General features: G+C 47.7%; 1 protein-coding gene across 1 annotated transcript; it reads right to left on the bottom strand.

The window, feature by feature from the left end:
* Window positions 1-57,466: 57,466 nt before the first annotated feature.
* On the bottom strand, window positions 57,467-60,963 carry IRF2BPL (interferon regulatory factor 2 binding protein like). The gene has a single exon (XM_089660580.1). It carries the CDS (start codon window positions 60,751-60,753, stop codon window positions 58,660-58,662), a length of 2,094 nt encoding a protein of 697 aa, XP_089516706.1. The 5' UTR covers window positions 60,754-60,963; the 3' UTR covers window positions 57,467-58,659.
* Between the last annotated feature and the right edge of the window lie 11,126 nt (window positions 60,964-72,089).

Raw genomic sequence — 72,089 nt, 5'->3', positions numbered from 1 at the left:
CTTGCAGATAGCTTGGCTTCACATAGGCGTCTTCTAATTGTAACAGTCCTCACAGGGAACGTCACACCTTCTTTCATCTTCCTGGAGCTGATTGTTGGATGAGTCCGCGCCATTTTGGCTATTCTTCTATCCATTCCAATGGTAGTTTTTTGCTTTCTTCCACGTCTTTCAGGTTTTGGTTGCCATTTTAAAGCATTTGTGATCATTTTAGCTGAGCAGCCGATCATTTTCTGCACTTCTTTATATGTTTTCCTCTCTCCAATCAACTTTTTAATCAAGGTACGCTGTTCTTCTGAACAATGTCTGGAACGACCCATTTTCCTCAGAATTTCAGAGAGAAATGCACTGTAACCAGCATGTATAACATTTGCTGCCTTCCTTCCTTATATAAGGGCAATAATTGCCACCTGTTTTTCAAAGAATGAATGACCTCACTAATAGAACTCCACACTGCTATTATTTTGAACACGCCCCTTTCAATGAGTGATTCAATGACAGAATCAGCAGCATGCATGTCATGACTGTTGGGTCTGTTGGATTTCTATTACTCTACTACACCTGCTAGGAAATTATTTGCCATGTAGAAATATCATTTCTACCAAAAACAGTGATTGATCCAGTTAGTGATGTCTGACTGCTATTATTTTGAACACAACTGTACACCCTGAGCCTTTGGTTTATAGAGCAGATACATCCTAAATATAGAGCCATTTATCCAACTCTGTGTCCAGAGCTGCTGATTTATAGCCAAGATACAACCTAAATATAATATTTCAGCTGCTGGACATCCTGCCAGTAACAGCACTTCCTGCATCAGCTGACATTGCTACTTCGCTGCCGTGCAGCTTACAGCGAGGTTGTCGGCCTGCTGTGCACGTTCCTTCAGTTCGCTGCTGGGTTGCCTGTCAGGTCTGTCGACCCAATAGGCAGGCCGATGACCCACCGAAGAAGCTTGCATGGCAGGCTGACAACACTGCTGATAATTGTGAGGGAATGGCGTAGGGTTGTCAGTCTGCAACAGTAAGAACTGTTACTGGCAGGATCGCCAGGTACGAAACTTTGCAGTAGACTGTCGCGGAAATGTATTTGCTTGATAAAACTTTATAGAGCGAGACGATGCCAAACATACAGAAAAATAGATTTTGAGTTTATATGCACTATATCTCTTGTTATTGTAAGATTTGTGTGTGCCGTGCGTGTACTGTATCTAGACTTGTGTCTGTGTGCCGTGCGTGTGTTGTATCTAGACTTGTGTCTGTGTGCCGTGCGTGTGTTGTATCTAGACTTGTGTCTGTGTGCCGTGCGTGTGTTGTATCTAGACTTGTGTCTGTGTGCCGTGCGTGTGTTGTATCTAGACCTGCGTCTGTGTGCCGTGCGTGTGTTGTATCTAGACTTGTGTCTGTGTGCCGTGCGTGTGTTGTATCTAGACTTGTGTCTGTGTGCCGTGCGTGTGTTGTATCTAGACCTGCGTCTGTGTGCCGTGCGTGTGTTGTATCTAGACTTGTGTCTGTGTGCCATGCGTGTGTTGTATCTAGACCTGCGTCTGTGTGCCGTGCGTGTATTGTATCTAGACGTGTGTCTGTGTGCCGTGCGTGTATTGTATCTAGACGTGTGTCTGTGTGCCGTGCGTGTATTGTATCTAGACGTGTGTCTGTGTGCCGTGCGTGTATTGTATCTAGACGTGTGTCTGTGTGCCGTGCGTGTATTGTATCTAGACGTGTGTCTGTGTGCCGTGCGTGTATTGTATCTAGACGTGTGTCTGTGTGCCGTGCGTGTATTGTATCTAGACGTGTGTCTGTGTGCCGTGCGTGTATTGTATCTAGACGTGTGTCTGTGTGCCGTGCGTGTATTTTTTTGTTTTTATGCAGCCTCATATACAGTATACACGCATGACTCCCCCCTTCCATAGATCTCCTCTGTCCCGCCGTGTGTACTGTAGGCCCCTCCTGACATGTTGTGTAAGGCTCTCCAGCACTGTGCGCAGTCTGCCCTCCCTGGCTGCTCTCCTCCACCCCTCTCGCTTCCTTCCCTCTAACTGAGGCCACAACTGTGGAATCCATTGACGTCAGCAGATCTATTCCTGGACACGGCTAGATTGTGTTTATTTATTTCCTGACAGCTTCCATGAACAGTGTGACCCCCCCCCCCCCCATTCTCCTTCCTCCTCTCCCTGCCCCCTACTAATTCCACCCTCGTCCCCCCACCCTCACTACATGGAAACAACTGGAACAACACACTACCAATGCACGCACACACTGACACACAATACAGTATTCCGGATACAATGTACACGCACTATGCACAGTGTCCACATATGATATACAGTGCACACACCCCAGCCTTGAATGCACACACTATATGCAGTGCATACACACCATCCCTGGACGCACACACAGCGTACAGTGCGCACACACACACAATCAATGGATGCACACAATATACAGTGTACACACACCGCCACTGAACACAGACAACATACAGTGCATACACCAACACTATACATACACACATTATACAGTGCACACACACCGCCACTGAACACACACAACATACAGTGCATACACCAACACTATACATACACACATTATACAGTGCACACACACCGCCACTGAACACACACAACATACAGTGCATACACCAACACTATACATACACACATTATACAGTGCACACACACCGCCACTGAACACACACAACATACAGTGCATACACCAACACTATACATACACACATTATACAGTGCACACACACCGCCACTGAACACACACAACATACGGTGCACACACACCGCCACTGAACACACGCAACATACGGTGCACACACACCACCACTGAACACACACAACATACGGTGCACACACACCATCACTGAACACACGCAACATACAGTGCATACACACATTATACAGTGCACACACACTGCCACTGAACACACGCAACATACGGTGCACACACACCACCACTAAACACACGCAACATACAGTGCACACACACCACCACTGAACACACGCAACATACAGTGCATACACACATTATACAGTGCACACACACCGCCACTGAACACACGCAACATACGGTGCACACACACCACCACTAAACACACGCAACATACAGTGCACACACACCACCACTGAACACACGCAACATACAGTGCATACACACATTATACAGTGCACACACACCGCCACTGAACACACACAACATACAGTGCATACACATTATACAGTGCAAACACACCGCCACTGAACACACACAACATACAGTGCATACACACATTATACAGTGCACACACACCCAACCGCTGGATATACACAATATTCAGGGCACACACACCACCACTATACATACATTATACAGTCCTGAGAAAGCCGAGCGTGTGCCTCATCAAAATAAAATCTTCACTGTGCATTCACCTCTGAAAACCCGTAAGTGCCGCTCCCTCTTTTGGACTATATACAATTATATACTGCACACACACCCCACCTATGGATATAGACAATATACAGCACACACACACTGTCACTGGACACACACACAATATAGTGTGTATACATCATCACTCTCCACACATTGTATACACATCCTACCAGTGGATGCACACTATTTGCAGTGCACACACTTCGTCCCTGGGTGCACACGCAATATACAGTATACATACACCATCACCAGATACATACATAATATACAGTGTACACACATTGTCACTAGACAAATATAATACACAGTACACATACTGTCACTGGACACGTGCAATATACAGTGCACACACACCATCACTAGACGCATACACAATATACAGTGCACACACACCATCACTAGACGCATACACAATATACAGTGCACACACACCATCAGTGGACACACACAATATAGAGTGGACACATACAACGCACAGTGTACACACACCGTCACTGGATGCACACACAATATACAATGCGTACACACTGTCACTGGATGCACACACAATGTGCAGTACACACACCGTCACTGTATGCATGCACAATATACAACGTACACACACTCACTGGATGCACACAGAATGTACAGTACACATACCGTTACTGAATGCACATAAAATATGTGTGTTACACACTGTCACTGGATGCACACACAATATACAACACACACTGTCACTGGATGCACACACAATGTATAGTACACACATCGTCACTGGATACACACACATTATACAACAAACACATTGTCACTGGATGCACACACAATGTACAGTACACACACCATCACTGGATGCACACGCAATATACAACACATACATTGTCACCGGATGCACACACAATGTATAGTACACACACTGTCACTGGATGCACACACAATATACAACACATACATTGTCACTGGATGCACACACAATGTACAGTACACACACCATCACTGGATGCACACACAATATACAACACACACTGTCACTGGATGCACACACAATGTATAGTACACACATCGTCACTGGATACACACACAATATACAACACATACATTGTCACTGGATGTACACACAATATACAACACATACGTTGTCACTGGATGCACACACAATGTATAGTACACACACCGTCACTGGATACACACACAATATATAACACACACACTGTCACTGGATGCACAATGTACAGTACACATACCGTCACTGGATGCACACACAATATACAACACACACTGTCACTGGATGCACACACAATGTATAGTACACACATCATCACTGGATACACACACAATATACAACACATACATTGTCACTGGATGCACACACAATATACAACACATACATTGTCACTGGATGTACACACAATGTATAGTACACACACCGTCACTGGATGCACACACAATATACAACACACACCCTGTCACTGGATGCACACACAATATACAACACACACACAATGTACAGTACTTATACCGTCACTGGATGCACACACAATATACAACACACACACAATGTACAGTACTTATACCGTCACTGGATGCACACACAATGTACAACACACACACACTGTCACTGGATGCACACACAATGTACAGAACACACACCATCACTGGATGCACACACAATGTACAGTACACACAGACACACAATTCAGTACTACGAATACATGTAAAGTGCACACACTGTCACTGTAAGAACACGCAATGTGCACTACACACACACACACTATACAGCGCAAACAATATGTACAACACATGCATTATGCAGTATACAATGCACACCATTCCTGGACGCACGCACTCGTATACTGGACTTTGCGCACTATTGACGTTTAGTGAATGGCGCTGCCTTGTTTAGCCGCGTTGTGTCAGAGGGATGGAATGGAGATGACTAAGCTGCAGTTTGCCTTTCCGTTTCCTTGTGAAAGTTCAGTCCCTGAGAAACACAAAACAAACACCACAAACAGGGTTCCAGTGAAATGTACAGTAACACAGATATAGCCGTGTGATGGTGTGATTATGGCGTCTCACAGCACATGTGAGTGACAGCACTGGCCGTCATGTGACAGCAAGGTCTGACAAAGCAAAAGTTGGTGATATTGTAGCAGGCTGCATTTCATACGTGAAGGCCGTACGCTCCATATATACATCATGCATGGAGACCACTGACACCAATTAAACCTTTCCAAAACCGAGCTCCTAGTTTCCCCCCAGCCCGCGCCCCCCCCCCCCTTCCCGACTTCTCCATCACAATCAACAACACCACCATCAGCCCCCACCCCGCAAGCCAGAGTACTAGGTGTCATTCTAGACTCCAATCTGTCTTTCCAGTCCCATGTCCAATCGCTGACAAACTCATGTAGACTTCGCCTCCACAACATCTTCAAGATACGTCGTTCCTAACCCCGGAAACTACAAAGCAACTTATTCACTCCCTGGTTATATCTCGCCTTGACTACTGTAACTCCCTCCTCACCGGCCTACCTCACCACAGGCTATCCCCGCTTCAGTCTATCCTGAATTCTGCGGCCAGACTCATCCACCTTACTAACCGCTCCGTATCCGCCACCCCCCTCTGCCAATCCCTCCACTGGCTTCTGATTGCCCAACGCATAAAATTCAAATTACTAACACTGACGTACAAAGCTGTCCATAACTCTGCCCCAAACTACATCACCGACCTCATATCCATCTACCACCCAAAACGCACTCTCCGCTCCTCACAAGACCTCCTACTCTCTAGTTCCCTGGTCTCCTCCCATGCCTGTCTCCAGGACTTCTCCAGGGCTTCCCCCATCCTCTGGAACTCCCTACCCCAACCCATCAGATTGTCACCTACCCTCCTTACCTTTACGCACCCTGAAAACCCATCTCTTCAGGGAAGCCTACCCCACCCTCACCTAATTGCCGATCTCCTTCACTCTTCCTACCACTCCATCCCCCACAGCTATTTCCTCCCGTACCACTATCCCCTCCCTTATAGATTGTAAGCTCCAAGGAGCAGGGCCCTCGAACCCCTCATGTATTGTATTGTTTCTGTACTGAGCAAACTGTTGGCGCTATATAAATACTGTATAATAATAATAATGTCCCCACCCAGACTACACACTACCTTATGTGTATTATTGCCAATGAATAATATTTACGATTGCACCAAGATTATATGCAGCGCAGGACAAAGTGAGGACATACAAGATGTGTAGCAACTGAAATATACAAAACACCGGGAATGAGAAGGAACCACAACCTGGGCTTACTGAGGTTCTTCAGTCCTTCTTCCAAGGCTTGAGATGGTTAATTTTGGGGGGAGTTTAGGAAAACGGAGGCGTGATGGAAATTTTAGGATTAGCCTTACAGAGCCGGGGAAGGAGTAGAATAATATTAGTGAATTGGGTTGAGAGGCAGAGGCTGGGAATGAGGGCTATGTAGGAATTGAATCCCCCAGGACATTGAGCCAGTGTTCTATCAGCCATAAATAGTGTAATCTATGAATTGGGAATGTATTCCGCTGCCTTGCTGCTATCAGGGCTTGGCGGGCGAAGTCTCAGCAGCTGTTCCATCTATATATAGATCCCAGAGGCCTCAGCTGCTCACACAACAAAATGGCGTCTCTTCGGAGACCGAGTGTCACTGTCACTTTGGTATGTGCTGAGCAGCACCATAGCCAATGTCAGCCTCAGAATATAGAGAGAATACATTCAGACACTAATCCTCAAATATGACGGATCCTTCAGCGTGATCCTACAACCTGAACCTGGATTTCTCTAGGACGTATGTACCAACTTGCTGGAAATTCTCGAGCAGTACGTAACCCTTCCCTTCTCTAAGAAAAAAAATTGAAGGTTGTGTGCTCCATGTAGGAGACAGTCTTGTTTTTAGGGTCACACAGGTCTTTGCAGGAGGAGGTTCAAGGGTGGCCAAGTGTCTCGCAATCCTAACTTGGTATGGCTGCCTATTACCACTTAAATCTACCCCCAGAACAGGGGCGGACTGACCATTTGGAAACTCGGGCACTGCCCGAGGGCCCGGGGTCAGTAGGAGGCCCCATAAGATGCCCCTGGTACCTTTTTCATAGGCTTTTTTGAGTTTGGGCAAGGACACAGGGGCCCCATGATCCCCTATTGCCCGGGGGCCCCATGAGTTATCAGTCTGCCCCTGCACTGAACCCGCTCCACAAAAAGGTAAGTTGTAAAGTAAGCCGACGATCCCCACAGGATGGATCCGATCCATCCTGAGGGCATCGTTGGCTTTCTTTACAACTTACCTTTTTGTGGAGCGGGTACGGTGTCACCCCATATAGGTTGCATGCCGACAATCCCCGCAGGATGGATCAGATCTGCGGATTGGGGAGCATAATGGATCGGACACCGATCCATTATGCTCAATCCACAGATGCAAATTCTGTCCAAGATTCACCCAGGAAAGAGATATGTATCCAGGGGTGGACTGACCATTTGGAAACTCGGGCACTGCCCGAGGGCCTGGGGTCAGTAGGGGGCCCCATGAGATGCCCCTGGTACCTTTTTCATAGGCTTTTTTGAGTTTGGGCAAGGACACAGGGGCCCCATGATCCCCTATTGCCCGGGGGCCCCATGAGTTGTCAGTCCGCCCTTGCCCCAGAAACGACCTCTCCTGCGCTCTATGACCCAGAGCAAGGGCGGATGGATGGAACCAGAACTTGAAAAATTCGACCACCAATAAGGTTGCGCAGCTCTAAACAAGGCTGGGGAAGCCCGACCAGTACTGCAAAGTGAAGCAAAAAGAAAGCGCACCAACCTTGCGTATTACCTCAGTAAACCATAATTTTATTAAATTCAAAATAGTACTCACAAACAACAAAGTAAATCAAGTATATAAGTCCTCAGAGCTCTGATGAAGAAGGGATCCCCTTCGAAACGCGTCAGCTATACTCTGGGAATCTAACCCTATGATGTGACTCGCACAGGCTTCACGCTTCTAAAGTTCCTTTGAGGACGTATATGCTTGATTTACTTCGTTGTTTGTGAATATTATTCTGAATTTAATAAAATTATGGTTACTGAAGTAATGCGCAAGGTTGGTGCGCCTTCTTTTTGTTTCACTTTTAAATCTACCCCCACCAAACCTGATCAAACAACCTACCCCAACACTGCAACCAACACCAAAACTACCACTTAACCCCACCCCTTCCCTAAATGCATAATCTACTCCGACACTACAACTAACCACAATATTGCCATCTACCCCCCCCCCCCCCCAAACCTCATCACACAACCTCCCCCAGCACTACCATCTGATCCTGCCCCTCTCCCAAGCCTGAACACACAGTACCCAAACACTCCAACAAAAGCCAAACTTGCCACCTAACCCCACCCCCCCGAACAAACAACCTGTTCCAACACTACAACCTAACCCTTCTTCTCCCCCAAGCCTTGAACACATCACATGCCCCCACACTGCATCTAACCCCAACACTACCACTTAACTTTACCCCCTTGACCTTCCCCCAAACACATAACATACCCAACACTACTTCCTAACCCCAGCTACCTCCCCCAAACCTGAGGACACACCTCAACACTGCAGCTAACTCCATGTAGAGAGATGCCACTGCCCCAAGCCTATATGAACATCTCTGCTCTAGAGTGCTGACCAAAGGGAGCCCAAACAAGCTCTAACGCCATAGGAAATCACATTCTACTTTATTAAGCACAGACATAGTACATAGCAGCCCTGCCTAGGACCACCCTCTCTAGTGTTTTACCCAATAGAGACCATATCTCAGAGATCTTTGTAATCAAGTCCATTTTGGGTGAAATGTTAGAGAGAGGTGGTCCACGGGGATCTCTGTGATCAAACTATAAAAGAGAAAAATTCCCAGCTCGACTTACCGACCAGCCTGCAACCAACTGAATTGTCCTGTCTAAATGTTTTTGTTAAAAACGGGTTTAGTTCGCACACATTTGCAAATACATGCTTAAGCTACAGAGCCTCTTCACGGCACCCCAATATTCTGCAGTTCCTAACTCTAAATTTTGAGAGCCTCTATCGTAGAAGCACATGTATCATAATGGATAGACTGAGGGCAAGTGAGCCTGAGGGAGCCCACTCAATCACCCCAACACGGCAACTAACCACAACATTATCAACCTCTTCACGGCACCCCAAAATTTTGCAGTTCCGAACTCTACATTTTGAGAGCCTCTATCGTAGAAGCACATGTATCATAATGTATAGACTGAGGACAGGTGAGCCTGAGGGAGCCCACTCAATCACCCCAACACGGCAACTAACCACAACATTACTATTTACTCCTCCTTCCGCAAACCTGAATATACAACCTACCCGAACACTACACCTAACCCTGCCCCTTCCCCTAGTTTGAACACACAACATACCCAAACGGTACACCTTACATTGCCCCCCTCCCCCAAACTTGAAGACACAACCTACCCTAACACTGCAACCAACCTCTACACTACCACCTAATCCAATCCCTTCCCTAACCTTAAAGCCAGCCATACATGGATTGAAATTTGGCCGGCTCAGCAGGGACCACCAAAATGTCGACCCATGTACGGGCAGGGAGGTTGTACAGTAGCTAATCTAATGATCTGGATGTTTGCTGCTTGATCAGCGCTGCAGGCTATAGCCAGCAGCACTAATCAGTGCATTTTGACCACCAAGGAACTCTCCCGGCTGTCAGAATACAATGAGGGAGATTTACTAAAACCGGTGCACTCAGAATCTGGTGCAGCTGTGCATGATAGCCAATTTCTAACTTCAGCTTGTTCAATTAAGCATTGACAATAAAACCTGGAAGCTGGTCTCTATGCAGAACTGCACCAGATTTCACACCATGCAGTTTTAGTAAATAACCCCCAATAGCTCAGCGGGGAGGATTCCCCCATCCACATCAAGTGTGCAAATAGGGGAATCGAGTCCGTTTTTTTCCTTCAACCCATTGGTTGAACAAAAAGAAACTGACTCTTCTTTGGTCTGCCTAATCCTTTAACATAACCCCCTGTCTCCTGACCCTAAAGCTGGCCATACACTATACAATCTTCTGTTCAATTTCTGGCCAATTTCCTTTAGATTTACCCTCAACTACGTAGTGCAAGGGCCTGCTTAATTGGATACAATTGAAAGTGTTTTGTTTAGGTTTGACCTCATATTATATGGTTTTTGGTAAATCTAAAGCAATTTTCTAAAGAAAATTGTTTAATGTATGGCCAGCCTTAGCCTAAACTGGACCATAAATGTCCCTAAGCTAGCCGACCCTAAAAAAACAAATGAACCACCCGAGTTATCAGTTCAATATTTCCTGTATTGTGAAGATACTTTGTCCTAGTTTCAGTATGGTACTGAACTGGTGTAACCTAAAAACCCGAAAAAGGCGCGCATTCATTGTTTCCTCAGGGGTCATGGCACTAAGCAGGGCCTGTCCGGCCGGTTTCAGGCCTGTCTGGCCACTTTCTGAGAGGTTTGTGCATTCATTCGATTGGAATGGTGTCTGGACTCCGGCTGCCCTATCCCCTCCATCCTTATTCTATATTATTCCCGACATCTATGGGGCCACATAAAAGGAAAGGATCGGGCTCAGCATTCACAATTCTATTCATGCAGTAGGGTGGCTTTCTCATACTCTTGTTTCCTACATGAGTATCTCTCTACCTGGCTGAGAGGTTCATAAATTCTCCATTCTGTGCCGATATGAATCGTTCTCTCACCACCTCTCAGGCGCGTGTTCATTCTATATGGAAATCAGTCGCACGGTACGCGATGGCTCGGTCACCCTGGGCTTGCAGGGCTCACACACTGTCTGTCCTATTCGAATGCGGGTGCAGATGCTTTCTTGGACCACCAGATCTGAAGTGTCTGGGACCCCGCAATCTGTGGGTCACTCAAGTGATACAACCCAAAGGTGCTGAGGGCGAAGAGTCTCTTAGAATGTATTCGCTATGTCATGATCTATAATACTGCGTGCCGCGGGTTTATGTTCCCTTAAAAAACCTTCTGTTTGCATTAGGAGTGGATATTACATCATCGTCCTTCATCGTCCACATTCTGCACCTCATTCATCTGTGTTTGTAATAAGATGTGCCTGGATTACCACATAACAGTCAACCAGTTATACAACTTCACATTTAACTGTCATTTTCTGGGCTTCCTGGTGGCTTCCTCTACTCACTGTAGATGTAAACCGAATCGCAAAAACCTCATACTGTATATTCTTTAACATGTTACTGTCATTTCAAAACTGATGTTCGATCTTTTTAAAATGATGTTCGATCTTCAATCCATTGAGATCCCCCCCCCCCCATATCATTTTTTTCTTCTTTTCTCTCCTTTTCCCTCTTCTCCTCATTCCTTTTTTTTTCATCTGCCTTCCTTTCTTTCATACTCCTTAAAAAGTGTTATTCACAGACCCCAGTTGGACTCCTTGCATTTGACTTCCATCCATGCAAGTTCTCATGGCACTCTGTGAATGGTCCTGCAGCCTCCTGGAACATGTGACATGTCCCAAGAGGCTGAAGGACAGGAGGGGGCGGGACAAGTGGTTTCATCCTCGCCTCGGTGAAGACTGGAGAAGTGGGAGCAGATACCATTAAACATTGGTTCAACATTAAACAAAGCCATCCACAATTCTGCTCCCAACTACATCACCAACCTGGTCTCAAAATATCAACCAAACCGCTCTCTTCGATCCTCCCAAGACCTTCTGCTCTCTTGTTCTCGTGTCACCTCCTCCCATGCTCGCCTCCAGGACTTCTCCGAGCTTCTCCCATCCTATGGAACTCTCTACCAAATCTCTCCAGCTGTCTTCTAATCTGTCCACCTTAAGACGATTCCTGAAAACCTCTCTCTTTAAAGAAGTCTATCCTGCTTCTACCTAGTAAACCGCCATTTATTTCCTCCATAAGCTCATCCCCCCACGGCTATGACCTTTTGTATCACTCAACCCTTCCTCCTAGATTGTAAGCCCTAAGGAGCCGGGCCCTCTGTTTCCTCTTGTACCAAATTGTATTGTAACTGTAATGTCTACCTTCATTTTGTAAAGCGCTGCGCAAACTGTTGGCGCTAAATAAATCCTGTATTATAATAATAATACTTATATTTCCTATATGTTCTATGAAGTTACCTTCTTAATGTCTCTGTTGCATACCACTAAATAAAGAATTAAAAAAAAAAAAATCTCTTGTGATCCTGCCATGAAGGTACTTTTTTGGTCACTTCCTGTAACAGGGTGACAACACTGTGTCCTTGTCTCACCATTGCACCTCTGTGTTGTCACTGGTCATGCATGCTCCTGATGGAGACTACAAGTAATACATTACAAGGACTAAAAGTACTACATGACACAAGCATGGTCCACTGTTGTCACCAGCAAGAAACCACCCTGAGCAATGCCATGTAGCCATCGTTGGAGTACATGTAGGCAGGAAGTAGCTTAAAGCAGGCACGTATAGGAGGCAATGATATACGGTATAACAAAAGGTGAAATTATTGGAAAGCAAGGATTTTATATTTTATAATACACAGTGAAGAGAGCAAACTCAGTCCCCTTTTAACAGACGTTGTACAGGAGCTTTTTTTGTCCCCCAAAGACTTCAGTGGTGGCGTACGAAAGATGCCTGAGAAAAACACATCATAAATGCACCAAAAACCTGGCCTTAAAGCGGAACTTCACCTAAAGCGGAATTTCCACTTTATGTTTTACTCCCCCCTCCTTATCTACTTCTGAAACTTTTATGGGGGGGGTACTTGGTTTTAACAGGTACCTGCTCCCATGTCCGGTACCTGTCAAAACCAAGTACCCCATCCCCCCTTTCTCTGCTGTGGTAATCTTCCCTCCCGCAACCTTCTGGGACATGTGACAGGTCCCAGAAGGCTGCAGGACCATTCACAAAGCGCAGCATGGCTCGCGCATGCGCAGTTGGCAGCCGTCTGTGAAGCCGCAAGGAATCCTAGCTGGCTGCCCACAGTAAGCATGCCGACACCGGTGACCCGAAGATCAGCAAAGAACTGGTTTGGGTGAGGACAGCTCTGGACTGGTGAGTGTACTTTTATTAAAAGTCAACAGCTACAGTACAGGGCAATGAACCGCTTCAAATATCATCCAGGTAGGATTCCAAAATCTGCCCCTTTTGACCAATGACATCACAAAACAACTTATCCACGCCTTGGTTATATCCCGCCTCGATTACTGCAACTCCCTCCTCACTGGCCTACCGTTACACAGGCTATCCCCCCTTCAGTCTATTATGAATGCTGCTGCTAGACTCATACACCTTACCAACCGATCAGCGACTGCTGCCCCTCTCCTCCAATCCCTCCACTGGCTTCCACTAACCCAACGTATAAAATTCAAAATACTGACCACAGCTTACAAAGCCATCCACAACACTGCCCCTAGCTACATCACCAACCTCATCCACAGATATCGCCCAAAGTGCCCACTCCGCTCCTCCCATGATATCTTCCTCTCTAGCTCGCCTCTAGGACTTCTCCAGAGTCTCTCCCATCCTCTGGAACTCCCTACCACAACATGTCCGGTCAGCCCCCACCCTGTCTGCCTTTAGACGATCTTTGAAAACTCACTTCTTCAGGGAAGCCTACCCCACCTCCACCTAAGAACTGTACTTGAATCACCTTCACCAGATCATCCCCCGCAGCTATCACCTTTTGTATCACCTCCCCCTTCCTTTAGATCAGTGGTTCTCAACCTGTGGGTCGCGACCCCTTTGGGGGTCGAACGACCCTTTCACAGGGGTCCCCTAAGACCATCAGAAAACACATATTTCCGATGTGTAAAGAGCAGCTACTGTGTAGAAAGCAGCAGTATTGGAGGTAAAACGACACTTCATGAATTATAATTACTGGGTAAATAATTTTATGGTTGGGGGTCACCACAACATGAGGAACTGTATTAAAGGGTCACAGCATTAGGAAGGTTGAGAACCACTGCTTTAGATTGTAAGCTCCATGAGCCAGGCCCTAATATTCCTTCTGTACTGAAATGTATTGTAATTGTACTTTCTCCCTTATATTGTAAAGCGCTGCGCAAACTGTTGGCACTATATAAATCCTGTATAATAATAATAATTTATATTTACTTTAACCAATGCAATCAGCACCTGTGCTGAGCGTTTTCATCAATAAATAAGTGTGGGTCTGAGCTAAGAGAGCGCTGATCACCTATAGGAAATAGAGGACGTGTAGCTGCCCCCATATATAGTTACAGATGATACAACATAACCTGACAATATGTATTTCTTGAATCTGATTTCATTCATTCAGTTCTTCATTCATTTTTTAGCATACCAGTTAGCCTACTGCCAGACTGTGTCTAACCAATTAGACGGAGCATGCACAGCTCACATGATGGTCGGGGTAATCAGGGGTTAACATGTCTCTAGTCACAGCTGGAAAACCATTCCAGTACTGGATAATCTCCCCCGCCCCCTCCCTTTCCTATTCCTGACGTGCCTACGCCAACCACCAGCCAGGAACAGCGGGCACAGCGCCAGCCAGGAGTCTGGTAAACACAAGAAGAGGACACACAAACTCAACAACATCTACCCAAAAATATTTCCTCTTCCCCTGATGAGGCCTCTGGAGCTGGTCAGGTGGGAGAGGGACAGTTCCACAGTCCTGCGTGCCGCAGAACTCGCATTGCCCGGCCATTTTATCCTCATTTCTGGGTTTTTACTTTGTGAGAGGCCCAATCTGGCTTCTACTTTCATAGATGATGTCCTTTAGTTGAGGTTGGAGAAAAGCAGATATTTTCCAATGCTACTTTTTTATCATTTCCTAGCATTCTATGTAGACATTATAGTAGGCGGTGGGAGGTGGGGTGAATGATATATAAGTCGTTTATAGGAACGTAGAGAGACCGCAGTCATAGTCCTTCCACAAGATGGCCATGTTACTCAGGGCCTGGGGGATTATGGGATATAATGCAGAGGTGCTATGATGATGGGATCCTTAGGATAGTCATTGCTGCCATCATGGTGTCCTCCATTGAAATATTATTTATTATTATCATTTATTTCAGATACTTATATAGTGCCGTCAATTTACGCAGCGCTTTACATATATATTGTACATTCACATCAGTCCCTAACCCTCAAGGGGCGTACAACCTAAGGTCCCTAACCCTCATGGGGTGTACAATCTAAGGTCCCTAACCCTCAAGGGGCGTACAATCTAAGGTCCCTAACCCTCATGGGGCGTACAATCTAAGGTCCCTAACCCTCAAGGGGCGCACAATCTAAGGTCCCTAACCCTCAAGGGGCGTACAATCTAAGGCCCCTAACCCTCAAGGGGCGTACAATCTAAGGTCCCTAACCCTCATGGGGCGTACAATCTAAGGTCCCTAACCCTCAAGGGGCGCACAATCTAAGGTCCCTAACCCTCATGGGGCGCACAATCTAAGGTCCCTAACCCTCAAGGGGCGCACAATCTAAGGTCCCTAACCCTCAAGGGGCGTACAATCTAAGGCCCCTAACCCTCAAGGGGCGTACAATCTAAGGTCCCTAAACCTCAAGGGACGTACAATCTAAGGACCCTAACCCTCAAGGGGCGTACAATCTAAGGTCCCTAACCCTCAAGGGGCGTACAATCTAAGGTCCCTAACCCTCAAGGGGCGTACAATCTAAGGTCCCTAACCCCCAAGGGCGTACAATCTAAGGTCCCTAACCCTCAAGGTGCGTACAATCTAAGGTCCCTAACCCTTAAGGTGCGTACAATCTAAGATCCCTAACCCTCAAGGGGTGTACAATCTAAGGTCCCTAACCCTCAAGGGGCGTACAATCTAAGGTCCCTAACCCTCAAGGGGCATAAAATCTAAGGTCCCCAACCCTCAAGGGGCGTACAATCTAAGGTCCCTAACCCTCAAGGGGCGTACAATCTAAGGTCCCTAACCCTCAAGGGGTGTACAATCTACGGTCCCTAACCCTCAAGGGGCGTACAATCTAAGGTCCCTAAGCCTCAAGGGGCGTACAATCTAAGGTCCCTAACCCTCAAGGGGCGTACAATCTAAGGTCCCTAACCCTCAAGGGGAGTAAAATCTAAGGTCCCCAACCCTCAAGGGGCGTACAATCTAAGGTCCCTAACCCTCAAGGGGCGTACAATCTAAGGTCCCTAACCCTCAAGGGGTGTACAATCTACGGTCCCCAACCCTCAAGGGGCGTACAATCTAAGCCTCAAGGGGCATACAATCAAATATCCCCTGAGGAAGCAACGACAGTCGTGAAACATGTTGGGCAAACAAATCTCCCAAAGCCCACCATGTACAGAAGGAGCACAACCAGTGATGAGGCATGGAAAAGACCACCAGGATGATCCTATGGGGGGGGACATTCTGGTGGTCTTTTCCATGCCTCATCACTGGTTGTGCTCCTTCTGTACATGGTGGGCTTTGGGAGATTTGTTTGCCCAACATGTTTCGCGACTGTCGTTGCTTCCTCAGGGGCTATTTGCATATCTAAAAGAGATACATAAACTTAAATAACAAACCAAAAAAATCACACAAAAAATTAGGACGTGGCACTAGTGTATATATTGGGAGTCCCTCATCCCCCCCATAGGATCATCCTTCACCCGAGGGCACCCCAGCCTGTTTTCATTCATCTGTAGAATGTGGGCTTCCATGGTTGAATGATATGAATGGAGAGGTGGATGGGAGCTTGAGTCAGTGAGCAGGGCATTTATTTATTTATTTCAGGTACTTATATAGCACCGACAATTTACACAGCACTTTACATATATATTGTACATTCACATCATAACCCTCAAGGGGCGTACAATCTAAGGTCCCTAACCCTCAAGGGGCGTACAATCTAAGGTCCCTAACCCTCAAGGGGTGTACAATCTAAGGTCCCTAACCCTCAAGGGGTGTACAATCTAAGGTCCCTAACTCACATTCATACATACACATACTAGGGACAATTTAAACAGAAGCCAATTAACCTCCCAGCATGTCTTTGGAGTGTAGGAGGAAACCGGAGTACCCGGAGGAAACCCACGCAGACACAGGGAGAACATGCAAACTCCAGGCAGGTGGTGCTGTGGTTGGGATTTGAACCAACAACGTGAGTACTGCCAGGCAGATGTGCTAACCATTTAGCCACCGTGCTGCCCATCATTATAGGCATCTGTGCTCCGCTCAGTTTACTGTACATTGGAGCGCTGGGCTATCCTATGATTTTACACATGGCCGCGATGTACTGGGCCTCATTGTACGGAGCGCCTGAGTCTTCCTTCCCTTTCACAGTATAAGTAAGTGAATTGTATGCAAAAGGTTCTTTCTTCAGATATTTTCAGTCATGAGTTCTAAAATGCTATGATAACCGTTATCCCTCCTCTGATATCCATCATCTCTATTTACATCCCCTCCCTGAATTCTTCCTAAATTATTTCAGTTTTCTTTCTTCTCATTTCTGTAGCTGCTTTTTACTGCTTGTCTCTGTGTCCCCACTGCTTGTCTTCTCTATCCCCTTCCTTACCAGACATTTATCTGCTTCCTTCTCTCACTCCTCACCTTCTTATTTCTGTCCTCCTCACCTCTCACCCCTCCATCTTCTCCCCTTCTCCTCTTTCCACACCTTGCCCCCTATTCTTCTCTCTTGCCTCTTCTACTTCTCTCTCTCCATCTCTCCTGCCAATTTATCTGCTCCCCTCTTTCACTCCTCACCTTCTTCTTCCTGTCCTTGTAATCTCTTCCCAGTCTCTATACTCCTCAACTCCCTCTGTGCTCTCCTCTCCTCCTTTCCTTCCTTTCTCTCTCCTTACCCCCACTGCACCCCTCTCCTCCCTTTTCCTTTTTTTACCCTCTCTGCACTCCTCTCCTCCCTTTCTCTCTTCTTATCCTCTCTGCACTCTTCTCCTCCCATTCTCTCTCCTTGCCCCCTCAGCACTCCTCTCCTCTCTGCCCTTTCTCTCTCCTTACCCTCTCTGCACTCCTCTATTCCCCTTTTATCTCCTTACCTTCTCTGCACTCCTCTCCTCTCATTCTCTCCACTCCTCTCCTTTCATCCTCTCTCCTTCCCCCCTCTGCACTCCTCTCCTCTCTGCCCTTTCTCTCTCCTTACCCTCTCTGAACTCCTCTCTTCCCCTTTTATCTCCTTACCTTCTCTGCACTCCCCTCCTCCCATTCTCTCTCCTTACCCTCTCTGCACTCCTCTCCTCCCATTCTCTCTCCTTACTCTCTCTGCACTCCTCTCCTCCCATCCTCTCTCCTTTCCACCTCTGCACTCCTCTCTGACCTTTCTCTCTCCTTACCATCTCTGAACTCCTCTCTTCCCCTTTTATCTCCTTACCTTCTCTGCACTCCTCTCCTCCCATTCTCTCTCCTTACCCTCTCTGCACTCCTCTCCTCCCATTCTCTCTCCTTACCCTCTCTGCACTCCTCTCCTCCCATTCTCTCTCCTTACCCTCTCTGCACTCCTCCCATTCTCTCTCCTTGCCCCCTCAGCACTTCTTTCCTCTCTGCCCTTTCTCTCTCCTTACCCTCTCTGCACCCCCATCCTCACTTTCTCTTTTCTTACCCTCTCTGCACCCCTTTCCTTCCTTTCTCTCTTCTTACCCTCTGCACTCCTCTCCACCCCTTCTCTCTTCTTACCCTCTCTGCACTCCTCTCCTCCCCTTTTCTCTCCTTACCTTCTCTGCACTCCTTTCCTACCATTCTCTCTCCTTACCCTCTCTGTACTCCTCTCCTCCTATTCTATCTCCTTACCCTCTCTGTACTCCTCCCCTCCCCTTTTCTCTCCTTACCTTCTTTGCACTCCTCTCCTCCAATTCTCTCTCCTTTCCCCATCTACACGCCTCTCTGCCCTCTCTCTCTCTCCTTACCCTCTCAGCACTCCTCTCCTCCTATTTTTTCTCCTTACCCTCTCTGCACTCCTCTCCTCCCATTCTCTCTCCTTGCCCCCTCAGCACTCCTTTCCTCTCTGCCCTTTCTCTCTCCTTACCCTCTCTTCACCCCCATCCTCACTTTCTCTTTTCTTACCCTCTCTGCACCCCTTTCCTTCCTTTCTCTCTTCTTACCCTCTGCACTCCTCTCCACCCTTTCTCTCTTCTTACCCTCTCTGCACTCCTCTCCTCCCCTTTTCTCTCCTTACCTTCTCTGCACTCCTTTCCTACCATTCTCTCTCCTTATCCTCTCCTCCTATTCTATCTCCTTACCCTCTCTGTACTCCTCTCCTCCTATTCTATCTCCTTACCCTCTCTGTACTCCTCCCCTCCCCTTTTCTCTCCTTACCCTCTCTGCACTCCTCTCCTTCCATTCTCTCTCCTTGCCCCCCCCCCTGCACTCTTTTCCTGTCCGCCCTTTCTCTCTCCTCCCTCCTCTCTCTCCTTATCCTCTCTGCACTCTTCTCCTTCCTCATTATTTGTACTGTTGTCCTCACTCCCTTTTTCTCCTCACCCCCTCACTCCTCACCCCTGCTTTCCTCACCACCCTCTCTGCACTCTATACCTTTCTTTTGCCTTGTCTTCTCTCCTTACTCTCTGCACTGCTCTTCTCCCTCCCTTTCTCTCTCTCTGTTCACACTCTGTACTCTTCCAGCTTTCTCTCCCCTCACTTTCTCTGCACTCTTCACCTCTCCTCTTGCTTTCTCTCCTCCCTCCCTCTCTCCTCATCCATTCTCCCTTCTCTCTCCTCATCCATTCTCCCTTCTCTCTCCTCATCCATTCTCTCTCTCTCTCTCTCTCTCTCTCTCTCTCTCTCTGCACTCCTCGTCTTTCTCTCTCCTTGCCTTCCCTTCTCACTCTCTGCACTTCTCTCCTCCCTCCTGTTTTCTCTCTCTTCACTGTCTGCACTCCTCCCTCTCTCCCTCCTCAGTCTCTGCACTCCTCACCTCCCTCCCTCTCTCCCTCCTTACCTCCCTCCCTCCCTCCCTCCTCGCCCTTTTTCACTCCTCACCTCCCTTCCAGGCTTGAAGCCAGCAGTAAGTGGCTAGACAGGAAGGAGATAGAGACAGAATCCTTTCCAGAGTGGAGGGGGAGGGAGGGGGGAGTGCGGATGCTGAATGTCCCTGTATTTCTGCATCTTATAGTATACACATCGGGGTAGTGAGGGGGATATTCCTCTCTTCACTGATCTTTCCCATCCTAGAGGATTTCATGGTATTTTTTCCCAGAACATCATTCCCAGTATTGCTTTCTGGACTTCTAGTAGTTAAATGAAGCAAAAGTCATTTAATAAAAAATAATAAAAAGCGCTTTGCCACTCTGAACCTACATGACGGCATACAGCCAGCGAGTGGAATGCGTGTGAAGCGTGACACAGCTGTACACAGCCCTTAGCATGTCACATGTCACACTGCACCCAACTGATTGAAAACAAAACACACCATGACCTCATTGTGGTGCTGGCATGGCTGCTGGGGCACCTGGTAATTCATGGTTGCAGGGCCCCCTGGCATGGCTGCTGGGGCACCTGGTAATTCATGGTTGCAGGGCCCCCTGGCACGTCATGGCTGCTGGGGCACCTGGTAATTCATGGTTGCAGGGCCCCCTGGCACGTCATGGCTGCTGGGGCACCTGGTAATTCATGGTTGCAGGGCCCCCTGGCAGGGCATGGCTGCTTGGGCACCTGGTAATTCATGGTTGCAGGGCCCCCTGGCACGTCATGGCTGCTGGGGCACCTGGTAATTCATGGTTGCAGGGCCCCCTGGCAGGGCATGGCTGCTTGGGCACCTGGTAATTCATGGTTGCAGGGCCCCCTGGCAGGGCATGGCTGCTGGGGCACCTGGTAATTCATGGTTGCAGGGCCCCCTGGTACGGCATGGCTGCTGGGGCACCTGGTAATTCATGGTTGCAGGGCCCCCTGGTAGGGCATGGCTGCTGGGGCACCTGGTAATTCATGGTTGCAGGGCCCCCTGGTAGGGCATGGCTGCTGGGGCACCTGGTAATTCATGGTTGCAGGGCCCCCTGGCACGGCATGGCTGCTGGGGCACCTGGTAATTCATGGTTGCAGGGCCCCCTGGCACGTCATGGCTGCTGGGGCACCTGGTAATTCATGGTTGCAGGGCCCCCTGGCACGTCATGGCTGCTGGGGCACCTGGTAATTCATGGTTGCAGGGCCCCCTGGCAGGGCATGGCTGCTTGGGCACCTGGTAATTCATGGTTGCAGGGTCCCCTGGCACGTCATGGCTGCTGGGGCACCTGGTAATTCATGGTTGCAGGGCCCCCTGGCAGGGCATGGCTGCTGGGGCACCTGGTAATTCATGGTTGCAGGGCCCCCTGGTAGGGCATGGCTGCTGGGGCACCTGTTAATTTATGGTTGCAGGGCCCCCTGGTAGGGCATGGCTGCTGGGGCACCTGGTAATTCATGGTTGCAGGGCCCCCTGGTATGGCATGGCTGCTAATTCGCCTGGTATGGCGGTGACATGGCCGCCGGTCCCCCTGATACAGTGATGGAATAGTTGCTGGTGCCCCGGGGATGGCTGGCAGCAGTCCGGAGATTGCTGCCGCTGCCTGGTGTCTTATTGGCTCTGTACTTTGGTGAGATTGCCAGCTGAATTCTTGATGAATCATTTTACTTTATTTATCTACTAGAGAGTAATCTCAGCTGGTTTCCATGGCAACAGCCAGTCTCTAGTGCGGTTTCCCAGGAAACGGCTGGACCAGTCTTCATCTCATGATGCTAAGGAGAATTAACTCTCCGAAGGCAGAAAGAGATTTTACCTTCATCCAGACATTGTGGACTGAAACCCTTTATTGTCCACACCACAGCCATTCATCTTCACAACGTACCCTGTGCCCTGCACAACGCATCTTCTGTTCCTCAAATCATACCCTGTACCCCCACCTCACACCTTGTATTCCTCAAATCATACCCCGTACCCCCACCTCACACCTTGTATTCCTCAAATCATACCCTGTACTCCCACCTCACACCTTGTATTCCTCAAATCATACACTGTACCCCACCCCACACCGTGTATTCCTCAAATCATACCCCGTACCCCCACCTCACACCTTGTATTCCTCAAATCATACCCCGTACCCCCACCTCACACCTTGTATTCCTCAAATCATACCCCGTACTCCCACCTCACACCTTGTATTCCTCAAATCATACACTGTACCCCACCTCACACCTTGTATTCCTCAAATCATACCCCATACCCCCACCTCACACCTTGTATTCCTCAAATCACACCCCGTACCCCCACCTCACACCTTGTATTCCTCAAATCATACTCCGTACAGGGGCGGACAGACAACTCATGGGGCCCACGGGGAATAGGGGATCATTGGGCCCCTGTGTCCTTGCCCAAACTCAAAAAAGCCTATGAAAAAGGTACCAGTGGCATCTCATGGGGCCCTCTACTGACCCCGGGCCCTCGGGCAGTGCCCGAGTTTCCAAATGGTCAGTCCGCCCCTGACCCCGTACCCCCACCTCACACCTTGTATTCCTCGAATCATACCCTGTACCCCCACCTCACACCTTGTATTCCTCAAATCACACCCTGTACCCCCCCCCCCACCTCACACCTTGTATTCCTCAAATCATACCCTGTACCCCCCCCACCTCACACCTTGTATTCCTCAAATCATACCCCCCCCCCACACACACACACATACAAGCACACACTACAACACTGCCCCTCTGTGCTGGTGGTCAGTGGAACTTTGCCCCCTTGTGCTGTTGATCAGTGGAAGTTTTCCCCCTGTGCTGTTGATCAGTGGAACTTTGCCCCCCTGTGCTGTTGATCAGTGGAAGTTTGCCCCCCTGTGCTGGTGGTCAGTGGAACTTTGCTCCCTTGTGCTGGTGGTCAGTGGAACTTTGCCTCCTTGTGCTGGTGGTCAGTGGAACTTTGCCCCCCTGTGCTGGTGGTCAGTGGAACTTCCCCCCTGTGCTGGTGGTCAGTGGAACTTTGCCCCCTTGTGCTGGTGGTCAGTGGAAGTTTTCCCCCTTGTGCTGTTGATCAGTGGAACTTTGCCCCCCTGTGCTGTTGATCAGTGGAACTTTGCCCCCCTGTGCTGGTGGTCAGTGGAACTTTGCCCCCTTGTGCTGGTGGTCAGTGGAACTTTGGCCCCCCTGTGCTGTTGATCAGTGGAACTTTGCCCCCCTGTGCTGGTGGTCAGTGGAACTTGGCCCCCTTGTGCTGGTGGTCAGTGGAACTTTGCCCCCTTGTGCTGTTGATCAGTGGACGTTTTCCCCCTTGTGCTGTTGATCAGTGGAACTTTGCCCCCCTGTGCTGTTGATCAGTGGAACTTTGCCCCCCTGTGCTGGTGGTCAGTGGAACTTTGCCCCCTTGTGCTGGTGGTCAGTGGAACTTTGGCCCCCTGTGCTGTTGATCAGTGGAACGTTGCCCCCCTGTGCTGGTGGTCAGTGGAACTTGGCCCCCTTGTGCTGGTGGTCAGTGGAACTTTGCCCCCCTGTGCTGTTGATCAGTGGACGTTTTCCCCCTTGTGCTGTTGATCAGTGCAACATTGTGGAACAAAGCTCTGTTATTGTGTTTTCCTTTTAAGACAAAGGATGTTAATGTATGAGTAGTTTTTTCTAAACTAAAACCTCAGTATTCAGGTTTGATTGCAGTGTTGGCACTTTGCGATAAATAAGTAGGTTTTGGGTTGCAGTTTGGGCCCTCGGCCTGTAAAAGGTTAAGGGTGTAGTGTGGAGGATACATGGAGAAGCATGGAGTTTACAGGGTGTTGTGTGTGAGATACACGGGAGAGAGCAAAGGGTTATAGGGTGCAGTGTAGAGGATACAGCACCGCCCCCCTGGAACAAGGGACACGTTGAACGGGGACCAGGTGTGATCTGAGAGAGGCTGCAGGCTCCATGATGGTGTATCCAATTTTTTTTGTTGCCTAGGGCAGCACAAAACCAAAATACACCACTGGGATAGATGGTGCATTGTGGATGGTATGGGGTATATTGTGGACAATATATGGGGAAGTGTGGCATGTGCAGGGTGTAGTGTATAGGATACATGGGGCAGAGTAAAGGGTATAGGGTCTAGTGTGGAGGATAAATGGTACGTTGTGGAAGGTACAGGGTGTAGTGTGAAGAATACATATGGAAGTATGAAGGGTGCAGAGTGGCGTGTATAAATTGTAACATGGAGGATAAATGGTGCAGGGTTGAGTGTACGGGCTGTAATGTGGAGGATACATGGGGGAGTTGAGGGTTTGGGGTGTAGTGTGGAGGATACATGGGGCAGAATTGAGTGTAAGGGGTGTAGTATGGAAAATACACAGGGAAGCGTGGAGGTGTTGGGTGTAGTGGGTGTAGTTTGGAATTTTCAGAGCAGAGAGTGGAGGATGCAGTGTGTAGTGCGCAGTGTATATGGTGCAGAGGAGAGTGTACAGGATGTAATATGGAGGATACATGGTGCACAGTGGAGGGTATTGGATGCAATATGGAGGATACATGGTGCACAGTGGAGGGTATTGGATGCAATATGGAGGATACATGGTGCACAGTGGAGGGTTTTGGATGCAATATGGAGGATACATGGTGCAGAGTGGAGGGTATGGGATCTAATATGGAGGATACATAGTGCAGAGTTAAGTGTATGGGGTGTAGTGTGGAGCTTTCAGAGCACAGAGTGAAGGATGCAGGGTGGAGTGTACAGGATGTAATGTGGAGGGTGTGGGGTGTAGTGCGAAGGATACATGGGGTAGAGTGGAGCATATGGTATGTAGTGTGGAATATACTTGGGGCAGAGTGGAGTGCATCAAGGGTAGTGTGAAGGATACATGGGGCACAAGGAATACTACAGGGTGTAGTGTAGGGCCCATAGCGTGCCAAGTAGAGGGTACATTGTGCAGAGTGTAGAGTACAGGGTGTAGTGTTGGGTTTACAGGGTGCAAAGTGGAGGGCACAGGATGTAATTTTTAGGGCATGAGGTGTAGCGTGAATCTTTCAGGGCACAGAGTGGAAGTTGTGGGCTGTATGGTGCAGGGTACATGGTGCGAATTGGGAGGTATGGGTGTAGTGTGAAGGATTCTTAGTGTGAAGTTGGGGGTATGGGGCATAGTGTGCAGGGTACATCGTGCTAACTGGGGGGTATGGGGTGTAGTGTGAAGGGTACATGGTGCAAAGTGAGGGGTTTTGGGTGTAGTGTGCAGGGTACCTAGTGCAAAGTGAGGGGTATGGGGTGTTATCTGCAGGATACATAGTGTGAAGTGAGGGGTTTGGGGTGTTGTGTGCAGGGTACATAGTGCAAAGTGAGGGGTTTGAGGTGTAGTGTGCAGGGTACATAGTGTGAAGTGGGGGGTATGGGGTATAGTGTGTAGGGTACATAGTTTGAAGTGAGGGGTTTGGGGTGTTGTGTGCAGGGTACATAGTGCAAAGTGAGGGGTTTGAGGTGTAGTGTGCAGGGTACATAGTGTGAAGTGGGGGGTATGGGGTATAGTGTGTAGGGTACATAGTGTGAAGTGAGGGGTTTGGGGTGTAGTGTGCAGGGTACATAGTGTGAAGTGGGGGGTATGGGGTGTAGTGTGCAGGGTACATAGTGTGAAGTGGGGGGTATGGGGTGTTGTGTGCAGGGTACATAGTGTGAAGTGAGGGGTTTGGGGTGTAGTGTGTAGGGTACATGTTGCGAAGTGAGGGGTTTGGGGTGTATTGTGCAGGGTACATAGTGTGAAGTGAGGGGTTTGGGGTGTAGTGTGCGGGGTACATAGTGTGAAGTGAGGGGTTTGGGGTGTAGTGTGCAGGGTACATAGTGCAAAGTGGAGGGCACAGGATGTAATTTTTAGGGCATGAGGTGTAGCGTGAATCTTTCAGGGCACAGAGTGGAAGTTGTGGGCTGTATGGTGCAGGGTACATGGTGCGAATTGGGAGGTATGGGTGTAGTGTGAAGGATTCTTAGTGTGAAGTTGGGGGTATGGGGCATAGTGTGCAGGGTACATCGTGCTAACTGGGGGGTATGGGGTGTAGTGTGAAGGGTACATGGTGCAAAGTGAGGGGTTTTGGGTGTGGTGTGCAGGGTACCTAGTGCAAAGTGAGGGGTATGGGGTGTTATCTGCAGGGTACATAGTTTGAAGTGAGGGGTTTGGGGTGTTGTGTGCAGGGTACATAGTGTGAAGTGGGGGGTATGGGGTGTAGTGTGCAGGGTACATAGTGTGAAGTGGGGGGTATGGGGTGTAGTGTGCAGGGTACATAGTGTGAAGTGGGGGGTATGGGGTGTAGTGTGCAGGGTACATAGTGTGAAGTGGGGGGTATGGGGTGTAGTGTGCAGGGTACATAGTACGAAGTGGGGGTATGGGGTGTTGTGTGCAGGGTACATAGTGTGAAGTGAGGGGTTTGGGGTGTAGTGTGTAGGGTACATGTTGCGAAGTGAGGGGTTTGGGGTGTATTGTGCAGGGTACATAGTGTGAAGTGAGGGGTTTGGGGTGTAGTGTGCAGGGTACATAGTGTGAAGTGAGGGGTTTGGGGTGTAGTGTGCAGGGTACATAGTGTGAAGTGAGGGGTTTTGGTGTTGTGTGCAGGGTACATAGTGAAACGTGGGGGGTATGGGGTGTTGTGTGCAGGGTACATAGTGAAAAGTGGGGGGTATGGGGTGTTGTGTGTAGGGTACATAGTGTGACGTGGGGGGTATGGGGTGTTGTGTGTAGGGTACATAGTGAAAAGTGGGGGGTATGGGGTGTAGTGTGCAGGGTACATAGTGTGAAGTGAGGGGTTTGGGGTGTTGTGTGCAGGGTACATAGTGCGAAGTGAGGGGTATGGGGTGTAGTGTGCAGGGTACATAGTGCGAAGTGAGGGGTATGGGGTGTAGTGTGCAGGGTACATAGTGAAAAGTGGGGGTTTGGGGTGTAGTGTGCAGGGTACATAGTGAAAAGTGGGGGGTATGGGGTGTAGTGTGCAGGGTACATAGTGTGAAGTGAGGGCTTTGGGGTGTAGTGTGCAGGGTACATAGTGAAAATTGGGGGGTATGGGGTGTAGTGTGAAGGCCATGCAGTGTAAGAACAGTGACTTAGTACACAGTATAACCAGTGACGATAAATGGTGAGACTGAATAATGGGAAACCTTCAGTCCCTTACTTTCAATTCAGGACATGTCACTGGAAATCAACAGTGAATGTTGGAGTTGCCATAGAAACTAGAGAAATCCCTGGGTATTGTGCAGTATATATTAACCCTATAACTACACTCACCTGGGGTATGCAGCCATGGTATATCATAATCAGAGCGGAATGGGCAGCTTGCCTGGAGCCCTAGACTTGGTGGTGGGGTGCTTGAGGTGATAAAGAAGTTCCTCCTCTTTTTAGCATTTTTTAACTAAGTCTGTTTCAACTTCGTATGTTTTTAGTGGATTCTCAGAAGGAGATCAGCAATGCAGTCTTCATAGTCCTCCCAGTGCTGGTCACCTGTGCAGATATCGAATTATTCATACACATTCCCTGTATCAGAAAGCAGTGTTCCCGTATTATCTGCCATAATGTCAGAAGCTAAAGACGAATGTCAACCCAATGCCCTATGTAGGATCTCAGTAAGCCCATCTGGGACCCACAGTACAATTAATCTACCACTTGAGATAGCACAGTGTGTGAAGTATTGGTGTGTGATACAAGGACAGACATGCATGATACCTGGTGTCAGGGGTGGACTGAGCAATCGGGCACTGCCCGAGGGCCCGGGGTCAGTAGGGGGCCCCATGAGATGCCCCTGGTACCTTTCATAGGCTTTTTTGGATGTGGTTTGAGTGTGGATGAGGACACAGGAGCCCCATGATCCCCTATTGCCCGGGGGTCCCATGAGTTGTCAGTCTGCCCTTGCCTGGTGTGTGTGTTGGGTATCTGCGTGGATCAGAATGGTGTTATGTGTTGAGGGACAAGGAAGTGTTTGTTGGGTTTAAGTGTGGATCCAGGGATGGGTTGCTTGTTTTGTTTCATTGTGGATCCAAGGATGGGGTGTTTGTTGGGTTTATGTGTGGATCCAGGAATGGGGTGCTTGTTTGGTTTCACTGAGGATCCAAGGATGGGGTGTTTGTTGGGTTTAAGTGTGGATCCAGGAATGGGGTGCTTGTTTGGTTTCACTGTGGATCCAAGGATGTGGTGTTTGTTGGGTTTAAGTGTGGATCCAGGGATGGGGTGCTTGTTTGGTTTCACTGTGGATCCAAGGATGGGGTGTTTGTTGGGTTTAAGTGTGGATCCAGGGATGGGGTGCTTGTTTGGTTTCACTGTGGATCCAAGGATGGGGTGTTTGTTGAGTTTCAGTTCGGATCCAGGGATGGGATGTGTGTGGTGTGTGTTGGTTATCTGGGCAGATCCATTGATGGGCAGTTTGATATCTGTGTGGATTCAGGGATGGGGTGTGTGTTGGGTATCGGTGTGGATCCAAGTGTGTGTGTATGTGTGAGTGTGTGTAGGGTATCGGTTAGTGTCAGTTAGTGTGGATCCAGGTATGGGGAGTGTTTTTGTTTGGTATCTGTGCATATCCAGGGACAGGGAGTGTGTTGTGTAGCAATGTGGATCCAGGGATGGGGAGTGTGTGTATCAGATATCAGTGAGGACCCAGGCATGTTGGTTGTGTGTTGGGTATCAGTGCGGATCCAGGGGCGGGAAATGTTTGTTGGATGTGTGTTAGAGTTGAGTACTGACGTGATACTTTTTTTTTTTACACTAACATACATTTTGAGGACAAGCTTTCGGGGTATGTCCCCTTCTTCAAGGTCCAGGCAAGGACCTTGAAGAAGGGGACATACCCTGAAAGCTTGTCCTCAAAATTGCATGTTAGTGCAAATAAAAAGAGTATCACATCAGTACTCAATTGTTTCTGTCGCAAGTGCACTAATACGGCTACAATCACCTCAAGCAAATTGGATGTGTGTTGGATGTCAGTGCAAGACCATTGAGACAGGAAATGTGTGTTGGGCATCAGTGTGGATCCAGTGACGGGGAGTGTCTGTGTTACCACCATAGAGGTGGTAATGAAAATCCTACATAATTTTCTCTATTGGGCAGCACAGTGGCTAAATGGTTAGCACTTCCGCCTGGCAGTACTAGGGTCGCTGGTTCAAACCCCAAACACGGCACCACCTACCTGGAGTTTGCATGTTCTCCCTGTGCCTACGTGGGTTTCCTCTGGGTACTCCAGTTTCCTCCCACACTCCACAGACATGCTGGTAGGTGAATTGATTCCTGTCCAAATTGGCCCTAGTATGTATGAATGTAAGTTAGGGACCTTAGACTGTATGCCCCTTGAGGGTTAGGGACTGATGTGAATGTACAATATATATGTAAAGTGCTGCATAAATTGACGGTGATATATAAGTACCTGAAATAAATAAATAAATCTATTGGGGTTACCTTCTTGCTCAGGAAGCACAATGCTTAGCACTACGCTTTCTTTATTTTGAACAGTAATAGCCCGTATTACTAAGGACCCTTGGTTAAAGTCACCAATTAGTCCCCTTTGGTATAATCCTACCTTACTGTAGGTGAACTTCGCTCTATACCATACCCGCAAAGATGGGCGTAAATACCTTTGTCATCTTCTTGATGGGCAGGGCATTATATCATTTTCTATCCTGAAAACAGAATTTAATTTACCCCCTTACTATTTATTCTGTTACTACCAGCTATTTTATGCCGTGCAAGCACAATTTGCTTCCTTAACCAACCCACTATATGTGACTCCACTGGAAAAAATGCTACGCCGGCCTGACTATTATTATTATTATACAGTATTTATAAAGCGCCAATAGTTCGCTCAGCGCTGTACATTACAAAGGGGGACAGAACATGTGACAGAACAATACCAATACAATGCAAAACATGAGGGGATCGAGGGCCCTGCTCTTTGGAGCTTACAATCTAGGAGGGAGGGGATGGTGGCACAGGAGGAAAAAGCTGTGGGGGATGGAGTGGTAGGAAGAGTGGAGGAGGTTGGCAGGTTAGCAGGGGGTGGGGTAGGCTTCCCTGAAGAGGTGGGTTTTCAGGGTGCGCCTAAAGGAGAGGAGAGTAGGTGATAATCTGATGGGTTGGGGCAGGGAGTTCCAGAGGATGGGTGACACCCTGGAGAAGTCCTGGAGGCGGGCATGGGAGGAGGAGACCAGGGAACTAGAGAGAAGGAGGTCTTTTGAGGAGTGGAGTGTGCGTGTTGGGTGGTACTTGGATATTAGGTCAGTGATGTAGTTCGGGGCAGTGTGGCGGACGGCTTTGTACTTCAGTGTTAGGATTTTGAATTTGATCCGTTGCGTAATCGGAAGCCAGTGGAGGGATTGGCAGAGGGGGGTGGCGGAAACGGAGCGGTTGGAAAGGTGAATGAGTCTGGAAGCCGTATTCAGGATCGACTGAAGCGGGGATAGCCTGTGGTGAGGCAGGCCAGTGAGGAGGGAGTTGCAGTAGTCGAGTCGTGATATGATGAGGGAGTGGATGAGCTGTTTAGTGGTTTCTGGGGTTAGGAACGTGCGGATTTTGGCGATGTTGGAGTGGATGGTGGAGTCTGCATGAGTTTGTTAAAGATTGGACTTGGGGCTGGAAGGATAGGTTGGAGTCCAGAATTACACCAAGTACTCTGGCCTGCGGGGCAGGTTTGATGGTGGTGTTGTTGGACATGATGGAGAAGTCAATGGGGGGTGGGGTCCGGGCTGAGGGGAAGACAAGAAACTCGGTTTTGGAGAGGTTCAGTTTAAGGAAGTGGAGCGACATCCAGTCTGATATGTCGCACAGTAGGTGTGTGATTCGGGCAGAGACTGAGGGGGTGAGGTGGGGGGTTGAGAGATAGATTTGTGTGTCATCGGCATAGAGGTGGTAGTTGAAGCCGTGAGAGTGTATGAGTTGGCCAAGGGAGGAGGTATAGATGGAGAAGAGAAGGGGCCCGAGGACGGAGCCTTGAGGGACCCCAACAGAGAGGGGGAGTGAGTACAAAACGTATTTCTAGCTACTACTCTGCTCTTATGATGGGTCTAACCCTAGGTTCACCACTGTTCAAGCTAAGTGGGCCTCATTAGACTTCTCCCTTACTGAATCTGATTGGATTGAATTTAGTGAAACTTGTAAGACCTCTGTGATTTCCTCAAAGGATAGAATTATTCAGCTCAAAATCTTTCACCATTCCCACCTCACACCTGTTAGACTGCATAAAATGTGTTTACACCCAGAGGCTCTCTGATTTAGGGGCTGTGGTCAGGTGGCTGACCTCCTCCATTGCTTCTGGTCCTGTAGTTCAGGGGTTCTTGATGGAGGTGGCCTCCTTTCTTTCTTCTGCTCGAGTCTTCCTAATGTTCTCCATCCTAAAAATTGTCTCCTGGGCATATTTGGGGAGCTTTCCTTTTCTAAACATGCAAACCAACTACTGTGTATTTTATATTTTTATGCTAAAAAAGTAATTCTATTGTCCTGGAAAGGGTCCATCCTCCCCGCCTTGTACCAATGGCTTAAACCTGTTAATGACTCCCTTCCTTTATAAAGACTTACTTTTGAATTAAGGAAAAAAACAAAGCTGTTTGATAGATTGTGGGACAGATGGATCTTCAGTTTGACCTCTCTAGGTCCAGACCTCTCAATCTTGTGTATTACTGTATATGTAACCTGCAATTTTACACCGGATTGTATAATCCTATTACTTGTCTACATTTCTAATGTACGTACCACTGCTCTATATTGTGAGACATGGAAGACCCCGTGAGGTCCTTTTTTCTCTTTTTTAATGAATTAGACACTTTTTGGCTTTTGTGTGGGTTTTTTGTATTTCATTGTGAAAATTAAATGAATATATCTTTAAAAAAATCAGTGTGGATCCAGTGGTGGGCAGTGTCTATGTTAGAAATCAGTGTGGATCCAGTGGTGGGCAGTGTCTGTGTTTGAAATCAGTGTGGATCCAGTGACGGGGAGTGTCTGTGTTAGAAATCAGTGTGGATCCAGTGACGGGGAGTGTCTGTGTTAGAAATCAGTGTGGATCCAGTGACGGGGATTGTCTGTGTTTGAAATCAGTGTGGATCCAGTGTCGGGGAGGGTCTGTGTTAGAAATCAGTGTGGATCCAGTGACGGGGATTGTCTGTGTTAGAAATCAGTGTGGATCCAGTGACGGGGAGTGTCTGTGTTAGAAATCAGTGTGGATCCAGTGAAGGGGATTGTCTGTGTTAGAAATCAGTGTGGATCCAGTGACGGGGAGTGTCTGTGTTAGAAATCAGTGTGGATCCAGTGACGGGGAGTGTCTGTGTTAGAAATCAGTGTGGATCCAGTGACGGGGATTGTCTGTGTTTGAAATCAGTGTGGATCCAGTGACGGGGAGTGTCTGTGTTAGAAATCAGTGTGGATCCAGTGACGGGGATTGTCTGTGTTAGAAATCAGTGTGGATCCAGTGACGGGGAGTGTCTGTGTTAGAAATCAGTGTGGATCCAGTGACGGGGATTGTCTGTGTTAGAAATCAGTGTGGATCCAGTGACGGGGAGTGTCTGTGTTAGAAATCAGTGTGGATCCAGTGACGGGGAGTGTCTGTGTTAGAAATCAGTGTGGATCCAGTGACGGGGATTGTCTGTGTTTGAAATCAGTGTGGATCCAGTGACGGGGAGTGTCTGTGTTAGAAATCAGTGTGGATCCAGTGACGGGGATTGTCTGTGTTAGAAATCAGTGTGGATCCAGTGACGGGGAGTGTCTGTGTTAGAAATCAGTGTGGATCCAGTGACGGGGATTGTCTGTGTTAGAAATCAGTGTGGATCCAGTGACGGGGAGTGTCTGTGTTAGAAATCAGTGTGGATCCAGTGACGGGGAGTGTCTGTGTTAGAAATCAGTGTGGATCCAGTGACGGGGATTGTCTGTGTTTGAAATCAGTGTGGATCCAGTGACTGGGAGTGTCTGTGTTAGAAATCAGTGTGGATCTAGTGACGGGGAGTGTCTGTGTTAGAAATCAGTGTGGATCTAGTGATGAGGAGTGTCTGTGTTAGAAATCAGTGTGGATCCAGTGATGGGGAGTGTCTGTGTCAGAAAGCAGTGTGGATCCAGTGATGGGGACTGTCTGTGTTAGAAATCAGTGTGGATCCAGTGATGGGTAGTGTCTGTGTCAGAAATCAGTGTGAATCCAGTGATGGGGAGTGTCTGTGTTAGGAATCAGTGTGGTTTCAGTGACGGAGAGTGTCTGTGTCAGAAATCAGTGTGGATCCAGTGATGGGGAGCATTTGTGTTTGGTATCAGTGCGCATCCAGGGACGGGGACTGTCCGTGTTGGGTATCAGTGCAGATCTAGGGATGGGAAATGTGAGTGTCAGACATCAGTGCGGACCCATGTATGGTGTGTGTGTGCTGTGTGAGTTGGGTATCAGTGTGGATCCAGTGATGGAGAATGTGTGTTGGATATTATTGCGGATCGAGGGTGGTGAGTGTGTTAGGTATCAGTGCACATCTAGGGACAAGAAGTGTGTGTTTCTTGTATCAATGCAGGTCCAGGAATGGAGAGGTCATGTGTTGGGTATCAGTACACAGCCAGTGCATGTATTGAATGTCAGTGAAGATCCATGGATCGGGAGTGTATGTGTGTCTTGGATATTAGTGCTGATCCATGGATGGGGAGTGTGTGTTCGATGTCAGTGTGGATTCAGGGATGGAGAGTATTTGCTGGGTATCAGTGTCAATCTAGGGATGAGTGAGTGTATGTGCTAGGTATCAGTGCAGATCCAGATACAGGGAGTGTCTGTATTGGGAATCAGTGCAAATCCAGGGATTGGGAGTGTTGGTTGGCCATTAGTGTGGATCTAGGGACAGAAAGTGTGTTGCTCGAAGGGTTTTTCCATGCCCCAGGGTCTCATTTATGGTTTTCATATGGTCCCAAGAGGTCCCACAACGGCCCCACCAGAGCTCCTACTCTAGGCCCCACCAGAGCTCTCACCACAGAACCCAGCAAAGCTCCCACACCAGGCCCTAACAGAACTTGCACATCAAGACCCACTACAGGTCCCACATCAGGACCATACAGAGATCCCTCACTAGGCCTCAACAAAGCATCTGCATCATGATCCACCAGAGTTCCTTCACCAGGCATCAACAGAGCTTCTGCATCATAACTCCTGCAGCAGGCCCATTAGATCTCCCACACCAGGGTTTGTGCATCACATGCATCCTGTAATTGAAGAGCTGGTTACTTTGGGCGACTAGTGTGCTGACTATTGTCGGCCCCTCATCAGTGACAGTACCACCTGAATACATATCAGCTCGAGGGCTACAGTATTTTGCCAAAAGAAGCCTGGCTTTGTACGCACATGAATTTTAATGGCATCCCAGTCTTAGTCCGTAGGGTTCAATATTGAGTTGGCCTGCCCTTTGCAGCTATAACAGCCTCAACTCTTCTGAGAAGGCTGTCCACAAGGTTTAGGAGTGTGCCTATGGGAATATTTGACCAATCTTCTAGAGGCACATTTGTGAGGTCAGGCACGGATGTCGGACAAGAAGGCCTTGCTTGTAGTCTCCGCTCTAATTCATCCCAACGGTATTCTGTCAGGTTGAGTTCAGGACTCAGTCAAGTTCCTCCACCCCAAACTCGCTCATCTATGTCTTTATGGACCTTGCTTTGTGCACTGGTGTGCAGTCAGGTTGGAGCAGGAAGGGACCATCCCCAAACTGTTGCCACAAAGTTAAGACCATGAAATTGTCCAATATGTCTTAGTATGCTGACACCTTAAGAGTTCCCTTCACTGGAACTAGGGGGCCAAGCCCAACCCCTGAAAAACAACCCCATACCATAATCCCCCCTCCACCAAACTTTACACTTAGCACAATGCAGCCAGGCAAGTACTGTTCTCCTAGCAACCGCCAAACTGAGACACGTCCATCAGATTTCCAGATAGAGAAGCATGATTTTTCACTCCAGAAAACACGTCTCCACTGCTCTAGAGTCCAGTGACGGCGTGCTTTACACCACTGCATCCGACGTTTTGCATTGCACTTGGTGATGCAAGGCTTGGATGCAGCTGCTCGGCTATGGAAACCCATTCCACGAAGCTCTACGCACTGTTGTTGTGCTAATCTGAAGGCCACACCAAGTTTGGAGGTCTTTAGCTATTGACTCTGCAGACAGTTGGTGACTTCTGCGCACTGTGCGCCTACCACTTCATGGCTAAGTTGCTGTTCCCAGTTGCTTCCATTTTGTCACAATACCAATAACAGTTGACTGTGGATTCATTTTTAGCCAGGAAATGTCACGGATGGACTTATTGCACAGGTGACAACCTATCCCGGGACCACGCTTGGAGTCACTGAGCTCCTGAGAGCGACTCATTCTTTCACAAATGTTTGTAGAAGCAGTCTGCATGCCTAGGGGCTTGATTGTATACACCTGTGGCCATGGAGGTGATTGGAACATCTGAATTATTATTATTATACAGTATTTATAAAGCGCCAACAGTTCACTCAGCATTGTACATTACAAAGGGAGACAGAACATGCGACAGTACGAAAACAATACAATGTGATACACGAGGGGTTCGAGGGCCCTGCTCTTTTGAGTTTACAATCTAGGAGTCACATGATTTGATGGGCGGGCCCAATAGGGTTTGGCAATATAGTGTATTTGTGTGTGGAATAGTTTTTTAATCCAGGGCTCATCTGTAGAACCACTTGCAACACAATGAGGAAATAGGCCAGTTGTAACACGGCTGCTTTATTTATGTATGAGTGACTGGTTCACTTTTATAGCACATGTACTGTATCTAATCTGGCTGAGTGGAGAGCCATGTCCATCCCCAATCTGTGTGTGAGCAAAGTCCAGGGTCAGGCGGTGGCATGCGGGGAAGGAGCGCAGGTGTGTGTGGTACTAACACAAAAGTCCAAAGTTCATCACCGGATCTGAGGGCGCGTCTTTCTTTGCGGAGTGCACAGATCCGCCATCATGCACCAACTAATGAGGGATGTGCATCATATGTTCTGGGGAAGTTCCACACCCTAATGCTCCCCCATGGCACCGGCTCTGACTACACACATTCTATTTTAGTTTTCCAGTCGGGTTGGCTTTCACAGTTCATGTTTTTGGTTAATATTGCTGATATGACTGATTTACAGGAAATCTAACTGGTGTGAGGCCTTCTGCTGGCCTTCAAGTGGAACCACCAGTATAATCATGTGCAATGCAATATTTAACTCCCCTGGGATACTTTTGTCCACCTGCAGAGCTGGTTATTACATTCTAACGTTGTCCAGCATGCATTCATTTATCTCCATTGATATATTTAGCAGCCAAAAGTTGTGGCGAGTAAGGAAAAATGATAAAAAGTGGAAATAAGTGAGCGCTAAATTAACGTAATACAATAGCTGCTATGCACCAAAGGCACCATATAAGACCTTCCAGTAAATAGTAATAAAATGAGGGGGTGCAGTGCTAATAAAATTCCCAAGGATGATACATAAATAAAAAAAGTAAATTCATACATAAATAATTAATAAAGTGACATTGTGCAAATATGTATGCTACTAAAATAAGTGGCATAAAGGGTAAGCTGAACCCCTATGACTACGAGCCTTAGCTTGAAACGCGTCAGTTAGAGCTACAGCAGTTTGACGCTATACCACCAGCACCACAAGGAGTCCCGGCGGCCATCTTGACTTGGTCAGTATTATCTCATTCCTTTATTATACCCACTTGCCTGATTCTTGGAATAAACACCCTTGACATACTACACTATTGGCCTCCTCTGTTTTTTGAGCCCCTGCAGGAGCTCACTACAATTGCAGAGCAGTCATCCTTGAGTATGAACCCGGAGTATGGATCATGAGGCAATGAAGGATACATGACCAGATCTGACCAGACCTATGTGAGGGCATCTGATGTTTCTCTGATATACAAATGCGCATATAGATTGCGTATCTGGTGAGTGCGCAATCTGTACTATATTTTCTCACCTCATCCACGGTTCCAGTCATTGGACGCCTCAAGACCATCTGGGATCTTACTCACATTGTCACTTTTGGACTTACAGTATTTTATTCAATTGGTCACATATCTCTCACGATATAAACCACTTATTTTAGTGGCATACATATTTGCACAATGTCACTTTATTAATTATTTATGTATGAATTTACTGTTTTTATTTATGTATCATCCTTGGGAATTTTATTAGTGCTGCACCCCCTCATTTTATTACTAAGCAAAAATGATAGTTTGGGTCATGGGGTTTGACAGATCTAATCTGTCTGTATGTGACCAGCCTTCCTTTCTTCCTAACCACCCAATATCCCCGTGCAGCTCATCGCCCACCTCACACAGTCTGTTTTCCACAATGGTTTTGCTCCAGCTGCAAAAATTTATCAGCACGCCAGACAATTTATATGGTGTATCCAGGGGCAGACTGACAACTCATGGGGCCCCCGGGCAATAGGGGATCATGGGGCCCCTGTGTCCTTGCCCAAACTCAAAAAAGCCTATGAAAAAGGTACCAGGGGCATCTCATGGGGCCCACTACTGACCCTGGGCCCTCGTTTCCAAATGGTCAGTCCGCCCCTGGGTGTGCCCCCCCAACTTTCCCGTACAACTGCTGTAAGCAGTGCTGCACCAAATGGCAGTTCTGTGTTGTGTTGCGGGTCTTTGGCCTGCTGCATGTACTTGGTGCGCTGTCTCCCCCCTGCAGGAATACTCAGAAGCAGAGATTGTATCTGTGTGCTGCTGGAGGGATCCAATCTATTTCTGGAGGGTGGGGGGGAGATGTTATCTGCTGCTGTTCCAGTAACAGGAATGTAGAAGGTCACAAATCGTGTCCTGGGGGGGAGGGGGGTTTAAAGGGACAGCTCCTGTTGCTGGGTGGAGTGATGTCAGCACATAGCTGGCAGCTCAGATAGGCTGCTGTGTAAATGGGAAGGAGAATGCTGAGTCTTCTCACTGCAAGATTGCAGATCCGCCATTACACGGCTGTTCCGTATTTCACTAGCATAATGCCATCCGTCTGCTCTTGGTGTGCGTTGTGACTCAGATATCACCATTTCCTGTATATATAGAAAACCAACATATTTCACAGCAGGCAGGTCAAATTTCGAAAAAAAAAAAAAAAGTGGGCCGAAAAATCTTAACGCTTCAGGGGGACCACATAACGGGGGAGATTTACAAAAACTGGTGTACTCAGAATCTGGTACAGCTGTGTACGGTAACCAATCAGCTTCTAACTTCAGTTTGTTTAATTAAGCGTTGAAAATAAAACCTGGAAGCTGATTGGTTACTATGCAGAGCTACACCAGACTTTGCATGCTGTAGGTTTAGTAACAAATAACCCCCTGTGTGTTCTGATGACTGTACCTATTTATTCCAGAAAAAAAAAAGATTATTGTATTTAACATCCTAATTTATAAAAAAAATCCAGTTTACCTTAAAATGGGGTCAGAAAATATTTCCTGAAGTGATTAGCTGCAAAATTATTATTATTATACAGTATTTATAAAGCGCCAATAGTTCGCTCAGCACTGTACATTACAGAGGGGGACAGAACATGTGACAGAACAATACCAATACAATGCAAAACATGAGGGGATTGAGGGCCCTGCTCTTTCGAGCTTACAATCTAGGAATAGTGTAAGGAAATGTAGATTGTCAACCAGAGAACAGCTGCATCTGCATTCATTATGTATTATTTATCCATAAACCACTGAGGGCCACAAATAAGTAATGAGAGGACCTCATGTGGCCCAAAAATTACTGAGGGTTGCAGGAAAGAAGTGAGAGGGATGCATGTGGCCCATAAACCACTGAGGGCCATAGGGAAGGAGTGAGAGGACCACATGTGGCCTGTAAACCATTAAAGGCCACAGAGAAAGAGCGAGAGGGCAGCATGCATCTCATAGACCACTGAGGGCCGCAGAGGAGTGAAAGGGTCACGTGTGGCCCATAAACCACTGAGGGCTGCAGAGGATTGAGAGGGCTGCATGTGACCCATAAACCACTAAGGGCAACAGAGAAGGTGTAAGAGGGCCGCATGTAGCCCATAAACCACTGACAGCTGTAGAGGAGGGAGAGGGATGTGTGTGGCCCATAAACCACTTAGGGCTGCAGAGAAGGAGTGACAGGGATGTATGTGACGTATAAGCCACTGAGGACCACAGAGAAGAAATAAGAGGGCTGTATGTGGCCCATAAGCCACTGAGGGCCACAGAGAAGGAGTGAAAGGGATGCATGTGACCCATAAACCACTGGGGGCCACAGAGGAGTGCAGGGGATGCAAGTGGCCCATAAACCACTGAGGGCCACAGAGAAGGAGTAAGATGGATGCATGTGGCCTATAAACCACTGAGGGCCACAGAGGAGTGCAGGGGATGCATATGACCCATAAACCACTGGGGGCCACAGAGGAGTGCAGGGGATGAAAGTGGCCCATAAACCACTGGGGGCCACAGAGGAGTGCAGGGGATGCAAGTGGCCCATAAACCACTGAGGGCCACAGAGAAGGAATGAGATGGATGCATGTGGTCCATGAATCGAGGGCCACAGAGGAGTGCAGGGGATGCATATGGCCCATAAAATCCCAGCTTAACATGCCTGGTTTCCAGCAATGCCCAGAGACACCCCGCCAAGTGCAAAGAGTTACTCCATATGTGTTTTCAGCAGACTCTGGTGTCCCCAGCAATAGGCAGTAGCTCAGGGATAAAAGCCAAGTGGCAATCAGTGCAGTAAACAGCGTTTATTCTGGCCACACACTGCTCAGATTTCAACGGATTCCTGCTGGCTCAGCCAGAAGACTGGAAAAAATAGCAGTCCTATGATCCTATTAATAACACTGGCAACAAATCCCATTTTACTGGCAAGGTGGCAACCCTGGGCCCCTGGCAGGAAGGGTCAGCCTATATATGGGGCCCCCCGGCAAGAAGTGGCAGCCTGCATATGGGGCTCCTGCATGGAAGTGGAGGTCGCTGTACGGAACCACTGGTCGAATATGAAAGTCTGTATTTGGGGGCCCCTGGCAGGGAGTGATGGCTTGTATATGGGGCCCCTGGCAGGAATGGCTTTGGTTGCCTCCTGTGAATTTCTCTGAACTCCTTCCAGCATGTCGATGAAAGATCCATCTGTCTATGGTGAGCGAGGTGCACATTCACACCATGCGGTCATGCCTTGCGTACAGGATGAGCTGAAGGGGTTAACGAGTTGAGCAGCCACATGGGGAGCAGGGGGGGCGGGGCCAGCCTGGGGCCACCTCATCTGGGTTACAATGTTCAGAGGAATTCACAGTATTGTGCAACATGTCCCTTGTGTCACACCCTCCCCAGTCCCAGCCAGTTTATCCACTCACTGAGTGTGAGAAAACAAGCAACAGTCCTGACGTTGTGCACGAGCCCAACTGACCGCGCTACCCTTGTTTACACCGATGTATCACTATGCAGTGTATACTTCCACCTATTCATAGCTATGCAGTGTGTTACCGTTGATATTTATCTGGGAACGTTTCTATACACCAACATAGAAAGGTACATCTTGGGTTTACCCTCATACTTACCTGCATCGTTCTACGCTCTGTGCACCTACTTATGAGGGTGCAAACAGAGGTTGGAGGCCCCACACTGAGTGTGCACGAATATTCATTTCTGGGATGTGCATACCACATGAATAGCAGTGGCCGTGCAGCAGGGCCTAGTGGTATCTGAAGGGTTTCAGGCTGCTTTGGAGATGTTTCACAAATTGTAATTGGGGTCATTCAGTCCATTGTGAAAAATTTCTGATGCCGTTGAAGCTCCTTGCTGACGGATTTTTTTTTCAGGTCAGATTAAGAAAGAAGTATTAAGCCAGCCTGGAATATGTCCAGTCTTTTTTTGTTTGGCACATTTTTAGATTTTCATTAATCATTTTGGACTACATTTTATAGTAAATTCATCACAAATCTTAAAATTCAAACTGAGCATATGATGGATAATACATGGGCAGAGGTTCCCTGGAAGGTGCCCCCAATCTCTGTATACCAGGCCAGGAGCCACCCCCAATATTTTTATGTACCAATCTGGGTGGAGCCCCTAGTGTCTATGTATCACGCCGGGAGGAGCTCCCAATCTTTATATACACTGCTCAATAAAATTAAAGGAACACTTTGAAAACACATCAGATCTCAATGGGGAAAAATATCATGCTGGATAACTATACTGATATGGACGGGGTAATGTGTTTGGATCCCCCATCATAAGGATGCCCCATCGTTTGATGGAAATGAAAATGATTGACCTACAGAGGACTGAATTCAAAGACACCCCAAAAATAAAAGTGGAAAAAATGATGATGCAGTAGGCTAGTCCATTATACTGAAGTTTCATTGCAGCAACTAAAAAAATGGTACTCAGTAGTTAGTATGGCCCCCACGTGCTTGTATAAATGCCTGACAACGTGGGAGAATGCTCTTAATGGTGACTGATGGTGTCCTGAGGTATTTCCTCCCAGATCTGGACCAGGGCATCACTGAGCTCCTGGACAGTCTGAGTTGCAACCTGGCAGCGTCGGAAACATGCTATCCCAGAGGTATTCCTTCTATGGGATTTAGGTCAGGCAATCATGGGGGCTATTCAAAAGGTATTAATTTCTCGCCACATGAGGCCAGGCATTGTCATGTACCAGGAGGAACCCAGGACCCACTACACCAGCATAGGGTCTGACAATGGGTCCAAGGATTTTATCCTGATACCTAATGGCAGTCAGGGTGCCATTGTCTAGCCTGTAGAGGTCTGTGCATCCCTCCTTGTCACATGTGCTCAGGGTGAACCTGCTATCATCTGTGAAAAGCACAGGGCACCAGTGGCGGACCTGCTAATTATGGTGTTCAATGGCAAATGCCAATTGAGCATTATGGTGCCAGACAGTGAGCACAAGGCCCACTAGAGGACATCAGGCCCTCAGGCCACCCTCATGAACACTTTCTGATTGTTTGGTCATAGATATTCACACCAGTGGCCTGCTGGAGGTCATTTTGTAGGGCTCTGGCACTGCTCATCCTGTTCCTCTTTGCACAAAGGAGCAGATACCGGTCCTGCTGATGGGTTAAGGACCTTCTACGGCCCTGTCCAGCTCTCTTAGCGTAACTGCTAGTCTCCTGGAATCTCCTCCATGCTCTTGAGACTGTGCTGGGAGACGCAGCCAACCTTCTGGTATTAGCACATATTGATGTGCCATCCTGGAGGAGTTGGACTGCCTGTGCAACCTCTGTAGGGTCCAGGTATCGACTCATGCTACCAGCAGTGGCACTGACCCTAAATCCAAAACTAGTGACACTGAAACCAAAACTAGTGAAAAACAGTCATAAAAGATGAGTAGGGAAAAAAATGTCAGTGGCCTCCATCTGTAAAACCATTCCTGTTTTGGGGGTCATCTCGTTGCCCATCTAGTGCACCTGTTGTATTTTCATTAACACCAAAGCAGCTGAAACTGATTAACAACCCCCTCTGCTACTTACCTGACCAGATCAATATCCCAGGAGTTTCATTGACTTGATGCTAGACTCTGATTAAAAACTGTTCCTTTAATTTTTGAGCAATGTACAAGACTGGAAGAAGCCCCAAATCTTTGTATACCAGACCAGTAAGGAACTCCCAGTCTCTGTCTAGCAGGCCAGGAGAAGCTCAGATTTCTGTGTACCAAACCAGGGGGGAGTCACCAATCTCCATTTGCCAGGCTGGAAGGAGCTCTCAATCTCTGTATACCAGGGCAGAAGGTGCCCCCAATCTCGGTCTACCAAGCTGGCAAAAGCTCCCAATCTCGGTATACCGATATAGAAAAAACCCCTAGACTAAATGGGACTTTGAAGGCATCATACATAAAACTGAAAATTGTGAAATCTTTATTTTATAAAAATTTCATAACATTTATGGCATAACACACCATATTACAAAACAGTCACCTTATACATAATATCATATCACCATGAAAGAATGTCATGCAATTGTTAAACAATGGTCCTGATTAGTTAAAGAGATGATTCTGTGAACAACCCACGTGTTTCAGGGTAAAATAACTCCTCTCTCAGGGATAGCAAACACTCTGCGTAAGGGTGATATAGTCTATCAGATTGAAAATACAATTATTTATTACATACTGAATACAACCAAATAAAGTGTCTACATGGTTCCAAATGTATAGGTATACTCACAATATGAGAAGATCAAAACGTGTATGAGTTTTCAATCGTATTAAAAACAGACTCCAAAATGTCAGCATCTCCCGACCAGGGCACCTGTGGGCACTGGGCACCTAAGGATCCCATCAAGACGGAACACAGGGACCACCCAGATCACTACAAAAAGATTTACATAATAAAAAAATGTCTACATAGGTGGACCACATAGTGGAAGAAAAGGGAGTCGCAGAGTGATTAGGCGGGAACAGCCACCAGTATACCTATCAGAGGTCTCGATGTTCCCAAACATATATTGGCATCTACATAAATAGACCATAGGACGTATATACGAAGGTATCCACGAATCTCTGTGCCCCTTTAAAGACAACATAGATGAAGGAACTAATGAATACATATCTTTTAAGCCCAAAGAAGAGGCATACACATAAGATTTCAAAATTCCACAGAAGTAGATAAGCTTACTATTAAATGTAAGAGTCTATGTAGTGCTTACCATCATGGACAATGTCATGGCTTAGTCATAAGAGATCCATACTGGCACCTCTAAGTAAGGAGTGTCAAATTGTGAAAAGGAAGCCTCAATTATATAGGTCCCTGATTGAAAGATCCTGAAAGTGATGACCGCCCCCAAAAGGAACCAAGAAAGGAAAATGGCACCCAAATGCCAATCCCACATCTGCTCCATGAGGGACATCACTGAGCACCACCCCCCGGTGCATCGGTGCACGGCGTCACTACACCGGTGCAGCAATGCCGTGGCTGGGGGTTCAGGCTTCTTTTGCTGCTCCCCCTACCTTTGGTGGCTGCATCCGTCTTCTCAGCGCGTCGGCAGTGCGCCAATGCGTGACATCATTCCGCACTATGTGGTGTGGTGACACCGCGCACCGGGAGGCAATGCCCGGTGATGTCCCTCATGGAGCAAGTGTGTGATCTGCGTTTGGGCGCCATTTTCCTTTCTCGGTTCCTTTTGGGGGCGGTCATCACTTTCAGCATCTTTCTATCAGGACCTATATAATTGAGGCTTCCTTTTCACAATTTGACACTCTACTTAGAGGTGCCAGTATGGATCTCTTATGACTAAGCCATGACATTGTCCGCGATGGTAAGCACTACATAGACTCTTACATTTAATAGTAAGCTTATCTACTTCTGTGGAATTTGGAAGTTTTATGTGTATGCCTCTTTTCTGGGCTTAAAAGATATGTATTCATTAATTCCTTCATCTCTGTTGTCTTTAAAGGGGCACATGGTGTGACTTAACAGAGATTCGTGGATACTTTTGTACATACGGCCTATGATCTATTTATGTAGATGCCAATATATCTGGGAACATTGAGACCTCTGATAGGTATAATGATGGGTGTTCCTGCCTAATCACTCTGCGGCTCCCCTTTTCTTCCACTATGTGGTCCACATATGTAGACATTTTTTATTATGTAAATCTTTTTGTAGTGATGTGGGTGGCCCCTATGTTCTGTCTTAATGGGATCCTCAGGTGCCCTGGTCGGAAGTTGCTGACATTTTGGAGTCTGTTTTTAATACGATTGAAAACTCATACACGTTTTGATCTTCTCATATTGTGAGTATACCTATACATTTGGAACCATGTAGACACTTTATTTGGTTGTATTCAGTATGTAATAAATAATTGTATTTTCAATCTGACAGACTAGATCACCCTTACACAGTGTTTGCTATTCCTGAGGAAGGCGTTATATTACTCCCAAACGCATCGGATTTTCACAGAATCATCTCTGTAACTAACCAGGACCATTGTTTAACAATTGCATGACTTCCTTTCATGGTGATATATTTTGTATAGCGTGATTGTTTTGTAATATGGTGTGTTATACCAGAAATGTTATGAAAGATTTCACAATTTAAATTTTATGTATGATGCCTTCAAAGTCCCATTTAGTCTATGGTTTTTTTCTAGATCTTTATCCAGTTATATAGGGATGGTGGCAATCGATCAGGAATTTTCATCTCTGTATACCAGGCCAGAAGATGCCCCCCAATCTCTGGTTACCAAGCTAGGAGGAGCCCCCAATCTCAGTTTACTAGTCAGACAGAGAAGACCTGGGTATAGGAAAGAGTCCCCAATCTTTGTTTACAAGGATGGAAAAGAAAATCTGGGTAGCAGGAGCCCCCAATCTTTGTTTACCAGGCTGGCAGGGAAAAGCCAGGTTTAAGAACGAATCCCCAATCTGTTTACCAGGCTGGAATGGAAAGGTCAAGTTTTATAAGAGCCACAAATCTCCATTGACCAGGAAGGCAGGGAAGGGCTAGGTGTTGGAAGGAGTACCAATTACTGTTTAATAGTCTGGCAGAGAAGAATGGGGTGTAGTAAGAAGTCCACAATCACCATTTACCAGGCTGGAAAGGAAAAAACACTTGTTGGAAGGGGCCCAAGATCTCAGTTTACTAGTCTGGCAAGGAAGAGTCAGGTGGAGGAAGGTGCCTTCAATCTCTTTTTACCAGGCTGGCAGGGAAGGGTCACATGTCAGAGCAGCACCCCCAGTCTGTTTACCAGACTAAAAAAGAAAGGCCAGGGGCCAGAAAGAGCCCCAAGTTGCTGCCTACCAGGCTTGCAAAGAAAGGCAGTGTTGGATGGTGCCCTTAATCTCTCCTTACCAGGGAATGGCCAAGTATGTGCTAGCCTATGTGCCAGGTTAGCAGGGAAGGTCCACGTGTGGCATATATTCCCAATCTCTATTAGATTGGAAGGACAGAGGTACATGTTAAAAGGGTGCCCAAAGCAGGATGGAAGAGAAGAGCCAAGTATTGAAGGAGTCCACAATCTCCCTTTACCAAGCTGGAACACAAGGGAGGGCAGTTGGAAGAAGCCCCAATCTCTGTTTACTTATCTGGCAGGGAAGGACCGGGTGTCAGAAGGAACCTCCAATGGGTTTAAAAAGGTTGGAAATGAAGATGGGAGTGTCTGCAGGAACACCCAATCTGTTTATCTGCTTGGAAAGGAAGGGCTGGGGTTGGAAGTAGCACCTAATCTCAGTTTACTAGCCTGGCAGGGAGGAGCTAGGTGTTACCAGGAGCCCACAATGTCTGTATACCATGCTGGCAGGGAATGGTCACGTGTTGGGATTAGCCTCCAGTCTCTGTATACAAAGCTGAAATGGAAAGCTGTGTGTCAGCAGGAGCCCCCCAATCCCTGTTTACCAGAGTGGCACTGAAGGGCTAGCTGTAGTAAGAAGTCCCCAATCTCTCTGCACCATGAGCATGTGTTGGGGAGCCTGTACAATGCTTCACCTATGGAGGTGGAGACTGTGTGTGCCACGTTTGGAAGTACTGTGTGGCTTCCTGTACATAGCCTACTACAGAAGGAAACGGGCACAGACCATGGTGCAGGTCAGATTGATCATAGTCCTTCCTTCAGTCATACATGTTATTACATGACCTCCTTCCTGGAAATGCCAATTGCTCAGCTCTCTCTGGCTTTAATACTTTGCGTCACCGACGTAGAAGAAGCATGCAACCAGTGAATTGACAACTCCACGCTCAGCAGTGCATTGACAAGCAGTTTGTCACAACACTCATATTAGCCATCTCTCTGTTTAGCTGCTGACACAAAAGGCAGTCTACGCGTTTCTATCCTATAACCTTCTCCGTCTCTGTGATTGTACAGACAGGACTTATGGCTGTGAATGTTACACTTTGGTAAATGCTGTGGAGGATTTACTAAAACTGGAGCACTCAGAATCTAGTACAGCTGTGCATGGTAGCCAATCAGCTTCTAACTTCGGCTTGTTCAATTAAGCTTTGACAATAAAATCTGGAAGCGGATAGGTTTCTGTGCAGAGGTGCACCAGCTTTTGCACATTTCAGGATTAGTAACTCTGCCCCTTCATATTCATGCAGGAAGTCTCCAACTATGCAGTTGGGAAAACTGGCAGTGATGCCAAAACAAAAGGAGTGAGCTGTCCTCAGGGAGCATTGAGGACACAAGCTTGACACAAGAGCCAATCAAGTAGCATTTTCAATGGTCGAACGCATATTTTTTTTCTCTTCTCTTAAAGTAGGCATGTGCAGAATGGAAAAATAGGTTTTGTTTCATTATTTAAATAATTTTATTTATATTCATTTTTTAAATTTGCTTCATTTATTTGAATTCTGTTGAATTTAATTCAACCAAATCTGGGAAATTGAAATTGGCAGTCAAATTTATTCTATTTAAAATACGGTTATATTTTATTGGGTTTTTTTTTCTTCTATTTATTCTATTCAAAATTTGAATTTCAGAAGACTGTTTTATTCTATGTTGTTCTATGAGCAAACTGTTGGCGCTATATAAATCCTGTATAATAATAATTCTTTTATATTGGAAATTCAGAAGATGGTTATATTCTATTTTATGTTCTTTTCAATATTCACATTTTGGAAGATGGCTATGTTCTAACACTAATACACAGTCTTTGAAGGAAATTAGGAATATTTGCATTTGTTATAAATTTGAAAATCAAATCTGAATTTGACAAAATCTATTCTTTTATTTTCTATTCTATTACATTTTACTCTATTCTATATTTTTCTATTCTATTCCCTCATTTTCTCATCTTCTATTCGATTCGGTTCTATTCTTTTCAAAATTAGAATTTTAGAAGACGGCTATAGTCTTGTTATTCTTTTATATCCTATTATGTTTTATTCTATTTTATTTGAAATTTGAATTTTGGAAGACTGCTATATTCTAACACTGATACACAAAGTCGGAAGGAAATTGGCAATATTCAAATTTGTTTTAAAATTTCAGATTTGTTACTATTGGAATTTGGATACATCCAAATCTCAGAATTAAAGATTTGTCAAATCAAACTGCACGTCTAAAAGCAAGCCTTTAATATCTGTGTGGTACTAAACTGGCTGACAAAATTTAAAGTGTAAGTTCACCTTCAATATATTTTTTTTTTACAAAAATCCAAGTCCAGATCTCACCCAGTAAACACCAGAAGCCCTCTTTTTAAAAGGCTGCTCCTGTTTCCTTTACATATGCAGCCTTTGGGATCCTCTCCACAGAAACTGCTGGCCGCTTGATCCCCCATCGGCTCATTCAAACTGTGTGCATGCGCAATCTCCTTCTCTACCTGCAGCAGCTGAGCTTGACCGCTTCCTATAGAGGAGATTGCACAGCACATGTACAGTCTGAATGGCCCGGTGGGGAATCAAGCAGCCAGCAGTTTCTAGGGGGCAATTACTAGGACAGAGGGGGATCAAGTAGCCAGTAATATCCCTGGAGAGGCCCCCCAAAGGCTGCACGTTTTAAATTGAGAACCATTGGTATGTACTATTTAGAGGTTCTGAAATCGCATAGGGTTTTTTTTTTCGTAAAAGTTATCAAAAAAGTGGACTTACATTTTAAAGCAGATCTCCAGGTTTCTTTTCACTTTAGTTTGTGTGGACCAAGCTGGTCCAAAAGGAACCATTTCCTTCACTAAGTGCTTAAAAGGCTGAAGCTACATGCAGGACTTGGTGAGGGAAGCAGCTCGCTTGGGCCAAGCTGGTCCAAACGAACTATTTAAAGAACTCTGGACAAAAATGTTCCTATGCAGTGTGAGCCAACAGCTTGTTTTGTCTAGGGGTGAGGAGAGCGGAGATATACTTACCTAATCTGCTGATCCTCCAAGCACATGACTAGTCCCCACCACTTCTGCAAACCCCCCCCTAGCAGTCTTATGAGTGCACTGTTCCAGACATCACACCCACAGACCAGCTCTGTACACAAGGACGGCATGAACAGTCCACCATTGGGACATGGGGGAGCGCTATTTTCCGGAGGATTGGGCAAGTATAGCTTTTCCTTGCGCCCCTGGACAAGACAAGCAGTTAACCAATATAGTGTGGCTCTGCCAAATAAGAATTTTGCCCAGAGTTTTGCATTTAGCGACAGGAAACCTGGAGATCAGATTTAAACGCTAGCGGCAGCAGGTGTCGGGAAGCTCCCAGTGGTCCACATATGGACGTTCAGCTCTGATGTTTCATAATACTTGGCATGCTAAAGGGGGTCAGGGCCTGGAAACTCTCGAGCTGGAGAATCCCCGAGGAACATAAGCATTATTTGGGCACTTCTTGCAGTAAGGAGAGTACACCGAGACCTGAACTGCATACGATGGCTATTATTTTGCTCTACAGACATCATTGGATTAGGATTTCATCCATCTTGTCCAAGCCAGACTTGGACATGCACGTCATTGGTTGGCCGATATGTCTATCCAATGGGAATAATCATAGATAGTGTGTCAGCTGTCTCCAGGCAGACGGAGGAGCAGTCAGTGCTCCATCAGTTGGGAAGGATGTTGGGAGATGGGACCCTCCGTATTTGTTGCGGTCCAGCTTGGTACACAATAGATAATTTCTCCAAGTTGCTGTGAAATGTGAGCTCTGATCCTTTGAGCTCAGCATACTGCCACAGGGACTGAATGGAGCTATTCTGAAGCTTCTCCAAATATGTCATAGTGTACAGTGAGGTGTAAACAAGACTACCTGTTATGTGTCACACAACGTGTCATACTTTGCAGCAGATGAAAGTGAAAACTGTCTGCAATAACTTTTATTGGCTAACTGAACATAATTGAGGAAACTCTTTCCTGAATCTGCGCTTCGCTGCAGCCTCCGTACACCAAGCAGAAGGCGGATTTATCACTTGAAGGCACAAATAGAAGCTTTTCACACAATCTGTCACCAACACTGTGCAAAACAACTGTTAAATACGTCACCAGTTTGTGTCCTCCCCAAGACTCCCATTCCATGCACTGCACTAACAAAATACAGAGAGCACATCTTCTACCCCAACACCCATCGGGTCATGACTTTAGGATTTCACTCAGTGATGTTAAATGCCCTGTGCAGGATTACCAAGATCCTGGAAATACGGCCTGTTGGAGGGACCCAAGGACCAGTCTATAGCACAGGTCATGGTTTCTTTTTTGTTTTCCCCAGTTGTTACTTATAGGTTATGTCTTCCAGATCTTCTCCTAAGGAGGTACAATGGTGTCCTTCACTCTGGCCAGCTTTATAACTAAACAAAAGCTATTCATAATACTGCCCCAAACTACCTCACCTGATATCCAAATACCACCCAACACGTACTGTTCGCTCCTCACAGGACCTCCTACGCTCTAGCTCCCTGGTCTCCTCCTCCCATGCCCGACTCCAGGACTTCTCCAGGGCTTTCCCCATCCTCTGGAACGCACTACCCCAATCCATCAGACTGTCACCTACCCTCCTCACCTTTAGGTGCACTCTGAAAACCCATCTCTTCAGGGAAGCCTACACCGCCCTCACCTAACCGCCAATCTCCTCCATTCCATCCCCCACAGCCATTTCCTCCTGTACCACTATCCCCTCCCTCCTAGATTGTAAGCTCCAAGGAGCAGGGCCCTCGAACCCCTCTTGCATTGTAACTGTACTGTCTCTCACTATAATGTACAGCGCTGAGCAAACTTTTTGGCGCTATATAAATACTGTATAATAATAATAATAAAAACCAGCACTCAAATCTTCTTGCAAACTAGGATAACTGTCATTCGTTGAGGTGCAGCCCTTAGAAGATCGGGAAATCTTGATAATAGTGAACAAAGGAAAACAGGGCGCACTCTCTTCGTGCATTACTGTGGTGAAACACGAATTTATTTAAAGGCATATACATGCATACTCACAAACCAAAAGGGGGATAAAAACAGAGAAGAGTCCGTAATGACAGTCCAAAGTGACGGTAGACCCTTGGTGAGGTAGGCTAATGCGTTTCGGGAGACGTACTCCCTTCTTCAGAGCTAAAATGTAGGCCTGCTATTCCGTTAGCCTACCTCACCAAGAGTCTACCGTCACTTTGAACTGGCATTACGGACTCCTCTTCCGTTTTTATCCCCCTTTGGTTTGTGAGTATGCATGTATATGCTTTTAAATAAATCTGTGTTTCACCACGATAATGCACGAAGAGAGTGCGCCCTGTTTTGCTTTTGTTCACCAGCTTTATGCCTAGCTGAAAGGCTGGAAAACAGGACTCTGAAGTTAGTAAAAAACAATCTTCAACTGTGATTTTGCTGGAAAAATCTGGAATGGCCTGTTAGACATTTAGCCTTTGCAGGCCGTGCTGCACCCGTTTGCTCAGGCACGGCAGCCCATTCATTTGAATGGGCTACTATGCCCATGTTTCCCGCAGGAAAAAAGGTGCATGCACTTTTTAAAAATGTAATAGGGAAACCACATGGGTTTTGTGACCCTGCGGTTCCTGCGCCCACAAACGCACTGGGATGCGTGGGGGTGCCAATCAGAATGAATGGCAGCCCACGCATCTCGTAAGAGCAGCATGATTTAGCTGCAGGTAGTTGTGGGTGCGGGAACACGTGCGATTCCTGCACCCGCAACCAGTGAGAAAGTGTGAACCAAGCCTTATAGGGTTAACTACTAAAACCGAAGATCGCAAAATCTGGTGCAGCTCTGCATAGAAATCAGTCAGTTTCCAGGTTTTATTGCCAAAGCTTAAAGTGGTTCCCAGTGAAGTGACTGACTGGCCTCAGGCGATACACAGAGATGAAACAAATCTTCCTACATAATTTGTACCTGTTTATCTGCAGTCTTCTCTACATCTGTTTGTTTATAAAGCTTGTCTGAGCTGTCAGGGAAAAAAGGGGGATGGAGAGCTGATATATGATGAATGGGTAAGGGGGGAGGAATAAAAAAAACAAAAAAAAAAAAACCACACGACACCCACTCCCCTCCTCCACATAGGGACAGAGCTGAGGCTCTCAATCTGCTGGAGCTCCCTCCTGTCACCGTTTTTCTCTTGGTGTCAGGAAAACTGGTCAGAAGCAACAAGTGATAGAGGAACGAAGCAGCAGACAGAAATGACACTGGGTGCTCTGGATCGAGACAAGTAGATACTATAGAGGGATATGCCTTGTTCATATTAATGTCTGAGGTTTTTTTTTTTACCACTTTAAATGAACAAGTTAGAAGCTGATTAGTTACTACGCACAGCTGCACTAGATTTGGATTGCTCCAGTTTTAATAAATCTCTCCCCCTGTGTTGGGACATGTGTCCGGGAACCTAATGCAGGCCATAGACGGGTCTTTTATCGTCTGAATTTGTGTCCGCACGAAAAATCAGCCGATATTCATGCCGTTAGTGGGGCCAGCCCATCGGCCGTTTTTCACGGATCTTCTCGTTTATTTTTATCAGTCATGCTGGAAAATCCAGGAGAAACCACCGTATTTCGTGGACATTGGTGGCAGCATCGGCAACGGGGCCGACCGATTTTTCGTTTATAAAACGACCTGTCTATGGCCTGAATAAGGCAGCATGATAAACCCAGTTATGCCGTTTTCACTCTTTTGGTGCCCTCATCTCATATCAAAAGTGTGATTGGCACGGGGTACCTTCCTCCGTTTGAGGTACTGTACAATCAGCACCTCACCCACAGGCCTTGCAGATTTATCACTGCCAATGTCTGTTCACAGATGGATGCAGTCAGGGCAGAGATCTGGCCCTTTCATTACAGCCAGTCCATGGCTCAGACAAGGCCCCTGTACTAGGGTATGGATGTGGTCTCAGACTCCATTAAAATGCAGCCCCATCTACTTCCTCAATGTGCGCCTTTAAATGAAAAGCGCCACCATAAAATTTGCTTGCTTTCGAGGCCTGACAAAGTGACAATATGGGGAAATACAAGTAAAAACAAAAAAAAAAACGTCCATTTATAAATAAATTGCATCATCGAGGATTGCTCATGTATGCTGGAATGGCTCCTCGCATTGCACAAGCTCCCCCCTCCTCCATCTGTCTCTAAAAATATTGTTTACGGAGCCATGTCCCAGGGACACACTTACCGGACTTGTACAGCAGAGGGCGCTGCCAACTGCCCCCCCCCCCCTGCCGCCAGTACGGCAAGGAAATAATTTCCATCCCCGATATTATAAAATGCAATACTAATAATCCAGGACTCCCAGAGGTCCAGCGTGCACCCCCCCCCCTCTCCAACTCACACCAACATTTGTAAGGTCAGCAAATATTCCAGAGATTGCACCACCTCCAGTGACTGCTCACTAAACATGCGCCCCCCTCCCTACAAGAATGAGTCATCACACTACCTTGCCTGGTAACAATGTATATACTGTGTACACTCATGATGTCACAGGCAGCCATGGATAAGGGCAAGCAGCAAAGCGTGGTGGCCAGAGGGGGGGGGGGGGGTTACCATTCATATACACTCAGTCTGGGGGGGGGGGGGGATGGGGATGTTAGAAGAGACAGCCGGAAACAGCTTAGTCAGCGTCTGCTGCCAGAAATCACCCACAATATTAGCACAATAGAGCTTCCAGCACGTATGAGAACGTTGGGGGGGGGGGGGGGGTCATGCATACATGTGTGGAAGGTGTAGCACATAGCATGAGCAACCAATTCTCAACCGACAACGTGTACACTTCACGTCAAACACGACTGCTCTGTGTACAGAGAACCATCCGGGGCGACTGCGCAGACACCGCGATCTGGATGCGGACTATCCGAACTTCCAGATGTTTCTGTGGGATCCAGCACGAGGCCCGAAATATATCCCATTATGCAAAGCAGCCGCCGTTGTCAGGACTGAATACAGCCGCTCCTTTTACTGGCCTACATGTTACATAAGTCACTGTTGTCTGGCCACGTTAACACCACGCGGATGCATTTTCAGCACGTGTGCTTTAGACCCGTTTTACACGCAGCGTCAAGGACGCCAGAAAAAAAGGGGAAACTGCTACAAAACAGAGCCCTTAATGCCCAGCCAATGTGTGAACATGATCAGAGTATAACATCCATCTCTTGACAAGTACAAACATTGGGCCTGCGCTGGAGAATGCTGCAACATGTACACGATGGGCTCCTAGTGGAGGATTGTGGCCCTGGAGGAGTGGAGCCGTGCGCTGACTGTAATAACATCTTAGCACGTGACGTTTTTACAAAACAGCAGCAGTAATGGAGTTTGTATAGAGGACACGTCGTGTGCATGTGAGGGAGGTGAGGCGTGGGCAGCACACAGACACGGCAAGAGCAATGTCCAGGCATGCAAGAGGCTCCGCATACACGGCAACAGGGAAATCACACTCACATGGGGGGGGGGACTGGGGGTTGGAGAAGCAGCACAGTCAGCACCAGAAGGAAAAAGCATAACATGCTGCAAGCATAAAGAACGCAATAAAGTATTACATATCCCAATGAGAGAGGAGAGCACTGCAAGGAGGGACTGCTCAGGGCTGAGATCCTACATGAAACTGCAGAGAGCACAAAGCAAACATGGCAAGGAGACAGCTCAGTGAGGCACAGCAGGCAGAGACCGTTTAGGGAGACAGCAGCAAGGGGGGGGGAGACAGCAGCAAGGGGGTACAGCAGGCAGAGACCATTTAGGGAGACAGCTGCATGGGGGTACAGCAGGCAGAGACCGGTTAGGGAGACAGCTGCATGGGGGGTACAGCAGGCAGAGACCGGTTAGGGAGACAGCAGCAAGGGGGGGGGACAGCAGGCAGAGACCGGTTAGGGAGACAGCTGCATGGGGGGACAGCAGGCAGAGACCGGTTAGGGAGACAGCAGCAAGGGGGGGGGACAGCAGGCAGAGACCGGTTAGGGAGACAGCAGCAAGGGGGGGGGACAGCAGGCAGAGACCATTTAGGGAGACAGCTGCATGGGGGGACAGCAGGCAGAGACCGTTTAGGGAGACAGCAGGCAGAGACCGTTTAGGGAGACAGCAGCAAGGGGGAGACAGCAGGCAGAGACCGTTTAGGGAGACAGCAGGCAGAGACCGTTTAGGGAGACAGCAGGCAGAGACCGTTTAGGGAGACAGCAGGCAGAGACCGTTTAGGGAGACAGCAGGCAGAGACCGTTTAGGGAGACAGCAGGCAGAGACCGTTTAGGGAGACAGCAGGCAGAGACCGTTTAGGGAGACAGCAGGCAGAGACCGTTTAGGGAGACAGCAGGCAGAGACCGTTTAGGGAGACAGCAGGCAGAGACCGTTTAGGGAGACAGCAGCAAGGGGGTACAGTAGGCAGAGACCGGTTAGGGAGACAACAGGGGTGGGGGGCATAACAGACTGCTCTGTGAGATAGCAATGAAGGGGGGGGACATCAGATAGACTGCTCAGTGAGACAGTAGAAAAGGAAGCACAGCAGATAGGGTGCTCAGTGAGGGGGGGCACAGCAAGCAGAAATTTCCGAAGTGAAGCAACATAGGGGGAAGAGATGTTTCAGTGTGACAGCAAAAGGGTGTACAACATGCAAAGACTGCTCAGTGAAACAGTAAAGGGAAAGCAGAGAGATTACTCGGTGAGACAGCAGAGGGGAGAGACACCTCAGTAAAACAGCCTTGGGAGTGCACAACAGACTTCCCAATGAAATAGCAAAAAAGGGGATGCACAACAGAGTGCTCAGTGACACCGCAGAAGAAAAAGGCACATCAGGCAGAGACTGCTCAGTGAAACAGCCTAGGGGGTTCACAGCAGACTGCTCAGTGAAATAGCAAAGGGGTTGCACAGCATATTGCGCTCAGTGAGACAACAGAAGGGATGCACAACAGAGTGCTCAGACAGCAGAGGGGATGTACAGCAGACAGAAGGGTGCTCAGTAAGACAGCAGAGAGGATGCACAGTAGAGTGCTCAGTGAGACAGAAGAGGGGATGCACAGTAGAGTGCTCAGTGAGACAGAAGAGGGGATGCACAGTAGAGTGCTCAGTGAGACAGAAGAGGGGATGCACAGTAGAGTGCTCAGTGAGACAGAAGAGGGGATGCACAGTAGAGTGCTCAGTGAGACAGAAGAGGGGTTGCACAGTAGAGTGCTCAGTGAGACAGAAGAGGGGATGCACAGTAGAGAGCTCAGTGAGGCAGCAGAGAGGATGCACAGCAGGAAGAGACTGATCAATGAAACAGCAGAGGGGATGCACAGAAGAGTCAGAGTATTCTATGAGACAGCAGAGGGGAAGCACAACAGAGAATGCCCAATAAGACAGCAGATGAGATGCACAGCAGACAGATAATACTTTGTCTGTTATGCATTTCCTCTGCTGTCTGAGTATTTAGACAGCAGAGGGGATGCACAGCAGAGAGTGCTCAGTAAGACAGCAGAGGAGATGCACAACAGATAATGCTCAGTGAGACAGCAGAGGAGATGCACAACAGATAATGCTCAGTGAGACAGCAGAGGAGATGCACAACAGATAATGCTCAGTGAGACAGCAGAAGGGATGCACAACAGAGAGCTCAGTAAGACAGCAGAGGGGATGCAGAGCAGGCAGAGACTGCTCAGTGAGACAGCAAAGGGGATGCACAGCAGGCAGAGACTGCTCAGTGAGACAGCAAAGGGGATGCACAGCAGGCAGAGACTGCTCGGTGAGACAGCAGAAAGGATGCACAGCAGAGAGCTCAGTGAGACAGCAGAGGGGATGCAGAGCAGAGAGTGCTCAGTGAGACAGCAGAGGGGATGCAGAGCAGAGAGTGCTCAGTGAGACAGCAGAGGGGATGCAGAGCAGAGAGTGCTCAGTGAGACAGCAGAGGGGATGCAGAGCAGAGAGTGCTCAGTGAAACAGCAGAGGGGATGCAGAGCAGAGTGCGCTCAGTGAGACAGCAGAGGGGATGCAGAGCAGAGAGTGCTCAGTGAGACAGCAGAGGGGATGCACAGCAGGAAGAGACTGCTCGGTGAGACAGCAGAGGGGATGCACAGCAGGAAGAGACTGCTCGGTGAGACAACAGAGGGGATGCACAGCAGGAAGAGACTGCTCAGTGAGACAGCAGAGGGGATGCACAGCAGGCAGATCACACAAGGAGACAGTAAAGATGATGTATAGCTGGCAGAAAACTTCATTGAGACAGCAGAGGGGAGGCACAGCATGCAGGGTACTCCCTGAGACAGCAGAGCAATCCAGAAATAGCAGCACATGAGAACAAGCTAGGATTAGAGAGCACCAAGACGGCACAACGCTCCGAGAGTGCACAATCACAGGCAAGGCTAGAGAGCGCACAGCGAGGCAATCTCCTAAATCTAACTCCCGTGAAATCAGAATAAAACAGCGACCGCAGCAGCAAACAATGGTTATATGAATCAAATTTATTACAATGTAATCAGCTCCAAGGCACATAACAGTGGTCTGTTATACTACAGAAATGTGTTCTGGACAAAGAAAGAAGGTTCTGCCCACCCTAAATGTACAGACGGCAATTTGCTCTACAGTTTAAAAGCATTCGTGCAAAAAGAAAAAAAAAATATATATATATAATTTTCATATATAAAGAAATATGTAACCCTCTACTGGCCCAGAGACAGCATTGTACTGCCAGCGCTCGATGGGTTAAACCAATTATAATTGCATTGTGTAGACCTGCAGAAACCTGCAAACTGATAATTACACTGGATTATACACCCTCCAAGTATCAGAGTAAAGGAGGGGTGGGGGGGGAATACAACATTGTCTTATGTGTCACACCCACCTCAAAGGAACAGGGGGATATGGGCATATATATCAGTTTTATTTTATTTTATTTTTTTTTACAGATTTAATAGTTTCACTGTCCACCCCTCCTCCCTCCCCCCCCCTCGAGAGAAGTGCGTACATTACAAAAATGACACACCAGCAGCATCGCTAAGTGCTAGAAACCATTACCTAGTGGACACACTTGCAACAAACGTTGTTAAAAAAAAAAAAAAATTTTAAAAGTAAAAAGGGGGATATAAGGAGCGATAATAATCCCAACAACACCCAAACATGAGCTCTGTCACCCTTCAAATGAAGTGTACATAACAAGTGTCTCAAATTGCTGAAACACCACAAAAATAAGATCTGTACATAAGACTAAGTTTCTGCGACGTTCCCGCTGGCCAGGAGCCGCCAAAAAAAGCTTTATACAGCCTCCGTCCTGCCTTGCCAAAGGGGAATCCCACTGTTTGCTGTCCTGCAAGGTCCGCTCCACCGGCAGGCAGATTTTTTTTTTTTTAAATTTTTTAATTTTGTTTTTATATAACAAACTCCGCCATGTTATTCCCAAAAAAAAAAAAAAGATGAAGAGTACAAAGTGTGTGTTTCTCAAACACCAGAACTCCCCCCTCCCAAAAAAAAAAAAAGCTTGAATCACATGTCTGGGGGAATGGGGGGGCATTTCTGGGCTGAATTTGATGTAAAATGTTTGGTGTCCAGGATCCACATCACCACACCCCGGAGCCTGTCCTTGGTCTGCAAGTTATAGATGAGGAGCTGGATAAAGGTTTATGTACAATAACATCCACTCTTACTAAGGGTCTCTCTCCTTTTTCACCTTAACATCCCCGGCAAGAATGGTAGCAATCTCCCCCTGCATGAAAGCCCAAGGTACATTAGATCCAACCAGGGGGCACTTCTCTCCACTGGGGCAGTAGACCTCACCCGTTGCTCCCTGGGCCTTGATGCTCTCTCTGGAGCATGGGAAGCAGAATTTGTGGCTGGGTACGGATGGGCACTGGACAAAGTGCGTGTCCTCTAGGCGCTCATGGCAGATGGTGCAGCACAGGGGGCCGCTGTTGGCCATGGGCGAGTCGGGAATGTTCTGGGGGTGCACTTGGTCCATTCCTGGATGAGGGGCTCCCCCAGCAGGTGCCACCTGAAGGCTGAGTTCTGCTGAACCCCCTCCGTTACGGGAATTCAGACGTCTCTGGCCAGGTACTGACGCTGGCGACACCGGGCTGCTGCTATTCCGCCGTGCCGATGAGGTGGTGGAGTGCACCGGGGGTCCCCCACCTGTCTGTCCGTCTTTAGGGGAATGAGCAGTGCCCAAAGTGTCTGTGACAGACTGCAGTGCCGCCATAGGCGATGGCCCATTTGGAGGGGCGCTCTCAGGTGGGGTGGTTCGCTGCGGGTGACCAGGGCCGAGAGGTGGCGGCGGCGGTGGTGGAGCGGGGCCGCCGTAGGAACCTGCGGAGGAGGAGGATGGAGTTCCCCCTGAAGCTGCTAAACTCAACTGTTTGATACCATCCGGTTGCCCCGTGATCCACATCTGTCCCTCAGCAGAATCTGGTTCAGGTGAGGCCTTGCGTTTCCTCACCCCTGAGCGGGCCTGGCCGCTTCCCCCAGCCGAGGAGGACGCGGCGGCGGCAGCTGCAGCCAGGGCTCGAGGCAGGTTCACCAAGGCGCTGGGCAGCATGGGGCAGCCAGGATCCAGGTAGGGCTGTGGTAACATATCTGCAACGACCATCTCCTTAAAGAAACGTACTGACTCTGGAAGAAGGTCACCCAGCAGACGCCAGTCCCCAGAGCCATGTTTGCGTTCATACTCCAAATACTTAAAGCCCGAGGACAGACCGCGGCCAAAGTCCTTCATACAGTCCTGGTACATCTGCTTGGCCACACCGGAGGCTGAGCTGAACACGTTGAGGGAGCCGCTGGGGTATTCCACAAACAATTTGAGCTCGTAGTCCAGAAGACCTGGTTTGGATGTGGCGTCAAAGGCGAACACTCGCCCCAGCAGTGCGTGGTCTTTTTTGAAGCGGACATCAAAGGGTGTGCATGCTGACAGGGTGAGCAGGGTGTCCCGCACTGCCTTGGGCTTCCCTACCCATTCCTCGGCCCGGGAACGCAGGCTCTCCGTTAGTTCAGAGAGAGCTTCGCTGTTCCGCTGCTTCTCCTTCAGCTCTCGCTCCTGGTCGGTGCTGGACACGGATCCCGGGCGCTTAGGGTCACCCGAAGAGCTGGCTGAAGGGGGCGGTGGCACGCTGAGGCCGCTGGAGCCGGCAGGGCCCCTTCCAAGCACATGCGGGGCCCCAGACGAAGAGGCTGTAGGAGGGCCATTCAGCAAAGTCTGGGGGAGCAGGTTTGGTGGGACACTCAGCTGTCCAGGTCCCAGCTGGGGGATTAGTCCATGGCCCGTACGGCCCCGGGAATTGGGGCTCTGGCGGTTCAGTTCTGGGGGGCCGTCCTCGCCAGGCTTGGGGAACCCATTAAGGCCGTTGGGAAGACGCGCCGCAGCGGCCAACGTGTATTCGAAGCGGCCGCGGTCAGTCAGTCCATACCTCTCTAGTCCAGAAGCCGCGGCCACCTTGGACGCCCCGTCCAGGTGATTGAGCTGCGCCGTGTCCTTGGCGGTCAGGGCTGCTTGCACGGCTGGGTGCTGTTTGGCTGCCCCACCAGAGCCGGGCCCCTGTGGCCCCGGAGAGCGCCCATCCTGGAAGCCATGGCTACGTTTGAGCTGGCGCGCGGTGTCGATGACGAACTCTATACGGTCAGCGCCTTCGTAGTTGACGCAGCCACGACAGACAGGCTCGGTGAAGTCCCAGATCATGGCCCATGGCATTCGTGGCAGGTCACACAGGTAACACGACTGGCGGCGTGACGAGGACACCTGTGCCGCTGACATGCTGCGCGGGGGAAGGGACTCACTCACTGGCAGGGGGTCATGCAGCAGTTCCGCCTCCTTACGGCTCTGTGGACAGTGCTGTGCTCCGGTCCGTACCGGGCGTGCTCTGCTTCTCTCTCTCTCCTCCGCTTCTCTGCAAGCCGCAGCCCGCCTGGAGCGCGCAATGCCGGGGCCGCGCAGGGCTGGGATTCCGCGCGTGCGTACTGCGCCGCGCCGCCTCCACCGCCAGCCGAGGAATGCCACCTGGCCGTGACGTCACGCAGCTTGTTGCGTTGCTGGAAATGAGAGGCGCGTGCGCGCTGAGCAGACCCCGCCCCGTCTGCGGCCCCTCGGCGCACGTGTGTGCTGGATGACACGTGACTTGTTGCAGCACATGGTTAGAGGGGGAGGGGGCATGCTGGGAGGTGTAGTACTACCATTGATTATTATTATAGGGAATGCTGGGAGATGTAGTCCCAACACAAGATACTATTATAAGGCATGCTGGGGGTGTAGTACTATCACATAATATTTATAGGGCATGCTGGGAGGTGTAGTTCCGGAAGATATAATTCTTAGGGCATGCTGGGAGGTGTAGTACCACTGTCAAAATTGTTTTAGCTCATGCTAGGTGTAGCACCACCAGATTTTATTATACGCCATGATGGGAGGTGTAGTAGCACTAGATATTATTGTATGGCATGCTGGGAGGTGTAGTACCACCAAATGTTATTATAGGCCATGCTGGGAGGTGTAGTACCACCACTAGATATTATAGGGCATGCTGGGAGGTATAGTACCACCACTAGATATTATTGTATGGCATGCGGTGAGGTGTAGTACCACCACTAGATATTATTGTATGGCATGCTGGGAGGTATAGTACCACCACTAGATATTATTGTATGGCATGCGGGGAGGTGTAGTAGCACCACTAGATATTATAGAGCATGCTGGGAGGTGTAGTACCACCAAATTTTATTATACGCCATGCTGGGAGGTGTAGTACCACCACTAGATATTATAGGGCATGCTGGGAGGTGAAGTACCACCACTAGATATTATTGTAGGGCATACTGGGAGGTGTAGTACCACCATCAAGCATTGTTTTAGAGCATGTTGGGAGGTGTAGTACTATAATACTATCAGCTGTTATAGGGCATGCTTGGAGGTGTAGTGCCACCATCAGAAATTAATATAGGGCATGCTGGGAGGTGTAGTACCATCATCTGTTAACATTAGGCATGTTGGAAGGTGTAGTACTACCTCTAGATAATATAGGGTATGCTTGGAGGTGTAGTAATACCATTTGATATTTAAGTAGGGCATGCTGGGAGGTGTAGTACCACTATTTGATATTTAAGTAGGACATGCTGGGAGGTGTAGTACCACCATTTGATATTTAAGTAGGGCATGCTGGGAGGTGTAGTACCACCAGACATTGTTATAAAACATGTTGGGATCTGTGGTGAAGCATGCTTGGAGTTGTAGTTCCTTCATCAGCCTGTTGTTAATAGGGTACTCCAGTAGTTGTGGTTTCTCCATCACATCATTATTATAGGGCATACTGGGAGATGTAGTCTTACTACCAGAGCATTATAGACATGCTGGGAGTTGTGGTTCCTCCCACACACCACTGTTAAAGGACATGCTGGGTGCCCCTTATATGGTGACGGGTCACTCCTATCCTGGTATTTGTTACCTCCTGGCCATGGTGAAACAATCTACCATGTGTTGCCCTGCCCTTGGCATGTTGTGTGGTACATGTGTCTACACACATGTTTATTCTGTTTATTTACATGTAATCAGGACGGCTGTACTCACAAGTCTCTTCCTGCTGTGACGTTGACGTGACTAATTTCTTAATCATGACCGGGGTGTAAAGTGCAGGTTGGCACTGTGAAGAAGGGGGGGAGGGGAAAGGTTTGGCATAGCACATGGTTGAGGGAGACGGGTACTCCTGTATGGGCCCCGGGTGTGGTGACGGGGAATGTTCCCGGGCGTGGTGATGGAGAACCAGGGTGAGATAAACACACACACCATTCTATTCACGTTGTTTTGTTCCATTTTGTTTTAAGTTGGGCAAATGTCCAGCAGAGGATTCTGGGAGTCCAAGCATTGCTCAGTCTGGCACTTGGCCAGACCCCTCCCGATGGATGCCTTTCTGTGTTGCTATGGAGACCCTGAGATGAGCGCAAAACTGACTCCACCCCAGGAAACACACTTAACCCCTTCCAAGGACCAGCATGACAGAGCGAGCATGTCCGCCGCAGTCATTCCAGGCTGACAACATCGGTGTAAAAAAGCACAACCAAGGCGTTTTGTAGATGTGTAGGGTAACCGGACAGGGACGGCTCTGCTCGACATGTACATTATCAATAGGAGACTGAACTCTGCTTTCCAGAGGTTAAATTATAACTTCAATATGGGAGGATCAGCAGTACTACAAAGTGTAAAACAGGAGATCAGATTATAGCCAAGCGCAGAGTACAAGGGGCGGGGGACTGAGGGAAAGAGTATGTAACAAGAGACCAGTGAGATGTCAGGGAGGCTGAGGACAAGATGGAGGAGGGAAGAGGACAAGATGGAGGAGGCATGAGGACAACGTGAAGAGGGAAGAGGACAAGATGAAGAGGGAAAAGGAGAAAATGGAGGAGGGAAGTGGGCAAGATAGAGAAGGGAAGAGGACAAGATGGAGAAGGGAAGAGGGCAAGATAGAGAAAAGAACAAGATGGAGGAGGGAAGAGGGCAAGATGGAAGAGGAATGAGGACAAGATGCAGGAGGGAAGAGAACAGGAAGAATAGAACAAGATGGACAAGGGCATAGGACAAGATGAAGAGTGAAGAGGACAAGATGAAGAGGGAAGAGGACAAGAGAGAGGAGGGAAGTGGACAGGATGCAGGAGGGAAGAGGACAAGATAGAACAGAGATGAGTACAGGATGGGGGGGGGGAGAGGGCAAGAGGAATAAGACAAGATGGATGAGGGATAGCAAAAGAAGGAAGAAGACATGATGGAGGAGTGAAGTGAACAAGATGGAAGAGGGATGGGGCAGTATGGAGGGGGAAAGAGGACAGGATTGAGGAAGAAAGCGGATAAGATGGAGGAGTGAAGTGAACAAGATGGAAGAGGGATGGGTCAGGATGGAGGAGGAAAGAAGATGAGATGGAGGGGTGAAGAGGACAAGCTGGGGGAGGGAAGTGGGCAAGATAGAGAGGTAAGAAGACAAGGTGGAAGAGGGATGAGGATGCAGGTGGAAAAAGTACAAAAAGGATAAGACAAGATGTATGAGGGTATAAGACAAAAAGGAGGAGGACAAAATGGATGAGTGAAGTGAACAAGATGCAAGAGGGATGGGATAGGATGGAAGGATGGAGGAGGATAAAGGACAAGATAGAGGAGGGATGAGGACAAGACTAATAAGGTTTAGATAGAGGAGGGAAGAGGACAAGATGGAGGAGTGAAGTGAACAAGATGGAAGAGGGATGGGACAAAATTGAGGAGGGAAGAGCACAAGATGGAGGAGTGAAGTGAACAAGATGGTATAGGTTTGGGACAGGGTGGAGGAGGAAAGAGGACAAGATGGAGGAGTGAAGTGGGCAAGATAGAGAAGGGAAGAGGACAAGATGGAAGAGTGATGAGGACAGGATGCAGGGGGGAAAGAGTACAAGAGGATAAGGGCATAGGACAAGAAGGAAGAGGAATAGATGGGGGAGTGACGTGAACAAGATGGAAGAGGGATGGGACGGGATGGAGAAGGAATGAGGACAAGATTAAGGAGTGATGAGGACAAGATGGAGGAGGGATTTGGACAAGATACAGATTTGAAGAGGATAAGATAATGGAGGGAAAAGGACAGGATGAAAGAGGGGTTAAAACAAGATAGAGGTGGGAAGAGGACAAGAGGGGTGAGGAAAAGACAGAGTTAAAATGAGAGACTAAAAGCAATATAGGTGAGGGAAGAGGACAAGATGGAACGGGTGAGGAGATACTGATGACAGTATTTGGGAGGGATAAGGAGACTGAGTACCAAAAAAAGCAGGGATAAGAGGACTCTGAGAACAACATGAAGGTGGACAAGAAAGACTGAGGACAACATAGAGGTTGGTTAAAAGGAGACTGAGGACAATATGGAAGAAGAATGAGGAACAACTGGGGACTGAAGACAACATGAAGGATGAGGAGAGGCTAAGGATAAAAAAGGAGGAAGGATGAGAACGGACTAAGGACAATATGGAAGAAGGATGAGAACATACTAAGGATAGCATGGAGGACACATAAGGGTGACTGAGGACATCATTAGAGGGACAAGGAGAAACTCAGGACATGGAAGAGGGTTGAGGAGAAACTATGGATGGCTCAGACGAGTGAATGAGGATTATATAGAGGACAGTTGAGAAGGGACCAAGGACAACATGGAGGAGGATGAGGATACACTGAGGACAACATGGAAGAGGGATGAGGATAAACTGAGCAGGAATAAGAAGAGACTGAAGACGACATGCAGGAACAATGAGGAGAGACTTATGACAGCATGGAGAATAGATGAGGAAAGACTGAGGACAGTATGGAGAAGTGATAAGGGGAGACTGAAGACAACATGGATAAGGGATGAGAGGAGAGTGAGGACAACATGTATAATGAATGAGGACAGTATGGAGGAAGGATAATGAGAGAGAACATAAAAAAGGGATGATGAGATACTGAGGGATAGAATGGAGGAGAAATAAGGGAGACTGTGGACACCATGAAGGAGGGATGAAGGTAAACTTTGGACGGCATAAATTCAGGATAAGGAGAGACTGAGAAGAACATGAAAGAGGGATGAGGAGACAATGAGGAAAACATGAAGATAGCTTAAAAAAAGGAGGACAACAAAGAGGGATGAGGAGGAACTGTGGATGGCTTGGAGGGATGGGTAAAGAATGAGGTCCTTCCTGAGTAGGGATGGGTAAACACTGAAGACAACATGAAGTAGTGATGGAGAGAGACCGAGGACAACACAATTAACTCTTTCTTAAAATGCCCATCTGTCATAGTAATCCTTTTTTTTTAGTACTTTTTGAGTCATTTACCTGATCTGCATATTTGGTTCAGATCTTTAATTCACAAAATATTATAGTGTCAGCATAATAGCTAGGGAACTAGCATTTTTACAGCAGGTCAGCAGGTTTCCCCCTAGGGCAGCTCCCATATTTTCTAATGGACATTTTGCTAAGTCAGGACAAGTTTTACCTTTTTTGGAGAGCTACTTTCAGTATTTAAACACCCTGGGCAGTAAGTAAACACCCTGGGCAGCTGTTTTAGCTGGTGGTGTTTTTCTGTTATGATATCAAAGTAGATGTAAACCCCAACTAGACAGCAATTAGGTTGCTCTGTGTACTGTGAAAAAAAATATATATATTTTTAATTAAAATCTTTTTCACATAGTTTTTTGTTACACCTCAGTGGTGCTGTTTTCTTGCTGCCACTTCCCATCTCCATGCACTCCTGTAATGGCTGCATGACATTTCTCAGGGTGTACTTCCTGATAACAGCAGTGGACCAGGGGCGGACTGACCATTTGGAAATTCGGGCACTGCCCAAGGGCCCGGGGTCAGTAGTGGACCCCATGAGATGCCCCTGGTACCTTTTTCATAGGCTTTTTTGAGTTTGGGCAAGGACCCAGGGGCTCCATGATCCCCTATTGCCCGGGGGCCCCATGAGTTGTCAGTCCGCCCCTGCAGTGGACCATACCTGCATAAAGCTTGTTGAAATGGCCACTTGTAGTCTCCATCAGAGGCCCGTGTGGCAATGCAGGGGCGCAACTGTGAGACAGCAACTAAGTCTTGGTGGGAAGTGCCTGAACAAGGACCTTCATGGCAGTATTACCAGGGCTTATTTTAAAGGATAGGTTCCCCTTTGGAGCACGTTACGTGTTCCACCCGTTTTTAGGGTGGAACATGTAACATGTTCCAGCTCCTGCCCCTCTCCCTTGATCCCTCCTCCTTGTGACAGCAGGCTGGGGATCTTCTCCCCTCCCCTGCTGTCACTTCTTAAAGCCGAGTTCCACCTGAAAAAAAAATAAATAAAAGTCGGCAGCTACAAAAACTGTAGCTGCTGACTTTTAAAACACAGCCACTTACCTGTCCCTTGGTCCAGCAGTGTCCTCACCACCGCTGGTTTCACCAGCCGTCTTCTCTCCCTGGTGACACCATCTTCAGTGTGGGCACCTGGCTGTGACAGCTTGCGGCTTTACAGCTGGGTGCCCACTGTGCATGCACGAGAAGCGGTGCGCTTTGTGAATGGCCCCGTAGTCTTCTGGGACCTGTCGCGTGTCGCAGAAGACTACGGGGAGGACAACTTCCACTTCTGCTTGCCTTAGGCTATCGCAGCAAAAGTGGGAGCGGGTGCCTGTCAAATTCTGGTACCCGCTCCCCAAAGGTGCTAATCCTTAATGGAGGACAAAGCATTAAAGCGGAACTTTCCCTTTTGGGTGGAGCTCCGCTGTAAAAACAGTGCAGCTGCGTGGAGCTCCACCCACACAGCCGTATCATTCATTCACAGATTCCCATGAACGAATAAACTACAAGTACCGCCTTCCAACGCGGCAGACGGACTTGTAGTTTCAATGGGCACTGATGAGTGCTCCTGTAGTCCACTGACATGTCCTCCGGCTTTCAAACAAAAAGCCCATACAGAGGTACAGGCTGAAAGCAGGAGGGCGTCTGCAGGAGTCCACATTGCACCCGTGATCTACTGATTGTAAGTGCAATGCTTTCCAGGCTCCTGCAGGAAAAAATACCTCACCTTTCACAAATAAACCATTACAATTGAAAAATACTACACTATGGGCATCCTTCTTTCTGGCGCTTCATGAGCTAACAAATCTACAGAGCCCATTCTGGAGGACGGCTGAGGTGCTGCAGATAACCCGGGGGAAGGGGATCTCTCTGACCAGACCAGGCTGTACACATCCTTAAGGGGACCCCCATCTGACAACATTATATACAAATGCGTATTATTATTACGCATCTGGTGAGTGCGTAATCTTAACAGATTCCTGGCACATCACTGAATAATCGTTAGAGTATACGAAGCACTTACCTTTAGATCATTCTTGGATGGATTTTCACAATTAACACTTTTTGGCCATTTTTCTCGTCATATATTGGATTTTGATATTTTAGCACTATTATGTGCTCACAATTATCACTATAGTAGCACTTTATTGTGGAAATGATATATTAGCACAGTACTTGCACTTTGTCACTTTATGTTTGAATACCAATAATTATTCATATTTTCTGCATAAACTTTTATTCATATATATTTATTACGTATGATCACATCACATTGGAAAAACTCTGTTTTCGTATATTTTAGCGCTGCACCTATATATATGTATAAAAAAAAATATTAACTGCACATTTTTTTCTCTGCAAAAATATGTGAACTTATTATTTTTTCTGTAAGGTGAACTTATCCTTTAACGAAAGCTGAGATTTTAAGAGATTGAAAATTACTTTTGAAATGATATTAACAAGATCGTGAAATCTTTGGATTTACTAATACATTTTAGTTATGGTAGAAGACACATAGGAGGATGGATGGGTATTGGTGACCTAAGGATGGGCTAATCTGTGGTATACTGTCACCTTGCAGGCAGTACAGGAATTTTTGAAATACATATGAATGTAATAATTTCCCTTGGGATTAGTATTGTGAATCTGAATAGCTGTATTATCGTTATTGGTTGGTGAATTGTGGGTGATTCGTGGAAGGAGAGTACGGTGATTTGTACAGGTTGCCTCCGTAATTCTTTGGGTACAGTCGGGCCTCCCGTGTCCTGGAAGACGGTGCTGGAAGTGAGGCCAGCATTAAGCAGGGTGAGATCTTCGCCGTCAGACTGCTGCCTGCACATGGTACCGGAGCTGCGAGCAGACGGTGAGTCTCCAGAGCCCACGCCTGCACAGCAGTTCGGAGAACAGGGGCCGTGGCTCTGGCTTGTACAAGTCGGCGGCTCCATAGCTGGCTCTCTCAAAGCTGCTTTTACATATTTGGCAGAGGCTATGGAACTCGTGACATGTCTGACCCCATGTGAACTGCGTTGGCTCCGGGAACAGCCCCTTCTCCTGGCTGACTCCACACGAGTACAGAGCAACCATTTGTGGAGCTGATGGCAGGCGGTATCGGGTGCCTCTGGCACAGCAGTGAGCTGCGATTGTTTTCCTGGAACTTCACAGTCTGACAGATCACCATGATGTGCTCCTGCGTCTGTCAATAAACACGCTGCGCCCGCCCTCCCACCTGCTGCGGCGGCCATTTTCTCTCCTGCTGCCTGCGAGTGCAAAATGATGTCAGCTCATCTCTGAGGAGGAACAGAGTGCAGTAAACATGCCGCACTGCCAGGCTGATATAAACCCCATTGCCACCGCAGAATGACGCCGCACAGCGCCAAGATGTGACGCTCTCTTAGGATTTGGCAGCCATGATGGCGCTCGATAAAGGTGGTGGTAGAGGTCACCTCTTCGCAACAGCCAGCGGCATCTCATTATGAGCTCTGTTAACTCTGCAGTGAGATGGCAAATAAATGATCACTCACACCCATTCTCACTGTGTATAAATAAATACCTGTATGACGGATCAGATATTGGACTCAATACATAAAGAATATATATACGTGTCCTGTATAATTTCATCTGTAAAGTTAGATGTAAGCTGTAACGAGCAGGACCCTCATACCTCCTCTTCCCTGTTAGATGTAAGCTGTAACGAGCAGGACCCTCATACCTCCTCTTCCCTGTTAGATGTAAGCTGTAACGAGCAGGACCCTCATACCTCCTCTTCCCTGTTAGATGTAAGCTGTAATGAGCAGGACCCTTATACCTCCTCTTCCGTATTAGATGTAAGCTGTAACGAGCAGGGCCCTCATACCTCCTCTTCCCTGTCAGATGTAAGCTGTAATGAGCAGGACCCTCATACCTCCTCTTCCCTGTCAGATGTAAGCTGTAACGAGCAGGACCCTCATACCTCCTCTTCCCTGTCAGATGTAAGCTGTAATGAGCAGGACCCTCATACCTCCTCTTCCGTATTAGATGTAAGCTGTAACGAGCAGGACCCTCATACCTCCTCTTCCCTGTCAGATGTAAGCTGTAACGAGCAGGACCCTCATACCTCCTCTTCCCTGTTAGATGTAAGCTGTAATGAGCAGGACCCTTATACCTCCTCTTCCGTATTAGATGTAAGCTGTAACGAGCAGGGCCCTCATACCTCCTCTTCCCTGTCAGATGTAAGCTGTAATGAGCAGGACCCTCATACCTCCTCTTCCGTATTAGATGTAAGCTGTAACGAGCAGGACCCTCATACCTCCTCTTCCCTGTTAGATGTAAGCTGTAACGAGCAGGACCCTCATACCTCCTCTTCCGTATTAGATGTAAGCTGTAACGAGCAGGACCCTCATACCTCCTCTTCCCTGTTAGATGTAAGCTGTAATGAGCAGGACCCTCATACCTCCTCTTCCCTGTTAGATGTAAGCTGTAATGAGCAGGACCCTCATATTGTCTGGTGTCCATGAGACTAAAAGCCATAATGCTCAGGGCCCTCATATTGCCTGTTCCCTATCAGATATACGTTCTCATGAGCAGGACCCCCATACCTCCTGTTCCCTATTAGATGTAAGCTGTAATGATTAGGACCCTCATACCTCCTGTTCCCTATTAGATGTAAGCTGTCATGAGCAGGACCCCCATACCTCCTCTTCCCTATTAAATGTAAGCTGTCGTGAGCAGGGCCCTCATACCTCCTCTTCCCTATTAAATGTAAGCTGTCGTGAGCAGGACCCTCATACCTCCTCTTCCCTATTAAATGTAAGCTGTCGTGAGCAGGGCCCTCATACCTCCTCTTCCCTGTTAGATGTAAGCTGTAAGGAGCAGGACCCTCATATCTCCCGTTCCCTATTAGATGTAAGCTGCAATATGCAGGGCCCTCATACCTGCTTTTTTCTTGTAGATGTCAGCTATATTATTCAGCACCCTTATATACAGCGCCTTGAAAAAGTATTCACACCCCTTGAAATTTTCCCCATGTTGTCATGTTACAACCAAAAACATAAATGTATTTTATTGGGATTTGATGTGATAGACCAACACAAAGTGCCACATAACTGTAAAGTGGAAGGAAAAGGATAAATGGTTTTAAATTTGTACAAATATCTGAAATTGTGGCAGCATTTGTATTCAGCCCCTTGGAGTCAATACTTTGTAGGACCCCCTTTCACTGAAATACAGCTGCAAGTCTTTTTGGGGATGTCTCTACCAGCTTTGCACATCTAGAGAGGGACATTTCTGCCCATTCTTCTTTGCAGAATCGCTCAAGCTCTGTCAGATTGGATGGAGAGCGTCTGGGAACAGCAATTTTCAACTCTTACCACAGATTCTCCATTGGATTTAGATCTGAACATTGACTGGGCCATTCTAACACATGAATATGCTTTGATCTAAACCATTCCATTGTAGCTCTGGCTGGATGTTTCGGGTCGTTGTCCTGCTGGAAGGTGAACCTCCGTCCCGGTCTCAAGTCTTTTGCAGACTCTAACTCTAAGGTTTTGTTCTAACATTGCCTTGCATTTGGCTGCATCCATCTTCCCATCAACTCTGACCAGCTTCCCTGTCCCTGCTGAAGAAAAGCATCCCCACCACATGATGCTGCCACCACCATGTTTCACAGTGGGGATAGTGTGTTCAGGGTGATGTGCAGTGTTAGTTTTCTGCCACACATATCGTTTTGCTTTTATGCCAAAAAGTTCAATGTTGGTCTCATCTGACCAGAGCACCTTCTTCCCCATGTTTGCTGTGTCCCCCACATGGCTTCTCACAAACTGCAAACAGGACTTCTTATGGCTTTCTTCTTGCCACTCTTCCATAAAGGCCAGATTTGTGGAGTACACAACTAATAGTTGTCCTGTGGACACCCCCACCTGCCCCTGCCACCTGAGCTGTGGATCTCTGCAGCTTCTCCAGAGTTACCATGGGCCTCTTGGCTGCTTCTTTGATTAATGCTCTCCTTGCCTGGCCTGTTAGTTTAGGCGGACGGCCATGTCTTTGTGGGTTTGCAATTGTGCCATACTCTTTCCGTTTACAGATGATGGATTGAACAGTGCTCCGTGAGATGTTCAAAGCTTGGGATATTTTTTTTATAACCTAACCCTGCTTTAAACTTCTCCACAACTTTATCCCTGACCTGTCTGGTGTGTTCCTTGGCCTTCATGATGCTGTTTGTTCACTAATGTTCTCTAACAAACCTCTGAGGGCTTCACAGAACAGCTGTATTTATACTGAGATTAAATTACACACAGGTGGACTCTATTTACTAATTAG

This window comes from Staurois parvus, unplaced genomic scaffold (genome assembly GCF_062004578.1).
Source record: "Staurois parvus isolate SC_StPar_1 unplaced genomic scaffold, SC_StPar_1.0 ptg001253l, whole genome shotgun sequence".
Lineage (NCBI taxonomy): Eukaryota > Metazoa > Chordata > Amphibia > Anura > Ranidae > Staurois > Staurois parvus.
Note: the sequence above shows the minus strand (reverse complement) of the source record. Positions and strands in the feature narration are given on the sequence as shown.

Coding starts and splice junctions, on each gene's coding strand:
- IRF2BPL (XM_089660580.1), bottom strand. CDS start 60,753: ATGTCAGCGGCACAGGTGTCCTCGTCACGCCGCCAGTCGTGTTACCTG.